Genomic DNA, 72,089 nt, shown 5'->3' with positions numbered 1-72,089 from the left:
GGATTTGATTGCTTCAAAATTCAAATATCTTTGAAAAGACTGCAGTATGAAAATACATCAAAAATGCAATTTTTTTGACAAAATTGATTCTACTTTAAAAAGTATTTTATTTTTAATTACAAAAGTGACTAGATGTTGCAATTTCCTTTAAAATGAGCTATTATACAGCACTCTATGATTTTCCAGTGCCCAGCTAGTTGAGGAGAAAAATCAAGCGGAAAGAAAAAAATATCCCGTTTGTGGAGAATAACGTGGTTAAAGTCAAACATATTTTCTTTATTATTCAAGCCAAAGAGTGATAAGTTTCCTTAATAGGGGTTTTGTACAAGGTGGTTCTAATGGTGTAATTTTTGTTTTGATCTGACTCTTTTCTCAGGAGTTAGGGGTTCTTATATTTCTTAACATTGGACGTGATCGTCTCTTACTGGGTTGCTGGCTAACGCTGCAACCCGGATGAACAACTTTCTACGATGTTCCAGTGCAAAGCTATCTCTGGATAACAAGAAAGAAAAAAATATCCCGTTTAGGCAGAATGTTGTAGTAGCTGCCACTTTTCTTGATTTTCAAGCCAATATATTTCCCTTGCTGTTCAAGCAAAATGGCAGAAAGTTTCCTGTACAGGGGTTTCGGACAAGGTGGTTCTAATGGTGTACTTTTTGTCTTGATCTGACTCCTTTTTTTAGGAACTATGGGTTTTTATGTTTCTTAACATTGGACGTGATCGTCTCTTATTAGGTTGCTAGCTACCGCTGCAACCCGGATGTAACTACACCTGGAACCACCATATATCAGTTAGTATGGGAGAGAGATCGTTCTTTACTGTAACTCTTTTAGAAATAATTTATTTTAGTTACTATAGATTTTTAACCCAATTAATTTCCTTTAGGATGAGCTATTGAACAACCCTCTACGATGTTCCATTGCTAAGCTATCTGTGGAAAAGAAAGAAAAAAAATATCCCGTTTAGGGAGAATAACGTGGTTAAAGTCAATTTTCTTGATTTTGAAGCCAATATATTTCCCTTGCTGTTCAAGCCAAGGGACAGAAAGTTTACTATAAAGGGGTTTCGGACAAGGCGGTTCTAATGGTGTACTTTTTGTTTTGATCTGACTCCTTTGTTAGGAGCTACGAGTTTTTATATTTCTTAACATTGGACGTGATCGTCTCTTACTAGGTTGCTAGCTACCGCTGCAACCCGGATTACTATCTCTGTTTTTTTTTGTAGTACTGATTTTTTAACTTGCGTGTAGCTTGCTTTGATCTAACCATTATGTATTCTTGAATGAGACCATTTACAGTTTTGACGTTTCTTATATAGTAATTATGACGTCACTGCATCAAAAATGCAGTTTTTGGTGGAAAAATTTATTCTCTTTTAGAAATAATTTATTTTAGTTACTATAGATTTTTAACCCAATTAATTTCCTTTAGGATGAGCTATTGAACAACCCTCTACGATATTCCAGTGCCAAGCTATCTGTGGAAAAGAAAGAAAAAAAAAATATCCCATTTGGGGAGAATAACGTGGTTAAAGTCAATTTTCTTGATTTTCAAGCCAATATATTTCCCTTGCTGTTCAAGCCAAGGGACATAAAGTTTACTATACAGGGGTTTCGGACAAGGCGGTTCTAATGGTGTACTTTTTGTTTTGATCTGACTCCTTTGTTAGGAACTATGGGTTTTTATATTTCTTAACATTGGACGTGATCGTCTCTTACTAGGTTGCTAGCTACCACTGCAACCCGGATATCTGTGAAAAAGACAAAAAATACGCATTTGTCAATTTAAAGTTTAAACAAAACTTCTATTACAGACTAATAAATGAGATCCTCTTGGCTAACACAATTTACGATGATCCTTTGTGTATTTTTTTAACTATATGGAGCATTTATGTAATTATTTATCTTAATATTTTATTTACTATACAGTTCGTTCTTTATTATAACGAACAGGAAACAGCCTACGGCTTTTTCTTCTTTGAAATAGTAAGAGACAAACCTCAAACAATCAAGCAGCTAACTAAGTCCAATATACGCAATGGTTTGTTATTCTAGTGATCGTCTTTTAATGTAGTATCAGTTAACATGGGCTAGGAGTCGTTCTTTATTGTAAAAAATTTATTCTCTCTTAGAAATAATTTATCTTAGTTACAAAAGATTTTTAACCCAATTAATTTCCTTTTAAATGAGCCATTGAACAACTTTCTCGATGTTCCAGTGCCAAGCTATCTCTGGAAAACAAGAAAAAAGAAAAAAAAATATCCCATTTAGGCAGAATGTTGTAGTAGCTGGCACTTTTCTTGATTTTCAAGCCAATATATTTCCCTTGCTGTTCAAGCCAAGGGACAGAAAGTTTACTATACAGAGGTTTCGGATAAGGCGGTTCTAATGGTGTACTTTTTGTTTTGATCTGACTCCTTTTTTTAGGAGCTATGGGTGTTTTTATATTTCTTAACATTGGACGTGATCGTCTCTTACTAGGTTGCTAGCTACCGCTGCAATCCGGATGAGACGAGTCGCTCTTACTATACAACATACAGTTCGTTATCACGAACTGTTTGCTTTGATGTATCTATTGGTATCTTAATTTCCTTCTTTAGAGTTTCGGTTACTATTGAGACAAGTAGCTATTATTACTATAGAGTTCATTACCATGAACTGTTTGATTGCTTCAGAATTCAAATATCTTTCAAAACACTGCAGTATGAAAATACATCAAAAATACAATTTTTTGACAAAATTGATTCTACTGCAAAAAGTATTTTATTTTTAATTGCATAAGTGACTAGATGTAGCAATTTCCTTTAAAATGAGCTATTATACAGCTCTCTATGATTTTCCAGTGCCCAGCTAGCTGAGGAGGAAGAAACAGCAGAAAGAAAAAAATATCTCGTTTGTGGAGAATAACGTGGTTAAAGTCAATTTTGTTGATTTTCAAGCCAATATATTTTCATTGTTATTCAAGCCAAATAATGGTAAGTTTGCTATATAGAAGTTTTGGACAAGGCGGTTCTAATAGTATACCTTTTGTTTTGATCTGAATTTTTTTCAGGAGTTATGGGTTACTTTAGTATTTACTATGGGGCGTGATCGTCTCTTACTAGGTTGCTAGCTACCGCTGCAATCCGGATTAATGTAGTTTTATATTGAGTCTTTTCTCAGGAATTATGTGTTACTTTAGTTTTTACTATGGGGTGTGATCGTCTCTAACTAGGTTACTAGCTACCGCTACGACCCGGATCATATAAAAAAAACTAATTGACAAATACCATTTATGATGAACTATATCGGTCCTTTATGTAAGTTGCTAGCTACAGCTGCAACCCGAATAATAAAGTGATTACAAACAGGAAAAAGCCTACGGCTTTTTCTTCTTTGAAATAGTAAGAGACGAACCTCAAACAATCAAGTAGCTAACTAATTCCAATGTATGCAATTGTTTATTATTCCAATGATCGTCTTTTAATGTAACTTTTAATGTAACTCTTACTAGGTTGCTAGCTACCGCTGCAACCCAGATTCCAGTTACTATAGACTATAGTTCGCTCTTTAATGTAAATACCGATGAAACTTACATAATCCCTATTTATTATTAACTAGACTGATCTTTTGTATAACATACGTTAGAGAAGCAACTTTCAAAAGGTGTTTCTTTGAAGTTATATTGTCAATAGATTATTTCAGTTAACATGGGCATGTCGTTATTTACTGTAATAATTTGTTTTAATTACTAAACGTTTTTAACACCATTAATTTCCTTTAAAAATGATCCATTGACAACTCTCTACGATGTTCCAGTGCCATGCTATCTATGGAATATAAGGTTTTAATATAACTTTACCACGAACTGTTTGATTTCTTCAAAAATCAAATATCTTTGAAAAGACAACAGTATGAAAAGACATCAAAAATGCATTTTTTAGTGGAAAAATTTATTCTTTTTTTAAAATAATTTGTTTTAGTTACAAAAGGTTTTTAACCCAATTAACTTTTCTTTAAAATCAGCCATTGAACAACTTTCTCCGATGTTCCAGTGCTAAGCTATCTGTGGAAAAGAAAGAAAAGAGAAAGAAAAAAGATGCCGTTTAGGCAGAATGCTGTAGTAGCTGCTACTTTTCTTGATTTTCAAGCCAATATATTTCTCTTGCTGTTCAAGCCAAATGACAGAAATTTCCCTATATAGAGGTTTTGGACAAGGCAGTTCTAATGGTATACTTTTTGTTTTGACCTGACTTTTTTTTAGAAGTAACGGGTTTTTATATTTCTTAATATTGGACGTGATCGTCTCTTATATTAAAAATTGAGAAAAATTTTACGAATGTTTTAAAGGGATTACGAAAAATATTCAAAATTAAAGATTAAAATTATCTCTGAAAGAATGGATTTTGTTGAAAAAAAAGTCAGCTAATGATGCTTTCGCCAAACTTCATAGTAATATCCAAAAGAAATGTTGCATGTTTAGTGAAAAGCTTCCAAGGTATGGACCGGCAACTGTGGAACAGTTTACAGAAGTAATGGGAAATCTTATATATCACTGTGAATATATGGAGGCATAATTGTCCTTTACTTAGTTTCAGCTTAAATTCGATTATCGAGCCTTTATGTAATTCCACAGTTCATTCAACAGTTCAGTCATCAGTTCATTACCATGAATTGTTTGATTGCTTCAAAATAAAAATATCTTCGAAAAGACTGCAGTATGAAAATACATCAAAAATGTAATTTTTTGACAAAATTGATTCTACTATAAAAAGTATTTTATTTTTAATTAAAAAAATTACTAGATACAGCAATTTCCTTTAAAATGAACTATTATACAGCTCTCTATGATTTCCCAGTGCCCAGCTGGCTGAGGGGGAAGAAAAAGCGGAAAGAAAATAATATCCTATTTGTGGAGAATAACGTGGTTAAAGTCAATTTTCTTGATTTTCAAGCCAATACATTTTCTTTGTTATTCAAGCCAGCCAAAAAACGTTTGCTATATTGTTTGCTATATAGAAGTTTTGGACAAGGCAGTTCTAATAGTATACTTTTTGTTTTGATCTGAATCTTTTTTCAGGAGTTATAGGTTACTTTAGTATTTACTATTGGGAGTGATCGTCTCTTACTAGGTTTCTAGCTACCACTGCAACCCGGATTTCATGCATCTATTGATATTAAAATTCTGTTTTTCAAGAGTTTCGGTTACTATTGAGACGTGTTGCTCTTGCTGCACAGTTCGTTACCACGAACTGTTTGATAGCCACGAACTGTTTGCTAATTTCAGTTACTATGAACTAAAGTCCGTTCTTTAATATAACTAGCTCTCTACAATGAGTTTGACAAGAATTGTATTTAATAAAAAAATCCCTTTGCAAGAATAAGAGAATGAATAAAGAATAAGTATGGTATGGGGATCGATCCCACGACTCCAGACAGAGGTAATTCTCTTACAACGCCATACCTAATTTAGTATAAAGCCAAGAGGTCGTTTTTTATTATAATTTTCTATTCACGTCATAGCTCTAATATAAAACTATGACGACATTCATTATTTATCTAGTAGGGCTTCAGACAAGGTAGTTCTAATGATGTACTTTTGTTTTGATCTTACTCTATTTTTAGGAGTTTTGGGTTTTTATATTTCTTAGCATTGGCCTGATCGTCTCTTACTAGGTTGCTTGCTACTGCTACAACCCAAATTATGAGAGGCAGCCTGGTCGAGTGGTCCAAGGTACTGGTGTTAGCCACCAGTCTCTTCGGAGGTGTGGGTTCAAATCTTACCGCTGGTTTACGACTATGTTTGAAAGACTGCAGTGTGAAAAGACATCAAAAATGCAGTTTTTGGTGGAAAAATTTATTCTATTTTAGAAATAATTTATTTTAGTTACTATAGATTTTTAACCCAATTAATTTCCCTTAAAATGAGCTATTGAACAACCCTCTACGATTTTCCTGTGCCAAGCTATCTGTGGAAAAGAAAGAAAAAAGAAAAAAAATATCCCGTTTAGGCAGAATGTTGTAGTAGCTGCCACTTTTCTTGACTTTCAAACCAATATATTTCCCTTGCTGTTCACGCCAAGGGACAGAAAGTTTCCTATACAGGGGTTTCGGACAAGGCTGTTCTAATGGTGTACTTTTGTTTTGATCTTACTGCTTTGTTAGGAACTATGGGCTTTTATATTTCTTAACATTGGACGTGATCGTCTCTTACTAGGTTGCTAGCTACTGATGCAACCCGGATTTTTATTGTCCCTGTTGCATCAACTACTATGAAATAGACTTTGGTCCTTATTGTAATAATTTAACAACAGAGATTTCCAGGTAATTATTTTCTTTCTTACTTATAAGTTTTCAATCAACTCAAAGCACTACGTAACTCATTTTAAAGGTAGAACTCTTTCTAATTGATTACAAACAGGAAAAAGCCTACGGCTTTTTCTTCTTTGAAATAGTAAGAGACTAGCCTCAAACAATCAAGTACCTAACTAAATCAAATGTATGCAATGGGTTTTATTCCAATGATCGTCTTTTAATGGAAAATCTGAATATATTGACCTTAAATATAACTTTACTAGCCTATACTATAGTTCAGTGGCCTATAAAATATAAGAAACTGATTACAAACAGGAAAAAACCTACGGCTTTTTCTTCTTTGAAATAGTAAGAGACGAACCTCAAACAATCAAGTAGCTAACTAATTCCAATGTATACAATTGTTCGTTATTCCAATAATCGTCTTTTAATGTAATAATTAAGTGGCGTATAAAATTTAGCACGGGGAAGAAGTCGTTCTTTATTATAATAATCATTGTAATTTAAAATGAGCCATTACACAGCTCTTTACTATGACAACGAACCGTTTGATTTAATACTTAAGTTACTATGGGTTAAAGTTCGTTCCTTATTGTAACTTCTCTGTAATCTTTATCATTATCATACCGTTCCTTGCTCTTTTGTCTAGCCTGCTCAATTGTTGCTTCTCTATAAAGTTCATCATTGTGATAACGCTCCTTGATCTTTTGTCTAGCCTGCTCAATTCTTACTTCTCTGTAATCTTCATCATTATCATACCGTTCCTTGCTCTTTTGTCTAGCCTGCTCAATTGTTGCTTCTCTGTAATCTTCATCATTACCATACCATTCCTTGATCTTTTGTTTGGCTGTCTCAATTTTCGCATGTCTATAATATTCATCATTGTGATAACACATCTTGCTGTTTTGTTTTGCTCTCTCAATTTTTACTTCTCGATACGCCTGGTCGGTTGAATACCTTTGCTTTTCTCTTTTCAAGATGCTATCTGTTGTCTGTGTAGTACTGTTTTTTTTAACTTGCGTGTAGCTTGCTTTGATCTAACCATTATATAATTCACGAATGAGAACATTTACAGTTTTGACGCTTCTTATATAGTAATTATGACGTCACGGCGTAATGATTTTATTTCATAACGTCATGGCGCAATGATATTATTTCATGACGTCTTCAGAAACAACAAATATAATTTCGTGTTTTTCTATTCACGTCTCATAGCTCTAATATAAAACTATGACGACATTCATTATTTATCTAGTAGGGTTTCAGACAAGGTAGTTCTAATGATGTACTTTTGCTTTGATCTGACTCTATGTTTAGGAGTTTTGGGCTTTTATATTTCTTAGCATTGGACTGATCGTCTCTTGCTAGGTTGCTACCTACTGCTGCAACCCAAATTATGAGAGGCAGCCTGGCCGAGTGGTCCATGGCACTGGTGTTAGCCACCAGTCTCTTCGGAGGCGTGGGTTCAAATCTTCCAGCTGGTAGACGATTATGTTTGAAAGACTGCAGTGTGAAAAGACATCAAAAATGCAGTTTTTGGTGGAAAAATATATTCTCTTTTAGAAATAATTTATTTTAGTTACTATAGATTTTTAAACCAATTAATTTCCTTTAAAATGAGCCATTGAACAACTCTCTACGATGTTCCAGTGCCAAGCTATCTGTGGAAAAGAAATAAAGAAAAAAAAAATATCCCGTTTAGGCAGAATGTTGTAGTAGCTGCCGCTTTTCTTGATTTTCAAGCCAATATATTTACCTTGCTGTTCAAGCCAAGGGACTGAAAGTTTCCTATACAGGGGTTTCGGACAAGGCGGTTCTAATGGTGTACTTTTGAATTTGATCTGACTCCTTTTTTTAGGAACTATGGGTTTTTATATTTCTTAACATTGGACGTGATCGTCTCTTACTAGGTTGCTAGCTACCGCTGCAACCCTGAACTATTATAAAAACTTTTTGTTTTAATTACAGAAAGTTTTAAACCCACTAATTTCCTTTAAAATGAGCCCTTGAAAAACTCTCTGCGATGTTCCAGTGCCAAGCAATCTTTGGAAGAGAATAAAGAAAAAAAGAGGCCGTTTAGGCAGAACTCTGTAGTAGTTACCACTTTTTCTGGATTTTTAAGTCAATATATTTCCTTTGTTCTTCAAGCCAAGGGACATAATGTATCCTATATAGAAGTTTCAGACACGGCGGTTCTAATCGTGTACTTTTTAGTCTGATCTGATTCTATTTTTAGGAGTTATGGATTATTGTATTTCTTAACATTGGACGTGATCGTCTCTTACTAGGTTGTTAGCTATTGCTGCAACCTGGATTTTACTATAAAAGCGCTTCACACACCCATACACACCTTTCAGTTGGTATGGTGTGCTTTGCAGTTCAATTAGTATAGGCTAAAGTTCGTTCTTTACTATAACTGAAAACTAAAATAATTGCAATTATGAGACAATAATATGGAGATATGTACTTTACGGGTTACAGGATACAATAATAAATTTGAACTGAGATGAAAAAAAAATTTCTTCCAGGAGACAAAAAGCAAAACTAATTTTAGAATTTTCATGTATTTTTGTTTTTTAAATTAAAAAATTAATATTACTGATTATGCATCATAAATATTTTTGAAGTTTAAATAATAATTTTATAGATTAATAAAAAAAAGAAAATATTGTTTAAAGGAGTTTCGGTTACTATTGAGACAAGTATCTATTATTAATATAGAGTTCATTCAATGGACTGTTTTATTTCTTAAAAATTAAAATATCTTTGTAAAGACTTAATTATTAAAATACATCAAAAATTCAATTTTTTTTAAAAAATTGATTCTACTTTAAAAATTATTTTATTTTTAAATAAAAAAGTGACTAGATTTTGAAATTTCCTTTAAAATGAGCTATTATACAGCTCTCTATGATTTTCCAGTGCCCAGCTAGCTGAGCAGAAAGAAAAAGCGGAAAGAAAAAAATATCCCGTTTGTGGAGAATAACGTGGTAAAAGTAATATGAATGAACCACAGGGTTTAGTTTCTTTGGACTTGAGTTCGTTTTTTAACTATAAATACAAACAGGAAAAAGCCTACGGCTTTTTCTTCTTTTAAATAGTAAGAGACGAAACTCAAACAATAGAGTAGCTAACTAAGTCCAATGTATGGAATGGTTTGTTATTTCAGTGATCGTCTTTTATGTAGCATTGGACTGATCGTCTCTTACTAGTTTGCTAGCTACTGTTGTAGCCCAAATTCAAATATATATTTATTTATGAGAGGCAGCCTGGCCGAGTGGTCCAAGGCACTGGTGTTAGCCACCAGTCTCTTCGGAGGCGTGGGTTCAAATTTTACCGCTGGTATTATGTTTGAAAGACTGCTGTGTGAAAAGACATCAAAAATGCGGTTTTTGGTTGAAAAATTTATTCTCTTTTAGAAATAATTTATTTAAATTAGTATAGATTTTTAACCCAATTAATTTCCTTTAAAATGAGCCATTGAACAACTATCTACGATGATCCAGTGCCAAGCTATCTCTGGAAACAAAGAAAAAAATATCCCTTTTAGGCAGAATGTTGTAGTAGCTGCCACTTTTCTTGATTTTCAAGCCAATATATTTCCCTTGCTTTTGAAGCCAAGGGACAGAAAGTTTACTATACAGGGGTTTCGGACAAGGCGGTTCAAATGGTGTACTTTTTGTTTTGATCCGACTGCTTTGTTAGGAACTATGGGTTTTTATATTTCTTAACATTGGACGTGATCGTCTCTTACTAGGTTGCTAGCTACCGCTGCAACCCGGATTGCTAGCTACCGCTGCAACCCAGACCCTGATCATCTTTTAACATAATTTTTATCATAAACTTCATTAATCAAACATTTTTATATATCCTACATAGTCTAGTGATTGGGATAGCTGACTCTGAGACAGTTCAATCGAGTTCGATTCCTGGTAGGAAAATATTATGATTTAAACCCGATAAAATGGGGTAACGAGTCACTTTAGGCGAAAGAAAAACCAAATTAATTTTTAGATTTTCAGGTATTTCTCTGGTTCAAATTACAAAATTAAAATTATTGCTTAGAAATCATAAATATTTCTGCAGTTTGCAGATAAATAAAATTATTATATTTAAAAGTTTCAGGAATTATTCTAGTTTAAGTTAACAACTTAACCGTTAAATTAGTTAAATTAACCCAAAAATTACTGCATTTTACATAATAATGGATAATTATATAAGAAACCAAATTGACAAAAACCACTTATGATGAATTATATCGGTCCTTCATGTAAAAGTTTACGAATGTTTTACCGGGATTACGAAAAATATTCAAAATTAAAGATTAAAATTATCTCTGAAAGAATTAAGAGTTAGGGTTTTTCTTATATTTCTTAATATTGGACGTGATCGTCTCTTACTAGGTTGCTAGCTACCGCTGCAACCCGGATTAAATGGCCTCTAAAATTTAGTATAGGCATGAGGTCATTCTTTATTATAACTTTTAGAAATAATTTATTTTAGTTACTATAGATTTGTAACCCAATTAATTTCCCTTAAAATGAGCTATTGAACAACTCTCTACGATGTTCCAGTGCCAAGCTATTTCTGGAAAACAAAGAAAAAAGAAAAAAAATATATTCCGTTTAGGCAGAATGTTGTATTAGCTGGTACTTTTCTTGATTTTCAAGCCAGTATATTTCCCTTGCTGTTGCTAGCTACCGCTGCAACCAGGACTACCGCTGCAAACCGGATTGACAAATCAGATTATTTAAACCCTGATTACAAACAGGAAAATGCCTACGGATTTTTCTTCTCTGGAGTAGTAAGAGACAACTCTTAAAGAATCAGGCAGCTAACTAAGTCCAATGTATGCAATAGTTTGTTCTTCCAACGATTATCTTTTAATGTGACTACCATTGCAACCCGGAATATATTAAAGATTTGAGTTAGTATAAGCGAGGGTTCGTTATTTATTATAATTAATTTAAAAGAAAATTAATTAGAAATGGCACTAGATCTAGAAATTTCCTTTAAAATGAGCCATTGAACAACTCTCTACAATGTCCCAGTGCCAAGCTATCTGTGAGAAAGAAGAAGAAGAAGAAAGAAAGAAAAAATATCCCGTTTGTGGGATATTTTTCTTGGCCGAGTGGTCCAAGGCGCTGGTGTTAGTCACTAGTCTCTTCGGAGGTGTGGGCTCAAATCCTACCACTGGTATACGATTATGACGTCATTGATAAATCTTTAATATGAAATATGCAATTTTTCGTAAGAAACTGATTCTATTTTAAAAATACATTGTTTTAAGTACAAAAAGTTTTTAACGCCATTAATTTCCTTTAAAATGAGACATTGAACAACCCTCTACGATGTTCCAGTGCCAAGCTATCTCTGGATACAAAAAAAAGAAAAGAGAAAAAAATATCCCGTTTGGGGAGAATAACGTGGTTAGTCAATTTTCTTGATTTTCAAGCCAATATATTTCCCTTGCTGTTCAAGCCAAGGGACAGAAAGTTTCCTATACAGGGGTTTCGGACAAAGCGGTTCTAATGGTGTACTTTTTGTTTTTATCTGACTCCTTTTTTAGGAACTATGGGTTTTTATATTTCTTAACATTGGACGTGATCGTCTCTTACTAGGTTGCTAGCTACCGCTGCAACCCGGATAAAAAGCCTACGGCTTTTTCTTCTTTGAAAAAGTAAGAGACGGGTCTAAAACAATCAAGCAGATAGCTAATTCCAATGTATGCAATTGTTTGTTATTCCAATGATCGTATTTAATGCAACTAGGTTTCCGCCATCTCTACAACCATGATACTGATGGAAATTACATAATCCCTATTTATGTTTCAGTTAACATGGGTTAGGTGTCGTTCTTTATTGTAAAAATAAAATAAAAATTAATTTTTTCAATTTTTACGTCACGTCGCTCATTAAGTCATATATGGTTATTAGTACACAATAGGTTTTAGATATTACGTCATGTCACTTATTACGCCATATATGGTTATTAGTAGATAATCGGTAAAATATTCGTTCTTTATTATAACAATTTACAAAGATCAGCCTGCATTTTTGCCATCTTCTTGTATTTCTGAATGTAATTTTTCCCTCTGTCCTTATGCGTTCTTCGGTACAACCTCGCAGAGAATTTATTTTTTTCATTATAGATTTTGTCACCCCAGTAACGCTCCTTGATCTTTTGTTTGGCTGTCTCAATTTTTGCTTCTCGATACACCTGGACGGTTGAATACCTTTGCTTTTGGTTTTTCTTATATTTGATGCGGTAATCTTCATCATTGTGATAACTCTCCTTGATCTTTTGTTTGGCTGCCTCAATTTTTGCATGTCTATAATCTTCATCATTGTGATAACACATCTTGCTGTTTTGTTTTGCTCTCTCAATTATTACTTCTCGATACGCCTTGTCGGTTGAATACCTTTGTTTTGCTCTCTCAATTATTACTTCTCGATACGCCTGGTCGGTTGAATACCTTTGTTTTGCTCTCTCAATTATTACTTCTCGATACGCCTGGTCGGTTGAATACATTTGTTTTGCTCTCTCAATTTTTACTTCTCGATGCGCCTGGTCGGTTGAATATTTTTGCTTTTCTCTTTTCAAGATACTATCTCTGTTGTTTGTGTAGTACTGTTTTTTCAAATTGCGAAGACCTTGCTTCGATCTAACCATTATTCTAATCAAGACTGAGAAAATTTACATCTTTGTTGTTCTTAAGTAGTAATTATGACGTCACGGCGTAATGATTTTATTGACGTCATGGCGCAATGATATTATTTCATGACGTCATCAGAAACAACAATATAATTTCGTGTTTTTCTATTCACGTCATAGCTCTAATCTAATATAAAGCTATGACGACATTCATTATTTATCTAGTAGGGTTTCAGACAAGGTAGTTTCAATGATGTACTTTCGTTTTGATCTTACTCTATTTTTAGGAGTTTTGTTATATTTCTTAGCATGGGACTGATTGTCTCTTACTAGGTTGCTAGCTACTGCTGCAACCCAAATTCACATATATATTTATTTATGAGAGGCAGCCTGGCCGAGTGGTCCAAGACACTGGTGTTAGCCACCAGTCTCTTCGGAGGCGTGGGTTTGATTCCCGGTGTGGGAAAATTTTTAACTCTATAATCTTCGAACATTTGAACCTTTTATAATTTATAATGATGTATAATATAAATACTGTAATCTTAACTATAGTGAAGTTGCCTATGCAAGTTAGTATAGGGAAGAGTTCGATCTTTATTAAATGTATATATATTTTTATTGCTGCTACATAAACTGCAATTGCTCCTTCCAAAATTAATATACGAATTTTCTAAGAAGTACGCCTCCGTATATTCACTGTGTTGTCGAACATTTTCCATTGCATCTATAAACTGTTCCACAGTTGCCAATCCACACCTTGGAAGCTTTTCGTTAAACTGACAACATTTCTTTTGGATATTGCTATGAAGCTTTGCCAAAGCATTTCTAGCCGACTTTTCAACAGCATCCGCTCTTTCAAAGAGAATTTTAATCTGTAATTTCGAATACTTTTCGTGATCCCGATAAAACATGCGTAAAATGTTTCTCAATTTACAAAGATCAGCCTGCATTTTTGCCATCTTCTTGTATTTCTGAATGTAATTTTTCCCTTTGTCCTTATGAGTTCTTCGGTACAACCTCGCAGAGAATTTAATTTTTTCATTATAGCTTTTGTCACCCCAGTATCTACCCATTATTCTGGTAGCAACTTTTTTCTTATGTTTGTTTCGGTAATCTATATCGTTATCATACCGTTCCTTGCTCTTTTGTTTCGCTGTCTCAATTTTCCCTTCTCGATACCCCTGATCCGTAAGATACCTCTGTTTTGCTCTGTCATATTTCATTTTCTTAAATCCTGGATCACAAGACATCTTAGTAGCAATCCTTACGCGTGCTCGAGCTTTATTGCGTTCGGTGGCATTTTTATCTCTTTTAAATAAACTTTTCTGATATTTCAGGATGTTAGCTTTATTTTTTGTGTAGTAAAGTGTTCTATTAGTAGAAATTTGGATTGTTCTATTTTGATATTGTTTTTGGTTATTCTTTCTTTTTTTCCACTCGCGTGAGACCATATTTTTTCAAGGTTTAAAATTATTAAGCACACAAAATCCCGTGTCGAGTATCTAAAACCTAGCATAAAACAAAACTAATTTTAAAATTTTCAGGTATTTATCTTGTTTGAATTACAAAATTAGTATTATTGGTTAGACACCATAAATATTTTTGCAGTTTATTACATAATAAGTTTAGTGATTCTGGACTGAAAACTAAAATAATTGCAATTATGAGACAATAATATTGAATGTACTTTACGGGTTACAAACCAAAAAAAGTTTGGTTCCAGGATACAATAATAAATTTGAACTGAGATGAAAAAAAAATTTCTTCCAGGAGACAAAAAGCAAAACTAATTTTAGAATTTTCATGTATTTTTGTTGTTTAAATTAAAAAATTACTATTACTGATTAGGCATCATAAATATTTTTGCAGTTTACATAATAATTTTAGCGATTAAGCCAAAAAAGAAAATTTTGGTTCCAGGAGTTTCGGTTACTATTGAGACAAGTAGCTATTATTACTATAGAGTTCATTACATGGACTGTTTTATTGCTTCAAAATTCAAATATCTTTGAAAAGACTGCAGTATGAAAATACATCAAAAATGCAATTTTTTTGACAAAATTGATTCTACTTTAAAAAGTATTTTATTTTTAAATACAAAAGTGACTAGATGTTGCAATTTCCTTTAAAATGAGCTATTATACAGCTCTCTATGATTTTCCAGTGCCCAGCTAGCTGAGCAGAAAAAAAAAGCGGAAAGAAAAAAATATCCCGTTTGTGGAGAATAACGTGGTAAAAGTCAATTTTCTTGATTTTCAAGCCAATATATTTTCTTTGTTATTCAAGCCAAAGGGCGGTAAGTTTCCTTTATAGAGGATTCGGACAAGGCGGTTCTAATGGTGTACTTTTTGTTTTGATCTGACTCTGTTTTTAGGAGTTGGGGGGTTTTATATTTCTTGACATTGGAGGTGATCGTCTCTTACTAGGTTGCTAGCTACCGCTGCAACCCGGACCACATCGATCTTTTATGTAATTTCTTATTTCTGCTACTATGGGCTAAGGTTCGTTCTTACATGTAAAACTAGCAAAACATTTTTTAAGTCTGATGAAGATTTAACTAATGTGTCAAAAGTAAGGTTGCAAGTCGGCGATTTTGTTTTGGCCTTATTATAATTGGTATGGTGAAATTTTAATATGCATATGGCTCTTAAATCATACTGCTTTATGGTCCCATATGGTCTAGTGGCTAGGATAGTTAACTTTCACTTAACAGGCCCGGGTTCGATTCCCGGTGTGGAAAAATGTTTAACTCTATAATCTTCGAACATTTGAACCTTTTATAATTTATAATGATGTATAATATAAATACTGTAATCGTAACTATAGTGAAGTTGCCTATGCCAGTTAGTATAGGGAAGAGTTCGATCTTTATTATAATTGTCACCCCAGTATCTACCCATTATTCTGGTAGCAACTTTTTTCTTATGTTTGTTTCGGTAATCTTCATCATTATCATACCGTTCCTTACTCTTTTGTTTGGCTGTCTCAATTTTCGCATGTCTATAATCTTCATCATTGTGATAACACATCTTGCTGTTTTGTTTTGCTCTCAATTATTACTTCTCGATACGCCTTGTCAGTTGAATACCTTTGCTTTTTTCTTTCCATGATGTTGCCTCTGTTTTTTGTATAGTACTGTTTTTTTAAATTACGTATAATAACTCGCTTAGAAGGCATCTTATTACAAAACAAGAAATAATATTTTCATCTAATTAACACTTCTTATAACTCGTATCAGGTATCCATAACCAAACAAAAAATTAAACTAATTTTTAAATTTTCAGGTATTTTGTTAGTTTTAATGAAAAAATTGAAATTATTGCTCAGATATCATAAATATTTTTGCAGTTTACATAATAACTTTAGCGATTCTAAACTGAAAAATAAAATATATATTAAAAAATGTAATTTTTTGGTCTGAAAATACATAGTCAATCCCACATCGGGTAGTTAGAACCTAAAAATAAAACTAATTTTAACATTTTAAGGTATTTTTCCAGCTTGTATTGAAATATTCAAACTATTGCTCGGATACCATGGATATTTTTGCAGTTTACACAAGCTGCAAAGAACGCACAGGCTGATCTTTGTAAACGGAGAAAAATTTTACGAATGTTTTACCGGGATTACGAAAAATATTCAAAATTAAAGATTAAAATTATCTCTGAAAGAATAGATTTTGTTGAAAAGTCAGCTAGAGATGCTTTCGCAAAACTTCATAGTAATATCCAAAAGAAATGTTGCATGTTTAGTGAAAAGCTTCCAAGGTATGGACCGGCAACTGTGGAACAGTTTACAGATGTAATGGGAAATCTTATACATCACTGTGAATATATGGAGGAATAATTGTCCTTTACTTAGTTTCAGCTTAAATTCGATGATCGAGCCTTTATTTACTACATCCAACGACTATGACGTCATTGATCAATATTGTATATACAAAATTAAGTTTTTCGTGAAAAATAATTAACAAAAAAAATCAAGTGCAAAAGGCGCTAGATCTAGAGATTTCCTTTAAAATGAGCTATTGAACAACTCTCTACGATGTTCCAGTGCCAAGCTATCTCTGGAAACAAAAGAAAGAAAACAATATCCCGTTTTTGCAGAATAACGTGGTTAAAGTCAATTTTCTTGATTTTCAAGCCAATATATTTTCTTTGTTATTCAAGCCAAAGGGTGGTAAGTTTCCTTTATAGAGGTTTCGGACAAGGTGGTTCTAATGGTGTACTTTTTGTTTTGATCTGACTATTTTTCTAGGAGTTAGGGGTTTTTATATTTCTTAACATTGGACGTGATCGTCTCTTACTAGGTTGCTAGCTACCGCTGCAACCCGGATACCGCCAATTGAAATATATATGCCTGTAAATGCAATTGGTCAATTTTAATTTTAATTTTTTATTAAAGTTCTATAATGATATGCTTCCTGATAATGACAGGAGAGCTAAATTACAGTAATGTGAAATTCAAAGAAAAACCATTCGTATCCAAGGGAATATTTTGTTTTCATTTTCCTAGTTCCTATTGTTCTATTGAACTCCCTCATCGCAATGACCGTCAACGACATCCAGATAATTCTAAAAGAGGTGAAAAAAGTTTAGTATTTTTGATTTTTTGCTTTTATGCAGAAGCACCACTCATACAAATATTATACTCTTAGTTTTCTTTTAGGTGGCCTCAAAAAAATGTGTAGTCAGTAAAATTTCTTAGGTTCACCAAATGTCTAAAGCTCTGTCTCATTATAGTAGTATTAACGGCAGTAACTGATCATTTTTAAAACGCTGGGTTGCTTTTGTTGTAAATCTTGCAGGCTGGTGACATTCATTTGTAGAAATTTGGAAAAAAATAAACATAATTGCATTGTCTATTTGTACATTTTATATATACTTATACTCAATATGTATATTTTAAAAGCATGCACCAAAACTTAATAAGGAAAAGAACAACAAAAGAATTAAAACCTTTTTGTTTAGTATGTGGTGTTAGATCTATTTAAAGCACTTGAAAATGTTGACGGGATATTGAAAAGATTTTTTTATCCAACATTTGTTTTCTATAAAAATTATTCTACCCATTATTGACTTGTAGTTAAGAAAAGACGCTAAAAGATTACTTTAAAGAGTAATTTCAGCCAGTTCACCCTTTTTATTTTTGAGTGGTAAATATTCCATTTCCTTTCACTAAACTTTATTTTTCAAATATTTTAGCGCACATTTAGGTAGTTTCTGCTTGTTTTTTTCTTCAATTGCCCTTTAAACTCAACTGAATCAGTCATAATTTTAAACTCAATATAATTACAGTAAATTTTCCTGTTGTAATTTATTATAAATAGTTTTTTTTTTTTTGTTTTTTTCAAGCGTTGGCGCAGGTCTCTCAGATAATTTCACACATTGAAATGCATAAGAACTTAGGATGCTGTAAAAACTTGAAGCAGATCTGATATTATACTAAATGTATGTAAAAGTTCAAATAGGGATAAAATCCTTTTAATAGACAGTGTTTCACAAACAGTGATAGAAATTCACAAAACATACCAGATTTATCGGACACATATACAGTAACCGTCATCAATAGTAAAATTGTTTTTACACTTCTTTTTTCCAACAATTCCTTATGATACACTAACATAGTTCTGTCACATAGTTCCTAAAGGAACTAAGTAAGCACAGTTTTTTTTGTGGAATAGAAGTATACATCATAGATAAAATTTGTCTAAAAAAGAAATAAGCTTTACTTAAATACGGTTTTCTTAAATTAGGTCTTAAAGAGTGAGTATTGCCAAACAAATTGAAGCGATTCACTTCTCTGAATCAACGTTCCTAAGAGAGCCCTTCTCAGATTCTCATCGAAGCTCTTTAGCATCTTGATCAATATTTTACGACCTTAGACGAGTCCTACATCTAGACCGAATTTTATTGACAGATCTCTGCCTGACAAACGAGAAGTATCAATTGTACTCCAATTAAGAGTCAACGTTGGTAAATGATAGCTGTCCTTGCCACACAAACTACCAAATCGACTAAGATACCTTGTCTTAAGCTTTGAAAACAATAAAGAAGGAAACTGATTTAGCTTAGGTAAAATTAATTAAGTTTCAAAATACACAGATTGGTGACAATTCAAAATTTTGTATTTTTTATATCGTTCCTATTCTTATAAAAATTATTTTACACTAGAATGAAAATAATTAATTTATACTGTAATAGTGAAGCATTGGTAATTGATCAATTGAGAATTGTATTAGCTAATTTTTAAATTTTCCGGTATTTTGTTAGTTTGAATGAAAAGATTAAAATTATTGCTCAGATATCATAGATATTTTTGTAGTTTACATAATAACTTTAGCGATTCTAAAATGAAAAATAAGATATCTAAAAAAACTGAATTTTTTGGTCTGAAATTACATATTAAGTCCCACGTCGGGTAGTTAGAACCTAACCAAAAATAAAACTAATTTTAAAATTTTAAGGTATTTTTAGACATCACAGTGGATATATGGAGGCATAATTGTACAACTTTTTTTAGGAGTTATAGGTTTTTATATTTCTTAACATTGGACGTGATCGTCTCTTACTAGGTTGCTAGCTACCGCTGCAACCCGGATTACCCCTGGAACTACCGTATATCAGTTACTATGAGTGAGAGATCGTCGTTCTTTACTGGAAACTATAGTTAAGTGGCCTGTGAAATTTAGTATAGGCAAGAGGTCGTTCTTTATTATAACGTCTCTTACTAGGTTGCTAGCTACCACTGCAACCCGGATTTAGTATAGGCAAGAGGTCGCTCTTAATTATAAAGATTCTGAACTCAAAACTAAAATAAAAAAATTTGAATATTTCTCATTGGAAATATAGGACAACAATATAGAGATACGTAGTTTACGGGTTAAGCCAAAAAATTTTGAACTAAGATGATATAAAATTAATAGCGTAAAAAGTGGTGTAGCGAGTCAATTGAAGTAAATGGAAAACCAAACTAATTTTTAAATTTTCAGGTTTTTTTTCTGGTTTGAATTAAAAAATGGAAATTATTGTTCAGACACCGTAAATATTTTTGCACTTTGCAGCTAAATAAAATTATTCTGTTTAAAATGTTCAGGAATTATTCTAGTTTCAGTTGACAAATAAGATTTTTTTTCAAGGAATCGAGCAGCTAACTAAGTCCAATACATACAATGGTATGTTCTTCGAATGATCGTTTTAATTAGGTTTCTAGCTACCGCTGCAAACCGGAACTATTAAAAAAATGTTTTATCTTTAGTTACAGAAGGAACTAGATGTAGCAATTTTTACTATTGAGACGAGTCGCTCTTACTATACAACATACAGTTCGTTATCACGAACTGTTTGCTTTGATGTATCTAGTGGTATCAAAATATCGTTCTTTAGAGTTTCGGTTACTATTGAGACAAGTAGCCATTATTACTATAGAGTTCATTCATTACCATGAACTGTTTGATTGCTTCAAAATTCAAATATCTTTGAAAAGACTGCAGTATGAAAATACATCAAAAATGCAATTTTTGACAAAATTGATTCTACTTTAAAAAGTATTTTATTTTTAATTGCAAAAGGCACTAGATATAGCAATTTCCTTTAAAATGAGCTATTATACAGCTCTCTATGATTTTCCAGTGCCCAGCTAGTTGAGGAGAAAGAAAAAGCCGAAAGAAAAAAATATCCCGTTTGTGGAGAATAACGCGGTTAAAGTCAATTTTCTTGATTTTCAAGCCAATATATTTTCTTTGTTATTCAAGCCAAAGAACGGTAAGTTTGCTATAAATAAGTTTTGGATAAGGCGGTTGTAATAGTGTACTTTTTGTTTTGATCTGAATCTTTTTACAGGAGTTATGGGTTACTTTAGTATTTACCATGGGGAGTGATCGTCTCTTACTAGGTTGCTAGCTACCGCTGCAACCCGGATCAAGGATACAATAATAACTTTGAACTGAGATAAGATATAATTAACGGCGTAAAAAAATGGCGTAGCGAGTCAATTGAAGCAAATGGAAAACCAAACTAATTTTTAAACTATCAGGTTTTTTCTGGTTTGAATTAAAAAATGGAAATTATTAATCTGACACCATAAATATTTTTGCACTTTGCAGTTAAATAAAATTATTTTATTTAAAATTTTTCAATAGTTATTCTATTTTCAGTTGACAAATAAGATTTTTTTCAATTAATCGAGCAGCTAACTAAGTCCAATATATGCAATGTCATATTCATCGAATGATCGTCTTTTAACGCATATTCCTTATTATAAAAATTAACCAAAAATAAAACTAATTTTAAGACTTTCAGGTATTTTCCTAGTCTTAATTAAAGAATTTTAATTATGTCTCAGACACTATTTTTGCAGTTTACATAATAAACTTAGCTATCCTGAACTTAGAACTAAAATAAAAAAAAAATATCTTGTCGAGAGATGAACGTATATAAATATTGCATTCACTTATTACTTCATACATGGTTATAACCTTTATACGACTATAATGTCATTCATGAAGCTTGTACAAGAAAATGCAGTTTTTTTTGTCAAAATTGATTCTAGTTAAAAAATAATTTATTTTTAATTACAAAAGAAACTAGATGTAGCAATTTCCTTTAAAATAAGCCATTATACAGCTCTCTATGATTTTCCAGTTCCTAGCTAGCTGAGAAGGAAAAAAACATAAAGAAAAAAAGATGTCGTATGTGGGGAATATTGTGGTTACAGCCAATTTTCTTGATTTTCAAGCCAATATATTTTCCTTGTTATTCAAGCCAAGGGACGGTAAGTTTGCTATATAGAGGTTTTGGACAAGGCGGTTCTAATACTGTACATCTTTGTTTTGATTTTGGTTACAATCTATTTTCACGAGCTATGGGTTACTTTAGTTTTTACTATGGGGCGTGATAGTCTCTTACTAGATTGCTAGCTACCGCTGCAACCCGGATTCCAGCAAAAATACAAAATTCCACAATTTTGCAGATAGGAGCCTGAAACCTCTAAGGTAAGGTTCTCTGGTATGTTGAATCTGATGGTGTAATATTCATTAAGATTCTATGACTTTTAAGGGGTGTTTTCCCTTTTATTGAAAATAAGGCAAATTTTTTCAGGATTGTAACTTTTGATGGAGATGAGTAAACTTAATGAAATTTACATATTTAGAATAAACATAACAATCTAATTCTTTTGATGCATCTATTGATATTTAAATTCCGTTTTTTAGAGTTTCAGTTTCTATTGAGACGAGTTGCTGTTACTATACAGTTCGTTACCACGAACTGCATGAAAACTTGATGAAACTTATGTTTTTAAAATCATTATAAAATCCGATTCTTTTGATGTATCTATTGGTATTAAAATTCCGTTTTTTAGAGTTGCGGTTACTATTGAGACAAGTCGCTCTTACTATACAATTCGTTACCACGAACTGTTTGATAATTACAAACAGGGAAAATCCTATGGCTTTTTCTTAATTAGAATAGTAAGAGACGACCTGGCTACAACCTACGATTATGACATCATTGATCAAACTTTGACATGATTCCTTATGTAATAAAAAATCAAATATCTTTGAAAAGACTGCAGTATGAAAAGACATTAAAAATGCAGTCTTTTTTTGAAAGGTGATTCTATTTAATTTTTTTATTAAAAAAGTCACTAGAACTTTTAGTTTCTGTTCAAACAAGCCCTTTTGCAAAATTCTAAGACCTCTGGATCGATGCGATCACCCCTGGTAAAAAAAGGCAAATAAACACGCATACGTGATCTTTCTTCTGGCCAAAAATACAAAATCCACATTTTTACAGATAGGAGCTTGAATCCTCTACAGTATGGTTTTTTGATACGCTATATCTGATGGTGTGATTTTCTTTAAGATTCTATGACTTTTAGGGGGTGTTTTTCCCTTTATTTGAAAATAAGGCAAATTTTCTCTGGCTCGTAACTGTTGATGGATATGAGTATACTTGATGAAACTTATATATATAAAATCAGCATAAAAATCCAATTCTTTTGGTGGATCTATTGATTTTGAGATCCAGTATTTTAGAGTTTTAGTTACTATTGAGACAAGTCGCTCTTACTATACAGTTTGTTACCATAAACTGTTTGAAAATTATTGCTCAGACACCATAAGTCTTTTTTTCAGTTTGCAGTTAAATAAAATTATTTTATTTTACAAATTTTAGGAATTATTGCAGTTTCTGTTGAAGAATCAGATTTTTTGTTTAAACCGTATCTTTAAAATGATCCATTGAACAACTCTCTACAATGTCCCAGTGCCGAACTATCTGTGGAAAAAAGGAAATAAAAAAGATGCCTTTAATGCAGAGTATCATGGTTTCAGCCAATTTTCTTGATTTTCAAACAAATATATTTTCTTTGTTATTCAAGCCAAGGGATGGCAAGTTTCCTTAACTGTATAGCAAGAGCGACTCGTCTTAATAGTAACTGAAACTCTAAAAAATGGAATTTTTATATCAATAGATACATCAAAAGGATTGAATTTTTATGCTGATTTCAAATATGTACGTTTCATGAAGTTTTCTTATATCCATCAATAATTAAGAGCCTGAGAAAATTTGCCTTATTTTCCAAAAAAGGGCAAATAAACCCCTAAATCGTAATGACATCTTACATGAACCTTAATGAAAATCATACCATCAGTTTCAGCGTATCAGAGAACCTTACTGTAGAGGTTTCAAGCTCCTATCTACAAAAATGTGGTATTTTGTTTTTTATGAAAAAAAAATAAATAGAATCACTTTTTACAAAAAACTGCATTTTTGATGTGTTTTCATACTGCAGTTTTTTCAAAGATATTTGATTTTTTACTAAATAAGGAATCATATCAAAGTTAGATCAATGATGTCATAATCATAGGTTGTAGCCAGGTCGTCTCTTACTATTCTAATTAAGAAAAGCCATAGGATTTTCCCTGTTTGTAATTATTAAACAGTTCGTGGTAACGAAATGTATAGTCAAAGCGACTTGTCTCAATAGTAACCGCAACTCTAAAAAATAGACCAATGGGTCGATACAATCACCCCTGGTGGGGGGGGGGGGGAAATAAAAAATAAACACGCATCGATGACGTTTCTTCTGGCAAAAAATACCAAATTCCACATTTTTGCTGATAGGAGCTTGAAACCTCTGCAGTAAGATTCTCTGATACGGTGGATTTGATGGTGTGATTTTTATTACAATTCTATGAATTTTAGGGGTAGTTTTACCTCCTTTTTTAAAAACAAGACACATTTTCTCAGGCTCGTAATTTTTGATGGGTTAGACTAAACTTATATATTTAAAATCAGCATAAAAATTCGATTCTTTTGATGTATGTATTGGTATCAAAATAACGTTTTTAGAGTTTTGGTTACTATTGAGACGAGTCGCTCTTACTATACAGTTCTTTACCACGAACTGTTTGGTCATATTGTTAATTTTACCAGTTTAATTAAAAATGTCTTGGTGCAAGTGGCTAGCAAGATTGACACGTTATCTGAAAGGTTGGTGGATCAAGGTCACCTGGGGTTAATTTGTTTTTGTTTGTAATTCAGCTATCGATAAAACCATGATACCGAGGATACTTACAAAATTCCCATTTGAAGTATCGATTCTTTATGTAATAATTTGAAAAGACATAGGTTACTAAGGGCGAGAGTTCTTTCCTTACAATACTTCAGTTACTATGGACTAAAGTTCGTTCTTTAATGTAACGAACCTCAAACAATCAAGAAGCTTACTAACTTCAATGTATGCAATGGGTTTTTATTCCAATGATTGTGTTTTAATGTAATGTTGCTTTAGTTACTATGAGATAGACTTCGGTCCTTACTGTAAAAACTCAGATCACAAACAGGAAAGCATATCACTTTTTCTTATTTGGAATAGTAAGAGACAAACTTCAAAGAATCAGGTAGCTGACTAAATCCAAAATGTGCCATGGTTTATTCTTTACCAGGATTCGGCCATCTCTACAGCCTATATGACGATTTAACTTACATAATTCCCATCTATATTTATCTGGACCTATCCTTCATATTACTCTAATGGTGTGTTTTGTAGTTCAATTATTATAAGCTATAGTTCGTTCTTTAAAGTAATTTATGATGAACTATATCGATCCTTAATGTAATTACAAACAGGAAAAAGCCTAGCCAGGGAAAATTTGCCTTATTTTAAAACAAAGGGAGAAACACCCCCTAAAAGTCATAGAATCTGTAAAAAAAAATCACACTATCAGATACAGCGGATCAGAAAACCTTACTATAGAGGTTTTAAGCTCTTTTCTGTAAAAATGGGGAATTTTGTATTTTTTGCCAGAACAAAGATCACGGATGTGTGTTTATTTGCCCTTTTTTCTTTTTACCAGGGGTGATCGTAACGACCCAGAAGTCCCAGAATTTTGCAAGAGGGCATATTTGAACATAAATTAAAAGTTTTAGTGCATTTTCAATAAAAAAAGGAATCACTTTTGAAAAACTGCATTTTTATCTCTTTTATCACTTGTTTTCACTTTTATCACTTGTCTTCTCATATTGAAGTCTTTTCAAAGATATTTGATTTTTTAAGTAATTTTGCCAAAAAATATCAAATTCCACAATTTTGCAGATAGGAGTGGGAAACATCTACAGTAAGGCTTTCTGACACGCTGAAACTGATGGTATGATTTTTATTAAGTCATTTTAAAAATTGATCAATGATATCTTGATCGTAGGTTGTTGCCAGGTTGTCTCTTACTAATACAACAATTAAGAAAAAACCCTAGGCTTTTTCCTGTTTGTAATCCGGGTTGCAGCGGTAGCGAGCAACCTAGTAAGAGACGATCACGTCCAATGTTAAGAAATATAAAAACCCATAGTTCCTAACAAAGGAGTCTGATCAAAACAAAAAGTACACCATTGGAACCGCCTTGTCCGAAACCCCTGTATAGGAAACTTTCTGTCCCTTGGCTTGAACAGCAAGGGAAATATATTGGCTTGAAAATCAAGAAAATTGACTTTAACCACGTTATTCTCCCCAAACGGGATATTTTTTTCTTTTTTCTTTTTTTTCTTTTCCACAGATAGCTTGGCACTGGAACATCGTAGAGGGTTGTTCAATAGCTCATTTTAAAGGAAATTAATTGGGTTAATAATCTATAGTAACTAAAATAAATTATTTCTAAAAGAGAATAAATTTTTCCACCAAAAACTGCATTTTTGATGTCTTTTCACACTGCAGTCATTCAAACATAATCGTATACCAGCGGTAAGATTTGAACCCACGCCTCCGATTACATTAAGGATCGAAATAGTTCATCATAAATTACTTTAAAGAACGAAAAGAAAGAGCTGGCAAAAATAAAGAGCATTATGAGAAAAACAAGGACGTTCTCAAATTGATTGGCAAAATTAGATATGATTAGAAAGCATCAGCTCTAAACAAATGTCGAGTTTTGAAACAATATAAAATTAACTAGGAGTTTTGTAAGAATTACATCCATTCATCATCAGAACATGTGAAGAAAAAAATTAGAAATTATGAGGTTTATCGCCTGAATATTATCAAGCCTGCATCAATCCGGAGAAACATTTAATCGAGCTTATTTTAATTATCATATATTTTTTAAATCGAACCCAAGTAGATTCAAACCACCTATCTTTCAGTTAATAGCCGGTTGCGTTTACCAATTACGCCACGAGGACAATTATCAAAGTTAATAAAAGAAGAATATGATATGTTTCAATGGGAAATAAAATTAGGACTAGACCAAAATAAGGAGATCCAAGAGAAATAAAGAAATCCTTTACTTTGTGCAAAAGCAATTATTCAAGCAAAAACTATTGAAAAAAGCCTTTGACTTTACGTTTTCCTAGTTGTACATTAAAGAACAAACTTTAGTCGATAGTAACTGAAGTATTATAAGAAATCATTATATAGATGACGAATTTTACTTAAAAAATCATTATAGGTAAAAATTTCCCTTACCGGGAATCGAGGTTTGAAGCTATATCTGCAAAAATGTGGAATTTGGTATTTTTTGCCAGAAGAAAGAATGATCACGAATGCGTGTTTATTTGATTTTTTTTACCAGAAGTGATTGGATCGACTCTGAGGTTCTAGAATGCCGCAAGAGGGCTCATTCGAGCGGAAATCAAAAGTTCTAGTCCCCTTTTTAATCAGGAACAAAATATTTAGAAAATAGAATCACTTTTTACAAAAAAACTGCATTTTTATGTCTTTTCATACTGAAGTCTTTCCAAAGATATTTGATTATTGAAGCAAGCCCGATTTCTGACCATTTTTAACAGAATGGCTATCTAAAACTTTTATCTGATGCGATGGGAGATAAAGGGCCTAAAGGGGGGGGGGCTAATTTCCTTTTAATTTCCAATCGAATGAACCCTCTCCGAAGTTTTTACACGCATTTCTTCTATAAGAACCATGTTTGCCCCCAGGGCATAACTTATAACGCCTTCCCCCGGGCCCTGTATTGACCCAGGAGATTCTGTTATATGATCTTTGAACTTTTTTTTAATAGAATGGCAATCTCAAAATGTATTTGGGGAAAAAATGCACGGGGGGAACTAGTTGCCCTCTGATCAGTTTTTACTCTTAAACAGGGCACTAGAACTCTCAATTTCCAATCGAGTGAGTCCCCTTTGAAGTTTATACGGTGACCCTTTTCATATGAAGTGCTTCTGGAAAAAAATAATAAAACATTGGAGCCGTATGGCCTTTACTATAGGCAACGCTATACCCTTGCCTCTGACAGTTTCTGGTAACGACAGTAAGTATAGAGCGACTCGGCTCAAATATAATCGGGGTTGCAGCGGTAGCTAGCAACCTAGTAAGAGACGTCACACTAAGGAACGAACTGTTGCCCACAATAACTGAAGTAATAAAAGGATATAACAGTTGGTGGTAACGAACTGTATTGTAAGAGTGAACTCGTCTCAATAGTAATCCGGGTTGCAGCAGTAGCTAGCAACCTAGTAAGAGACGATCACGTCCAATGTTAAGAAATATAATAACGCATAACTTCTAAATATAGAGTTAGATCTAAACAAAAACTACCCAAACGGCATTTTTTTCTCTTTTCTTCTTTTCTACAGATAGCTTGGCACTGGAACCTCGTAGAGAGTCGTTCAATAGCTCATTTTAAAGGAAAATAATAGGTCTAGTGCTATTTGTAATTTAAATCTTTTTTATTTTTAAAAAAATCATTTTTTACACTAAAACTGCATTTTTAATGTAATGCCAATCTTAATGAATGACGAAATAATCGTAGGTAGTAAACATATATGAAGTAATAAGTGAATGCAATTATTATAGGCGCTTTTATTTTGACAAGACAATACAAGACATACATATTGGATCGATAAAGTTCATTATATTTTGGGACTACGTAAGTTTCAACGGATATTACATAAAAGACCGATGTAGCTCATCTTAAATGGTGTTTGTCAATTAGATTTTTTTATATAATTATTCCTTATCCGGGTTGCAGCGGTAGCTAGCAACCTAGTGAGAGACGACCACGTCCAATGTTAAGAAGTACTATAACCCATAACTCTTAAAAATACTTTCAGATCAAAACAAAAAGTGCACCAATAGAACCGCCTGGTCCAAAACCTCTATATAGGAAACTTTCGGTCATTTGGCTTTAACAGCGAGGGAAATATATCGGCTTGAAAATCAAGAAAAGTTTCAGCTACTACAGCATTCTGCCTAAACGGTATCTTCTTTTTTCTTTCTTTCTTTTCCACAGAAAGCTTGACACTGGAACATCGTAGAGAGCTGTTAACGGCTCATTCTAAAGAAAATTGCTAGATCTAACATGATTTGTAATGAATTTTATTTTAAATAGAATTAATTTTTCCACCAAAAACTGCATCTTTATAATCAATCTTGATCAATGATGTCATAATCGTAGTTAGTAACCAAATGTGAAGTAACAAGTGAATGTAATATTTATACGCACTTACATTTTGACAATATATTGTAAGACACACATAATAGATCGATATAGTTTATTATAAATGGGGACTATGTAAGTTTCAACAGATATTACATAAAAGACCGATAAAGTTCATCATAAATAGAATTTATAGATTAGGTTTTTTTTTATATAATTATCCATTATTATATAAAATGCAGTAATTTTTTTAGGGGGGGGGGGTATTAACGAAAAAATTATTTGTTAACTGAAATTAGAATAATCCTTGAAAATTTTTAATATAATAATTTTATTTAACTGCAAACTGCAAAAATATTTATGATGTCTGTTACATTAGAAGACGATCATTGGAATAACAAACCATTGCAAACATTGTACTTAGTTAGCTACTTGATTGTTTGAGGTTCGTCTCTTACTATTTCAAAGAAAAAAGACGTAGGCTTTTTCAAATGCGTAATCAGGTTTTTATGTTATCCGGGTTGTAGCAGTAGCTAGCAACTTAGTAAGAGACGATCACGTCCAATGTTAAGAAATATAATAGCCCATAACTCCTAAAAAAAAGACCCAGATTAAAACAAAAAGTACACCATTAGAACCGTCTTGTCTTCTATATAGGAAACTTACTTTCCCTTGGCTTAAAAAAGGAAAATATATTGGCTTCAAAATAAAGAAAAGTGGCAGCTACTACAGGATTCTGCCTAAACGACATCTTTATTTCTTTATTATTTTCCACAGATAGCTTGGCACCGGAACATTACAGAGAGTTGTTTAAAGGCTCATTTTAAAATAAACTACTAGATCTAGTGCCCTTTGTAATTAATCATTTTTATTTTAAATATAATCTTTTTTCCATTAAAAACTGCATTTTCAATGGTTATATAAAGGACCGATATAGTTCATCATAAATGGTGTTTGTCAATAAGGTTTTTTAAGTAATTAAAATTCCGTTAATTTAGAGTTTCGGATACTATTGAGATGAGTCGCTATTACTATACAGTTCGTTACCACCAACTGTTTGATTATCCATTATTATGTAAAATGTGGTAATTTTTTGGGGGTTTGGGGTAAAATTTATTTTTTAACTGAAGCTAGATTAATTCCTGAAAGTTCTAAATAAAATAATTTATTTAACTGCAAACTGCAAAAATATTCATGATGTCTATTAATTTTAATTTTTTAATTCAAACCAGAAAAATAACTGAAAATTTTAAAATTAGTTTGGTTTTTCTTTCGCTTTAAGTGACTCGTTGCGCCATTTTATCGTGTGTATACAAACAGCTCGTGGTGACGAACTGTATATATTATAATAAAGAACGAAAAAAGTCGTTCAACCTAGTAATTGACGATCCGTTTGAGGTGAAATGATGTCTAATAAACGTAATTTTGTTATCAGTCCTAATATACAATTGGTAGAGATCTTTTCGTACTCTAATGACCAGGTACAACCGACCCTGTATCATTTTTATGAAGAAGAAGGTTTAACGGTAATTCCTCCAATCCTGCTGACTTCACAGTCAGAGTCATAGATGGCGGTATTGTAAACTATATTAGTATATGGTATCATGTTTTCATTTCCATCGATACATTTTTTAGCTTCTAAGCAGTTTTTCATTGATTTTATGAAATTTATCTGAGGTATGAATCAAACGTGAGACCCATGATATCCTATGGTAAAAGGACGACACGATACTCTTAAAAACGTAGTTTTGTTATGGGTTCTAATATACCATTGATAGAGATCTTTTCGTACTCTCATTGTATCGAGTCGAAAATTGATTATTGATAATTTATTATGACTACAGCCAACCAGGTATTATTATTATGAAGAAGAAGGTTTAACATTGATTCCTCAAATCCTGCTGACTTCATAGTCAAAGTCATATATGGTGATATTGTTTACTACATTAGTAGATTGTGTCTTGTTTTCTTTTCTATCAATATATTTTTAGCTTCTAAGCAGTTTTTTTCATTTGAATATATTGTAAGTGTTAAGGAAATGTTTGACGATGCATGCTAGAAATTAAGATTGTCATAGAAGATTTGAAATAATTTCTGCGTAAGTATGACAGGTTGTTAAGAAAGGGTTTAGTCATATGAATGTGTTTGGAAGGTTTTAGGTAGATTTTCGATGTTAGATGATAAAAAAAAGCTTGAATCGGGGGATGCACATTGAGAAACCGTGATTGATTTTGAAAATTAAAAGGTTTTTAGCAGGTTCATATTAGATTTGGACATGATGTGCAAGTAATGAGGCTGACATTGGCAATTTGAAATGATTTCTGCATAAATTAGACTGTTTGATAGCAAATGGTTCTGTCATATAAATATTTTTTTTTAATGGACTTCGTAAATTTGACAGGTTATTGAGAAATGGTTCAGTCTTGTGAATATTTTTTGGAAGGTTTTAGGTAAATTTTGAATATTACATGATAGAAAAACGCTTGAATCAGGGGATGTACATTGAGAAACCGTCATTGATTTTGAAAATTAAATGTTTTTAGCAGGTACATGTTAGTATCGGACATGATATGCAAGTGATAAGGTTGCCATAGACAATTTAAAATGATTTCTGCATAATTTTGACTGGTTATTAGCAAATGTTTCTGTCATATGAATATTGTTTTGAAGCGGACTATAGGATATTATGTTGTTAAAAATCATTGATTTGTCTTTGCAGTTGGGAAGTGTTAAGGAAATGTTTGATGATGCATGGTAGAAAATGAGATTGTCATGGACAATTTAAAATGATTTCTGCATAAATGTGACTAGTTATTAGCAAATGGTTCTCTGATATGAATATTTTTTTTCGAAGGGGACTATAGGACATTATGTTGTTAAATCATGGATTGTCTTTTCAGTTGGCAAGTGTTAAGGAAATGTTTGACGATGCATGCTAGAAAATGAGATTGTCATAGACAATTTGAAGCTATTTCTCCCTAAATTTGACAGGTTATTAAGAAATGGTTCAATTATGTGAATATTTTTAGAAGGTTTTAGGTAAATGTTGGATGTTACATGATGAAAAAATCTCTATTCAGCGGATGTACATTGAGACACCTTCATTGATTTTGAAAAGTAATGGGTTTTAGCAGGTTCATATAAGAATCGGACATGATATGCAGGTAATGAGATAGACATAGACATTTTGAATTGATTTCTGCATAAATTTGACTGGTTATTAGCGAATGGTTCCATCATGTGAATATTTTTTAGAAGGGAACTATAGGACATAATGTTGTTAAATCAAAGATTTGTCACTGTAGTTGGCATTTGTTAAGGAAATTTTTGACAATGCATGCAAGAAAATGAGATTGTCATAGACAATTTGAAATTATTTCTGGGTAAATTTGACAGGTTATTAACAAATGGTTCAGTCATGTGAATATTTTTGGAAGGGGTCCAGAGGACAATAGGTTGGTAAATCAAGAATTTTTCTTGCAATTGGCTTGTTTTAAGGAAAATTCTGTTTTAAGGAAAAGTTTAAGAAAAAGTTTTGACGGAAAACGTTTTAAGGAAAAAGCTAGAAAATGAGGCTGTCGTGAAAAATTTGAAATTATTTCTGCGTAAACTTGACTGGTTATTAACAATGGTTCTTTTATGTGAATATTTTTGGAAGGGGACCATTCGATAATAGATGGTTAAATCAAGGATTATTCTTGTAATTGGCTTGTATTAAGAAAAACGTTTGACGTCACATGTATGCACGCTTACTGAGCCCAAACATTCTGTTAATATAGTGTAACCTAAGTGAAAACTTGTGATGCCATCAATAGCTTTAGTGTAAACAAAAACGGCGTCATCCGTGACTATAAGATAATAGATATCGGTAGTAGGGATTTGAGCAAAGTGTTTGATGTCACAAATAAAAAATAAACCAGCCTCTTCCTATGGCACCCTTCCAAAAATATTCGATTTAAAAAACCAACAAAGAGAAAAATCTCTAAAAAAAAAGAAACAAACGAGACTATGGCCAGTGGAGAGAAAAGAAAACAACAAAAACAAAACAACGCGGATATTTCGCCTGTATACAAACAAGGCGTCTTCAGCACGAAAGACACACAAGAAGAACAAGATAAAAAAAAAGATAAAACTAAAAACAAATAAAACCACCAACAAAAAAAAACTTCAAAAATTGCGCAAACTGATCTGATGAGGTAAAAGATGCAAGATTGGGTTATTTAAGTCAGGACAGCAGTGTAACTGAGGAAAAGTAAAAAACTGTAAATTAAATTCATTATTCTTTTGTTAAATAATCCTTTTGTTAGCTATGAATGAAGTAAGTCGTTTTGTCCCCTGGTGATTATTTAAAATTTTAACTCCCTGCTTGACTGTTGATTCATTCTTTAGAAGGTTATCATAAATTGGATCAATATTAAAACCACCTGTATCCCTATTAACGGAAAGCTTAGCACACATATGTTTTTTATAATTTCTTTTGATTCCTTGGCCCATTGGGTGTAACACTTATCATTAAAAATAGCCAAGGCTTCATAAAATTTTACAAAATGATCTGGTTGAAGCCAAGTATGCTCTGCTAAAGCTGAAACGAAAGTTTCTGGAGGCTTGCTTAATTGTAGGGTTTTTTCTATTGAGTTTCGGTGTTCAATAAACCTTTCAACAAATTGTTGGTGAGTCCTACCAATGTAGAACTTCCCACAAGAACACGGAATTTTATAAATCCCACTTACTAAATTTCCCCGATTTAAAACCTTACCAGAACTAAAAAAAAACTAATCATTGGCCTCAACGAACATGTATCAATACCAAATGTACGTAAAACCCGTGAAAGTTTCTCACCCAAACAAGGTACATATGGTAATAATATAAAGCTTTTTGATACAACTAAATCTAAAGACTGAGAAACCTCAATAACCCTACTATTATGTATAACCCATCTATTTTCAATTATTTTATCAACAAAGTTAATTTGATAACTATTACGTAAACAAATATCTCTCAAGTACAACAGGTCCGAATCCAGAAATTCTTGTGAATAAATTCCATAGGCTCTATGCACTAGTGAAATTACAACCCCCCTTTTCACTGACATAGAGTGGCAAGAATGAAAATTATAATACCTATCATTGTACGTTGGTTTTCTGTAGATCAAGAAAAGTTAATGGAGATCCCTTTGAATTAATAAAATATCCAGAAAAGGTAATTTATTATTATCCTCAAATTCAACTGTAAATTTAATATTATTATCGAAACTATTTAAATTATTACAAAATAGGTCTAAGAAGCCCAATCCATGTTTCTAAACGCACACCACATCATCCATGAACCTACCCCAGAAGTAATGGGAGATTCTAAAACTGTGTATAGAGGAGGTTTCAATGGCATCTATGAATAGATTTGCCAATAAAGGAGAAAGAGAAGCCCCCATAGGTAACCAAAATATTTGTCTATAAAAGTCCCTTCAAAAACCAAAATAAAAAGAAACTTCATTTACCAGAATAATTAGTCTCATAATGACATCAATATCCAAACTGGCTAACGTCACATCCTGTATTAAATCAAAGTGTTTTTCTAATTTACTTTTTAAAATATCCTCGCACCAAAACTTGAATACATGGAAACAACAACAAAACTGCAAAGAATTGAACTCTTATCCAGCGTGAAATTTCGCAATTTATTAGTAAGATCAGTCGAATTTCTTAAATATGATTTTTGTGTTCCCAAAAGTGGACGCAAAGCTACCGCCACCATTTTCCTAATTTTGAAACAGGTGACAGAAAAGTTGACATAATGGGGAGGAGGGGGGATCCAGTCTTATGAATCTTAGGTAGACCATAGATCTTGGGGGCCTAACAACCCCTAGGATAATATTTGTTCTAAAGCTGTGGTGTGAATTGTAATTTTCTTTTCATTGATTCCAAGTCCTTTAGAGTTTATTTTAAATGTTTATTGGTAGGATTAAAATCAAGTTTTTTGCATGTAATAGTGTCTGAAATAATGGATTTCATTCTATTAATATAGTCTAATAAAATTCCGTGTTCTTATGGGAAGTTCTATATTGGTAGGACTCACCAACAATTTGTTGAAAGGTTTATTGAACACCGAAACTCAATAGAAAAAACCCTACAATTAAGCAAGCCTCCAGAAACTTTCGTTTCAGCTTTATCAGAGCATATTTGTCTTCAACCAGATCATTTTGTAAAATTTGATGAGGCATTGGCTATTTCTAATGATAAGGGGTACACCCAATGGGCCAGGGAAGCCATAGAAATTAAAAAACATATGTTTGCTAACCTTTCCATAAATAGGGACACGGGTAATTTAAATATTGACCCAATTTATGATAACCTTCTAAAGAGTGAATCAACAGTCAATAAGGGAGTTTAGATTTTAAATAATCACCAGGGGACTATTCTACCTGCTAGACCAAAACGATTTGCTTCAGTAATAGCTAACAAAAGGATTATTTCGCAACTGAATAATTAAAGTAATTTACAGTTTTTTTTATTTTTCCTCAGTTACTCTGGTGTCCTCACTGAAGTAACTCTATATTAGCATTTTTTCTCTACGTGGATCAATTTGCGCCGATGGACATTTTTGTTTTTTGTTGTTTTTTTTTGGTGGTGGTTTTATTGGTTTTTAGTTTTATCTTGTTTTTTTTTATATTGTTCTTATTGTGTCTTTCGTGCTGAAGACGCCTTGTTTGTATACAGGCGAAATATCCGCGTTGTTTTGTTTTTGTTGTTTTCTTTTCTCTCCACTGGCCACAGTCTCGTTTGTTTGTTTTTTTTAGTGATTTTTGTCTTTGTTGGTTTTTCGTCATGGCTGGCCAGTTCGGCTTAAGATCGTTCAATATTCGATTTCGAGATCCATTTGTTAATAAACTTGCAAATTTATGTTGAAATCATTTCAAATTGCCTGTGTCAACCTCATTATCAGCATACCATGTCATGTTCCAATATGAATAAGTTAAGAATCCCTTTATTTCCAAAAATCAATGAAGGTTTCTCAGGGTACATTCCCTGATTCAAGCTTTTTTCTAAAATGTAACATCAAGTATTTTCCTAAAACAGGCCAGTTGCGAGACAGATCCATGACTTAAATCCAAAATTTGTACCATTTTAACAACCTATTCTCCTATGGCACCCATTCAAAAATATTCATTTTACAGTACCATTTGCTAATTACCTGTCAAGTTTATGTAAAAATCATTTCAAGTTGTCTATGTCAACCTCTATTTCTAGAATGTGACGTCAAAATTTTTACTTAAAACAAGCCAATTGCAAGAAAAAACCTTGATTTGACAACCTATTATCCTATAGACCCTTTTAAAATAATCGCGTGGCTAAACCATTTGTTAATAGCCTGTCAAAGTTACGCAGAAATCATTTTAAATTGTCTATGACAATCTTATTTTCTAGAAAACATCGTCAAATTCTGTACACATGCCAACTGTGAAGACAGATCCTTGATTTTAATAACATAATATCTTATAGTCCTCCTCGAAAAAATATTCACATGATAGAACCTTTCGCTAATAAGCAGTCAACATTATGCAGAAATCATTTCAAATTGTCTATGTCCACCACATTACCTGCATATCATGTCCGATTCTAATGTGGACCTGCTAAAAACTCTTTTCTTTTCAAAATCAATGTCGGTCTCTCAATGTACACCCCCTGATTCAAGCTTTTTCTATAATATAATGTCCAACATTTATCTAAAACTTTCCAAAAAATATTCACATGACTGAACTATTTCTCAATAACTCTTCAAATTTACGCGGAAATCATTTCAAATCGTCTATTTCAATCTCATATTCTAGCATGCATCCTTAACACTTGCCAAATGTAAAGACACATCCATGATATAACAATATTATCTCCTATAGTCTCCTTCGAAAAAATATTCATATGACAGAACCATTTACTAATAACCAGTCAAATTTATGCGGGAATCATTTCAAATTGCCTACGTCAACTTTTTTACCAACATATCATGTCCGATTATAAAATGAATATTCTAAAAACTCTTTATTTTCAGTTTCTCAATGTATATCTCCTGTTTCAAGCTTTTTCTATCATGTATAATCCAACATTTCCCTGCAAACTTGCAAAAACATTCACATATACTGAACCATTTCTTAAAAACCGGTCAGATTTGCGCAGAAATCATTTCAAATTCTCTATGACAAGTTCATTTTCTAGCATGCATCGTCAAAAATTCCCTTAATACTTGCACACTGCAAAGACAAATCCATGATTTAACAACATAATATCCTATAGTCCCCTTCGAAAAAATATTCATATCACAGAATCATTTGCTAATAACCAGTCAAATTTATGCCGAAATCATTTTAAATTGTCTATGACAGTATCATTTTCTTCCATGCATCATCAAACATCTCCTTAACACTTACCAACTGCAAAGACAAATCCATGTTTTAACAACGTAATATCCTATAGTTCTCTTCAAAAAATTTCATATGAAAGAACCATTTGCTAATTAACCCGACAAATTCATGTAGAAATCATATCAAATTGTCTATGTCAACCTCATTACCTGCGTATCATATCTGATTTTAATATGAACCTGCTAAAAAACCTTTAATTTTCAAAATCAATGCCGGTTTCTCAAAGAACATCCCCTGATTCAAGATTTTTCTGTCATGTAGTATCCAACATTTCCCTACAACCTTCCAAGAATATTCACATGACTGAATCAATTCTTAATAACCTGTCATATTTACGCAGTAATCATTTCAAATCGTCTATGATAATCTCATTTCCTTAACATATGGCAACTGCAAGGACAAATCCTTGATTTACCAACATAATGTCCTATAGTCCCCTTCGCAACAATATTCGCATGACAGAACAACTTGCTAATAACCAATTAAATTTATGCAGAAATCATTTCAAACTGTCTATGTCAACCTCATTACCTGCATATTATGTCTGATTCTAATATGAGCCTGTAAAAAACCTTTAATTTTAAAAATCAATGACGGTTTCTCAATATACATCCTCTACATACCATCCATACAGCACGATTACTGAGCCCAAACGAACCTAACACAAAATTAGTTAACATATTATAACCTAACTGAAACATCACTTGTGAAGCCATAAATAGCCTTAGTGAAAAAAGATGGTAGTACATGAAGAGGAAAACAAAAACGGCTCCTTCTATGACTGTAAATTAATAGATGCCGGTAGTATGGATGTGAGCAAAGTATTTGATGTCGCAAACAAAAAACTCAAGCTTCGTCTTACGGCATCCTTCCAAGAATATTCATCTCACAGAACCAATTGTTAATTGGGTACGCGAATTATTTATCTAACAGAAAAATCTTCGTTTTTAATGAATCAATTATCAATGCCTAAAAATAATGGAAACATAAACAAAGTAGTGCATAAATATTTTTTAGTGAAAAAATTCGCATGTAGAATATCATCATAAAAAGATGAATGTTATGAATCTATTCCATAGAATAATTTATTATGTTTTTTCTCTTGACATGACACTTAATCCGTCTTGGGGTCATACCCGTGTTTTAGCATGGTTTCAGGTACAATTGCATCACATATCTCATAATTGGTATTATTTTATTCATTGATTATATCTGATGGTAAACTGTCGATGATACTAGCAGCATTCACCGATGCTTCGCTTTTCCTAGAATTGTCTTTAATTTCTATGGTGATATTATCTGCCAATGCCCTTTTTATTTTGCCAGCGATTTCACTGTCTATTACCACATTATTTTTACATAGATAACAATTCTAACACTGAGACATGATATGTCTTATAAGATTGGTGCAGCAGTGTGCCTGTCTTCTTTTTACCTTCCGTTGAATGCTAATAGCCGAAAGATGGCGATATGATTTATCAAGAGAAAACGTGTTACCCACGCTACGAGCAAGAAATTGACCCTTGTTGTCAACTATTATTTCAGGTATGCAATATGTTTAAATAATATCATCTCCAGGAATTTTACTCTAGTATATCAACCATAAACACAGTTGAATTTTTTCGATACTCCAAAGGAATTTTTTCTCTCATTGTCTTGGCAATGCAAAAATACATTTCCAATAAGATCTCCATTAATACTTGTCTCATAGTTCAGATATTTATCATTGTTAGCATTCAACACACCAATAACTTTATCATGTGCACACACTTTCTTTGAATATTTCATCTTCACTTTTTTCATTATGATGCAAGTGTTTATCCTTCCAATGTACAAAAACACAACATGTAAAAAACTAGGTAGTGTCGATGACCATCCACAGAGTACCAGTGGAGCGGCCGCATAAGAAAAAATTCAAAGACTAAGTTCACCAAAGATTGCTTGGCATTTCTAAGAAACAAAAAATCAAAATAAAAAATGATTAAGATTCGCCTCAAAGGCTAAGGCTCGCAAACTACCCGAAGACATTTTTTATGCACTTTTCATTTCTCGTTTTGCGTTTTACTGTACCCTGAAGGCACAATGTCAAAAAAATTCACAGGTTGAATTCAATAGTTCAAGGATGGGTAGTAGGAAGGGGTGTTTTTTACTACCAAAGATGATACATGATGTACAAACATATATAAAACAGTGTTAATACTAATTCAATGGGTGTTATCGGATGTATTACAATTTTCGGTGGTTGAAACATGTTTAATTAACCATCAAAAGAATACATCTATCCAGTAGCCTTTGCATCTCAAATCATCGTGGTATGCATATTTTCATGATATCACTGATAACACTTACCAAAAATCCAATTGATAAATCGATTTTGCAAATAGCTTGTTACGATATTGTGACGCTTAACATCAGTTGGCCAACGTCTCGGAAACAATACATAAAAGGCATTGGAATGTATTTATAAAATCATAATTTCATTAATGACTTGTTGGCTAAGTCAAGTAACGTGTCTTTTTTTACCATTGGAGATCATGGGTCTCACGTTCGATTCAAATATCAGACATAAATTTCATAGTATCAATGGAAAACTGCTTAGAAGCTCATAAATGTATCGATGGAAAAGAAAAAATGAAACTATCTATTAAAATAGTCAACAAAATCCCCATCTATGTCTTTGACTATGAACTCGGCAGGATTAGAGGACTCGCCGTTAAATCTTCTTCTTGATAAAAATGATACCTGGTCGGTTGTAGTCATAATCAATTATCAATAATTGATTCAATACCATTAGAGTAAGAAGAGATCTCTGCCAATTGTATATTAGAACCCATCACAAAACTACGTTTATTAGACATCTTGTCACCTCAAATTCACTTCAAATATTGAACGTCATAATTGACATACGAAAAAGAAGTTGTTCTATCAAAGATCACTTTAGCAATAGGTACGCTTATTAGGCGCTAATTTTGGCGCTGCTAGGGAAAAATTTCTTATCGCATAACTTAAGATAAGATCCCGCTTGGAACGATGTCCTATAGGCCCCGTTATAGCAATAGTGTTTATTTCGTTGTGGAAAATTGTTTCCATGAATATATTAAGGCTCTTATTAAAAGCAGAGAGAGAGATAGCACCACTTCTGTGGCGGAACAGGCCCCCTTTTGAGATATTAATATAGTATTACTGACGTATTACGTACTTACAATATCATTTCCCACGGTGATGGAGTGGGTTTGACCTTAGTTTGGCAATACTGGAGCCAGAGATTGGATCTAGCTGTAGTAACACACTTCAGGTAGGGACCATAGTTGTCAAGAAGTGTCATTTATCCGATTACTTATATTGTATTATTTCTAGCTAAACGCAACTAATAAAATTCAGTCTAGGGGATTGGAATCGTAAAAGTGAAAAATGTTTGAAATATCTTGTTCTTATGCAATTGGGCATGTTGCAAACAATACATATCAATGGGCACATATCGGTGCATATCAATGAGCAGAAATTGCCTTTTACATGCTTGGATACTTTTTCTGGTGTTACTGGGAGCTTGTTAAAGACCGTGAAGTTTATACAAAGAATAACACTTTATAAGAGTAGTATTGTATTAATGACTTTGGACGGGCCCATAGCCACTATTATTTTCTTCCTTAGTGGTTTAAAATCATTAAGAAGGTTTAACGGCGATTCCCCCAGTGTTGCCACCCACAAAATCAAAGTCTTAAATGGCGTTATTGTTAATTGCAGTTATAGATGGCGACATATTTTTCTCTCAATACATACTGTATGCACTTCTGCAAGCCTGTCCTCCTGGATTCTTGTATGCACTTCTGCGGGCCTGCCCCCTCCCCTCGGATCCCTGTATGCATTTCGGCGGGCCTGTCCCCCCTGGATCCCTGTATGCACTACAAGCGGGTAGTACCCTCCTATTGTGTCAATCCAAGGCACAAGACAGTACTCCCACCATACATAAATACACATAACCAACCCTACATCAATACTCACCACCATAAATACAATAACATCCATACAGCTATACACATAAACCTCCATACAATAAAAATCAAGCAAACATCAATACAATAAAAAATAAACAACACCAACCATAAAATAACATCAGGAAATCTATACTTACTTTGTTCTTGTACTTGTAGCAGGACTGAAGCATCTTCGCTCTCCCTGGTGTCCAGTAGCTTCGTCATTGTAGTAAGCAAAGAGTTTCTGTCGTTTGCGAGTGGCTCAATCAGATCGAGCCAGGACTTTTCCCATCTTCATCCATACTTGTTGAAGCCAGCGATTGGGTATAGGTCAGCCTTGATGCAGTCGAGCCACGTTTTCTTTTGTCCCCCATGTCACTTTTTCCATCCCGAAAGAGGTTTACATCTGAGGGCTTTATTGACAAAGGTGTGGTGTGGGCGGTGAAGTGTATGGCCGAACCATCGGAGTCTTCTTTGTTTAATTATGCTGGCCAAATCAGGACGCTGATAGCAGATTTTGCGGAGTTCGACATTGCTGACACGATCACGGAGTTTAGTGCCAATGATTCTTCTTAAACATGAATGGTTAAATACGCTGAGGGTTTGAATGTTGGATGCTTTCATAGTCCATTTCTCACAGCCATATAGTAAGACAGACCGAACAAGGGCCTAGTAAATCCTTATTCTTGTCTTCAGACGAACATTTTTTTGGTTCCATAGAGAGTGATTTTGTTGGGTAAAGACTCCAGTTGCTGAAGCCATTCTTGACTGTATTTCTGATGTGCATCCTCCTATTTGGTCTACCAGAGAGCCTAGGTACTTAAATTCATGTATCTCGTCTATGGGCGACTGTTCTAGTAAAATTGGGGGGTCTTGAGATGATATACCGGACGCCATGACTTTTATCTTCAGGGAACTTATTTTCAGGCCGACTAGAAAGGATTTTTTCAGCTACCTTCGAAGGCATACATTGGGCTTCTGGACGAGATTCAGCTAACAGGCAAATATCGTCGGCGTTTTCCAGATCAGTGATCACAAAATTGGGACTTACTTAAATGCCTGAAAAAGTCGTCATTGCTCTGATCATAAACCAGTCGATCACGAAATTAAATAAGACGGGAGACAATATACATCCCTGTCGGACACCAAAATCAATTTGGAACATCGAGCAGAGTTCTCCACCGATCTGAATTTGGGTTCAGGTATGCTGGTATTATGCTTGCATAAGTGTAACTATTTTGCTTGGTACTCCATCCTCTGTCATGGCCTTCCAGATTTATCCCTTAGAACAGAATCAAAAGCTTTAATAAAATATATGAATAGAGACACCGTTGGTTTCTGGTGTTTTGCCCTGTGTTCAAGGGTTTGTCTTAAAAGGAATAGTTTGTCAATTGTTCCCATGCCTGGGCGGAATTCCGCTTGAATGGGCCTTGTCTTTGCGTTGCGCTGGATACAAAAAGGATTTTATAGCACTATGGCAAATATTTTTGCAGCAATGCATATGAGAGAAATCCTGCGATAATTGCTGCATTTTGTCTTTAGCCCTTTTTTGAAGACTGGAAGGATAATAGAGTCTTCCCAATCCTTTGGAACCATCTCTTCTTCCCATATACTACAAGTTAGTTTATGAATCCTGCTGACAAGTGTTGTCCCTTCACACTTGTAAAGTTCAGCCGGATTGGCATCAGGACCAAGGGCTTTATTGCTTTTAAGGCAATTAATTGCTTGTCGGACTTCATTTAACGTGGGAGGAGCCACATTCACGTCATTGTAAATACTGCTGGGAGAGTTGTTTGGTTCCTGAAGGTCATCAGGGCTACGACTTGGATTATGGCAGCGCTGATTATCATCTATTGCTGTGGAGAGTTGGTGCTGGTTGAGTAGTTTGTCAAAGTGCTCCTCCAGCGATTTTTTATTTCGGTATTATTCGAGAGTAACTTGCCGTTTTCATCTTCGACGGATGTACTAGTAGGCTTATGTGATTTACTCCTGATTGATTTTAGGAGCTGATACATCTTCCTGGTGTCCGATCTAGATGCAGCGGCTTCCATGTCTTCAACGATTTTCTACCAGTACTGGTTCTTATCATTCTTAGCTGACTGGTGGCACTCTCTTCTCAAGCGTTTGAACAACTCCAATTTTCTGTCCGATATCTGTTGCTTGTGCCCAGCCAACTGAATTGTGCGTGTTGACATCCGCTTTTTGGATACTCTTTTGCGGTACCCTATCGTAGCTTCCGCAGCCTCGTGGATTGTATTGCGTATGGTCAACCACTCTTCATTCAAATTTTGAGTTTGCTCATCGTTCACTTGCACTTGGAGAGCTTCAAAGCGGTTAGACAACTCTAAGCATAATTCCAGTCGTATATTAGGATCATCGAAGCGACTGGTATTAAATCTTCGTGGAGGTTTCTCTTGGGGCATGTTGCAAGTCGTAAGTTTAGATCTAACTTGACTAGAAGACTATCCGACCCATGTTTCGAGCCAGTATCTGCTCCAATGTACGATCTACTATTCGTAGCCATTGATTTCCAACGGCGGGACATAAGGATGTAATCAATCTGGCTTTTTGCTCTACCATTCCTTGAATACCCTGTGGCTCTGTGGCTGGGCTTGTGTTTGAATAAGGTATTGGTAATGAACAAATTATTTGTCATGGCAAAGTGAAGAAGTCTTGATCCCGTGCTACATCCAAGACCGAAGTGTCCAATGGCAGACTCAGCATTGTGGCGTTAAGTTCTTAAATTCCCCCAATTCTGGCGTTAAAGTCGCCTCCAATAAAGATGAGGACTCGTTTTGGGATTTTCTTAAGCGTACAAGTTCGAACTTGGTAAAAAAGATCTGCTTCGCTCTCCGGCGCGTCTCTGGTTGGAGCATAAACTACAATAACTGATATGTTGAATAGGTTGCCTTTGAATCGCGCTCTTGCTACTCTATGTGAGATAGGTTGCCACTCTAGAAGTGACTTCGCTGATAGGGGGATTAAAATGATGTCCACTCCACCATACGCAGACCCATCAAGGGACCCCGAGTTGAAAAGGGAGAAAGAAGCGTCGTCCTCAGGAGTTCTAATCTTTGAGCCTTCCACAATGCCGTTGATTTGAGTTTCTGAAACGCACATTTTGTCTATGTTGTAACGCAACAATTCCCCAGCGATAAACGACAGGGCAGTTAGGCATTCCATCGAGCAAACGCTCCTGGACCCTACACGGATGGGTTGTATATGTTTCCGAATTAGTAGCTCAGATTGCCAATTTTTCGGAAAGGGACTGATGAAACCTTCAATGCATCGCTTGCCGGGAATTCCGTAGTTTTGGCTTGCCAATTTTTCGGAGAAGGCGCCAATGAAACCTTCAACGCATCGCTTGCCAGAGAAGCCGTAGTATGGGTTGGACTCTTTATATTGACTTGCATTTTGACGTTTCGTGGAAATATATTTAACCATGCAGGTCTCCACTCCCTGATGGCACCCTCTGCGGTTTGGGCTAGCAAGAATTGGGATAGGCAATTCCGGCCGTTTCCACCTGACTACCACGATGAGGAAACCGCAGTAGGATTTCTCCTATGTTTAACTAGAGACAGAAGACTAGACTAACCTGATGGGGGACCACACCTTCCAAACCATCAGGACCATCCAGACTCTTTAAGCTCAACCTAGCTCACAAGAGCTTTTATTCAGGAAACCAATACACAACATCATCAATACAATAATATCCATACATCCATACACATAATCCAATGATATGATTTTTTAACTTCTCAGCAACTTTCCATTGATTTTATGAAATTTGTATTTCATGTAGGAATCAAACGTGAGACCAATGACCTCTTAAGGTAAATGAGCGACATGTTAATCGACTGAGCCAACAATCCATTGAAAATATTATGATTTCGGAAAAATATTCAATGTATTGTTTCCAGGATATTGGCCAACTGATGTTAAGCGTCAAAATATCATAACAAGTAATCTGCACATTCGATTTATCAGTTGTATTTCTGGTAGGTGTTAACAGTGATCTGTTTCTGGGCATCATGAATGGTATCATCCTGAGAATACGCATACCACGACGATTTGAGATGCATACTGGACAGTCAAATTCTTCTGGTGCCTGGACCCCAAGTCCCCACCCTATCCCTCCATCCTGTCCATCCCCCACCTCCCTCCGAACCCCCAATCTTTCCAGGACCCCCCACCGCCAAAAAAAATTTTTACGTGGTTTGACAAGGTAAACCACGACACAACGCTATAAAAATATTTTAAGTCTCACATTTCAACGAAAAAATTCAAAATGAACATTGAAACATCAACAGAATGTAACAGTGACCAGGTAAACCATGACACAGCACTAAAAAAATTCTCCCAAGTCTTACATTTCACTGAAAAAATTCTAAAATGAACTTTGAAACATCAACAGAATGTAACAGTGACAAGGTAAACTACGACACAACCCAACACAAATATCCCATGTCTTACGTTTCAGCGAAAAAATTCCAAAATGAACTTTGAAACATTAACATAATGTAACAGTGACAAGGTAAACCACGACACAACACTACAAAATATACCAAGTCTTACATTACAAAGAAAGATTCCAAAATAAACTTTGAAACATCAACAAAATGTAACAGTGACAAGGCAAACCACGATACAACACTACAAAAAATATTCCAAGTCTTACATTTCAACAAAAAAATCCAAAATGAACTTTGAATCATCAATACAATGTAGCAGTGATAAGGTAAACCCCAATGCAAAACTATACAAATATTTCAAGTCTCACATTTCAACGAAAAAATTCCAAAATGAACTCTGAAGCATAAACATAATTTAACAGTGACAAGGTAAGCCACGACACAACACTACAAAATATACCAAGTCTTAAATTACAAAGAAATAATTCAAAATGAACTTTGAAACATCAACAGAATGTAACAGTGTCAAGGTAAACGACGACACAACACTACAAAAATAGTCTATGTCTTAAATTTCAACGAAAAAATTCCAAAAATGAACTTTGAAATATTAACAGAATGTAACAGTGACATGGTAAACCACGACGAAACACTACAAAAATATTCCAAGTCTTTCATATCAACGAAAAAATCCAAAATAAACTTTGAAACATTAGCAGAATGTATAAACTTTGAAACATTAACAGAATGTAACAGTGACAAGGTAAACCACGACAAAACACTACAAAAATATTCCAAGTCTTACATTTAAACGGAAAAATTCCAAAATGAACTTTGAAACATCAACAGAATGTTACAGTGACAAGTTAGAACGCAACACAACACTACAAACATATTCCAAGTCTTACTATTTCTTCTAGGGCTTTGATTATATAGGTGGCAACACTCGGGGAATCGCCGTTAAACCTTCCTCATGATCTTAAACCACTAAGGAAGACAAGAGTATTGGCTGTGGGCCCACTCAAAGTCATTAATACAATACTAGTTATACATCCAATTATTTGAGAGTAATCTTTGATATTTTATGCAATCTGCTTGAAGTTGTTATTTAATCGGAAAGGCAGGTAACAATTGGAAGATTTGATTTAACCCTATACAGGCCACTATAGGAACAAATATCAGGAAAAATCTCCAACGCTTCCCATGTAATCTCTAGGTCAGACTATTGACGAAAAAAAATTTTTTTGCATGATTTATTCAAAATTGTCAATTTTAGACCATGTTGTAAAAATACGATATTAGCCTCTCGAGTATATAAAAATGGGGCATTTTCACTTGGTGTGGAAGGCTTTAAAACAATTGTTTTTGGCAGTAAGGCACAGTAGAAGGTCAAAATTTTCGCATTCAAAAGTGGTATATCCCCATTTGCACTCTTTGCAGCGGCTCTGCTTTTCAGTCTTTTTTGGCCAGTGATCAAGTCCATCGGCTTGAGCAGATATTGCCGGTTGGATTCAATTGTGACTTCGAATGGGGCTGGGACTTGCTTCGACATCTGCGGATGGTCTAGCACGTTTACGTTGGGGCATCACACGCGCCGAGGCATACAACCCTGCAGTAACTTCAGACCTGAAGGAACTCAAGATCATCAGTTCGTCTGTCCTTGAAGTCAGCGCTTTGACGTCTGACCTGAAGAGAAGCCAGCTATTGCAGACTGCTGTGTCAATAAGCCTCCAGAAGATTCTCATATACAATTTTCGTGTCCGAAGATGAGTTCGGCACATCTCCGCCAGCATGTCTGCTAAATCTACGCCACCCTTGTGACGGTTGTACTAATAAACAATGGCTGGACTTGAAACTTCAACCCTGGATTTATCCTTAACGTTCCAGCGTCTGCACGTATCCTGTGGCGTTATTCCTGCATACGTCGAAGCCAAGCAAGCCGTGTTGTTATCTAACCATTTCACTACAATAACGTCAGAATGAATGTCAGTCCTATAATCTGAGGTTCCTCTCTCTCGTTTATTCATTTCACCATCTGTGAGGAGCGGGCAGCCCTTCAGTCGCGCTTTGTTCAACGTACCAATACAAGGGAATCCTTTATTTTTGAGCAAACTCATTAGTTTCAAGCTCGAAAACCAGTTGTCAAAGTAAATCTTGTAGTTCATTTTCTCTGGCAAGGTACTCATCAGACTGAAAACTATGTTGCCTCCGACTCCAAGATCTGGCTCTATGTCATCTTCAACAAGAGTGCCCTTCCCTTGGTAAACTTCAAAATCATATACAAAACCTGACACACCAGCTCTTGTGAACACTTTTATTCCCCACTTCGTCGGCTTTTTCGGTAGATATTGTCTCAAGTTGCTTCGCCCCTTGAAAGGAATCATTTGCTCGCCAATTGAATGGTGTTCTTCGGGGCTGACTTCAAGAAACTTGGAACGGATATGACTCAGGACGAGTTGAATCTTGTATAGCTTGTCAAATCCTTGTTCTCCAGGTTTCTTAGCTTTATTGTTGTCGTTGAAATGAAGAAAACGTTTGATCTTGTCAAACCTTTGTCGGCCCATCTTGTCGGCAATTTGACGGTATCTGGTTGCTGCTTCCCAATGCATTCGATAATAGGGAACTTTTATCACTCCCAATAATAGAATAATGCTCATGAAAACTTTTAGCTCTTTGGCAGTGAGGCAGAGGTTGCATCCCTCAATTTGAAGTGCAAAGAAGTGCAATTTGTTCAACTATCAGCTCAAGAAGTTCATCGTCAAAGAATTTTTGGAAGTATTTCAGTGGAGTCTCCAAGATGCCTGGAACTTGGCGAGGCTCTCCTTTCCAAGACAGATCAACTTTTTCTATCTCTACTTTTCTCCAGCCGAATTTTTCTTGGATTTTCGATTTCTTCTTTGATTTTCCAGTACTTGCTGTTACCGGTTGCTGTTGCTGACTGGAGGGTGGAGTTTCCTCCGATTCATCGTCACTGGGTTCAGTGTTAGCCTCCACGTCATCCTGTTCTAAGATGAAGTGGAGATTGTCCAGTAGAGGCAACAAGTCTGCATCAGGATCATCGATAAGATCTTCTGGAGACAGGAAGTCCGGATCATCGTCATCATCATCGTCGGACAAGTCCGACAACATGTCTTCTCGAATGTCAAAAATATACTTGGCCGCCTCTTCTGCGTCAATTCGGCGATTTTGAGCTCGTTTTCTTAGTCTGTCGTAAGATTCCGCCATCTAAAAAGAAAACAAAAATTAGTTATTCGTTTCACAATTTTGAGCCGCGATCGTCCGATGTTGTATTTTTTACAACAGGAGAAAGTTTATCTTGCTACTGATCCAAATTCTTGCACATTTCGTGAATTTCAACTACAGTAATTCTAAACGGTATACATTTTATACGCATATGACATGCAAGGAATCTCCCACCTTTTCGTTTTGTTTCCAGTTTCTAGCTTAGAAATTGCCTACCTTTTCATTCGTTTTTCTTATCCCTTGGTTTGGTGACTCACTGTTTAGGCCACATGTCACACAGCAGCTCCCCGAAGGTATCAATCGACTGCCATCTTTTAGCCCCATCGAAAGATGTTGATAAAAGCAGTATTTTCTGACAGCAAGATGGCAGTCCAAGCTCGAAAAGTAAAGTGTTGTTTTTTACAACAATTGCCTCTATACGGTTAAGGCCTATAACAAGGTATATGGGGTTTTGCTTATCATGCTCTAAAGTACTAATGGTTTGAAAATATGTTTAATGTCCCTTTCAGAACAATATTTGCTGAGATTAGCGTATTTATTCGCTTATTTTGGCACTGAAGCCCGTAAATGCTGCAGTAGCCCTTGTTTAGGGTGCTATACAGCGCCTGAACCCCGTGAGATATTGTAGTTCACAAGTAAGTCTCGTAGAATTCTTGCCAAAAGTAGCTTTAAAGGACAAAGTGCCCTGCCCGCCAAAAAAGAAGAAAATCACAACTGGCATAAGGTCAACAAAGAAAAGTACAGAGACCAAAAAAAAAGAAAAGCATAAAGGCCAAAAAAGACGAAAAACCCAAATGGCATTCATTGTGGCATAGGTTTTCTTAGTTTCTGTTGATAGCGGAAAATTAATGAGTTCCATAAGGTGGCAGCTCTACATATAGGAAAGAATCAGAATCAGTTTAATGAAAACAGCTGTCATAGACAATTGCAAAAATGCACTAAAAGGTACTGTTTTTTACATGAAAAACACTTTACTATACGAAAAACACTTAACTACATTTTATTAAAAGCACTTGTAAAGAAAGGAACAGAGGAGCTACTGAATCTTTTTGTGCGGCGCGTGATGGGCATAAGCTTGCTCTTGTTTCTAGTATTTGCGTGGAGAGGCATTTCAGATAGTAATATTGTCCAATGTACAGGACTAGACAATAAAAACTGGCCGAAATGAATCATCAACTGAAAACGGCAATCACAAAGGTTTAATATTTCAAGTGACTTCAGAGCGGAGCTGTAATCTACATATTTGTCAGAAAGAATGACCTTTACAGCTCGTTTCTGGATCCCATCCAAATCATCAGTTAAATAATATATTTGATGACCTTGCAGGCCCCAGACGAGACACGCGCATTCAAGGATGGGTCGAACAAAAATGAGGTACGCCGTTTTCAGTTGATATATTGGAAAACCTAGGCGGCGGATTGCCACTAGTGTCTTCATAGCGTACTGCCCCTTCTTAACTAGTTCTTTTACGTGAATAGAGAACGAACAGTCCACACTGAAAGTGACGCTCAAGATAGTCGCACACGAAGCAGAAGAGAAAAAAGTCACGGCGCAGGTAAAATCGCATTTAAGTGGGTTAAACCTCAAAACCTTTGGTTTTTTCTTGTTAATTTCAAGAATGTTAGCAGTACACTGTAATTTAAGTTGATAAAAAAAATTTGGGTCAAACTGGGCTACAGCTTGCGAATCCTTTACGTGATAATTCAGAAGCGCAGACAAATCATCGACGAATTTAAAGCGATTGTCGAAGCCAGAAAGGACGTAGTTGATAACAGCCAGGAAAAGAAGAGCTGCTAATTTGGTACCTTGTGGGGCACCACATGTAAGTTCCACCCATTCCAATTCAATATCACCGGGAAAAGGGCGTACACTTTTTGAGACCTGTGACGTAAAAAATCAACTACCAATAGGCGGATGTGCTTACGGGCACCCATTGACTAGAGACTCTGGGCGACAAGAGGGTACTTAATCAAATCAAATGCTTTTTGGTAGTCTACCAGAAGCAAATCAACAAAAGGGCTTCCTAACTCCAACCATTCAACTACTAGGTGATAAAGCCGTACTAAAAAAACATACGTGCTGCATCCCTTCAAGCAACCGTACTGGAAGGTGTCAAGTAAAAGTGAAATTTGCTTAAGAAGTTCACAAAATATGAATATTTTGTTGTCATTAGTAAAAACGATCACGTCCAATAGTAAAAAAATTAAATAGCCCATAACAACTAAAAATAGAGCCAGATCAAAAAAAGAAGAACGCTATTAGAATCGCCTTGTCCAATACCTATATATAGGAAACTAACTGCCCCTTGGCTTAAATAACAAGGAAAATTTATTGGCTTGAAAAAAAGAAAAGTGACTCCAAGCACAGTATTCTGCATCGACGGCATATTTTTTTCTCGTTTTCTTTTCCTTCGCGGTAGCTAGTGGGGCACTGAAAAATCAAAGAGGACTATTTAATGGCTCATTAAAAGGAAATCGCTACATCTAGTACCCTTTTTAATTGAAAAAAAAGTTTTCAAAATAGGATCAATTTCTTAAGAAAAACTACCTATTTGTGCAACACTGTATTAGCCAATGTTATTAACATCATCTTGCATATGAATATCAAAATAGTATTTTTTACATAATCAAAAGCATTTAGATATATTTATATAAAATGTAGTAATTCCTTTAGGGTTTTAACAAAAAATCTAATAGGTGATTTGAAACTGGAGTAATTCCTGGAAATTTTGAAATAAAGTAATTCCATGTCATGGATCGCTAACGTTATTTATGTAAACTGAAAAAATTATTTATGGTGTCTGAGCAATAATTTTAATTTTTTAATTCAAACTAGAAAAATACCTTAAAGATTCTAAAGTTAGTTCTGTTTTTTGATAGGTTTTAACTACTCGACGCGTGATTTTATCAGTACAACTTTAAACATTGAAAAGATATGGTCTCAAGTGAATGACAGAAAATGAAGAATAACAGAGAAAAGTATTAGAATCAAGTAATCCAAATATATACTTTAAGAAAACAGAACTACAGAAAAAAGAGAGATAACATCTTGAAAGATATGAGAATACATCAGAAAATCTATTTAAAAGAGATAAAAAGGCTGCTGAGAGGAGTAGAGCTCGAACACACGCGAGGATGGTTACTAAGTGGTCTTGTGATCCAGGTTTTAAGAAAATGAAATATGACAGAGAAAAACAGAGGTATTTAACAGACCAGGGATATCGAGAAGGAAAAATTGAGAGAGCCAAAGAAAAGATCAAGAAGCGTTATCATAACAATGACATGAAACAAATATACAAAAAATTGTCGCTACAGGAATAATGAGTAAATACTGGGGTGACGGATGCTATAATAAAAAAATTAGAACCTATGCGAGGCTGTACCAAAGAACCCAAAAAGATAAATTTATCTGGATATAATTGATCAATAATTGTGTATATATTAATGCATGTATAAATTTATTTATTCTCGAAAAAGGCTCCATATTTCTTCGGAAAAAATGGCATCCTGGTATATTCTAGCCTAAAAAAGATCTAGATAAGCCAGAAGTTTGAGAAAATTCGTTAAGAGTCTTAATTTTGGAAAAAAAAATATTTATATGAGTGACGTCATTTTTATATGCATCAGTATTGCAATGACGTTATCACACATTATAGAAAAATTTAAGATTTTCATGCATGGTAAAGTTTACATTAAATTTCTTAAAGAGCAAAGAACTGGTAATTGTAAAAATAGTTGTATATGTTTTGAAATATCTTTGAAAGACAGCAATATGAAAAGACGTATCAGTATGAAAAACTTATCTAGAGGTAGACCCAAAACCCGAAAATTTACAAGTGTTATAAATGATAATTCGTTGGAAGACAAAGAAGTTTTTGTCCCACCACCTAAACAATTAACAAATCTACAACCTGTACCATTATGTAATACTAGACCGATAAGGGCAGCCAAAGCAAAGGGCATTGGCATTAAATTCACAATGTTTGAAACTCAACAACCTGGACCATGAAATTAGACAAGACCCAAAGTAATTTACAAAAGAAGCTTTTATCCCACTGCCTGAACAATTAGCAAATCTACAACCTGGACCATCATGTAAGACTAGACCAATAAGGGGAGCTAAAGCAAAGGGCATTGGCAAATTATTTGAATTAATGAAAATCCAAAATAAAGAAGAAATAAAAATGGGGTTAGAAGACAAACGGCAGCGAGAAAAAAACATGTCAAAATTGAAAATGATAGCGATGAGAATCAGAGTGATGATTCTTTGGAACCACCAAAGCTATCAAACGTGATGAGATCAAGAGAACAGCCAGAACAAATTAGATTCATAGTGCATGAAAATCAATAACCTAGACCTAGACCATCAAATGAAACAAGACCAAAAAAACGAAAATTTACAAGTGCTATAAAAGATAATTCGTTGGAATAAAATGAAGTTTTTGTGCCACCACAAATCTATAACCTGGACCGTCATGTAAAACTAGACCAATAAGGGCAGCTGAAGCAAAGGGTATTGGTAAATTATCGGAAGTAATGAAAATCCAAATGAAGAAGAAAGAAAAATCGGGTTAGAAGATAAGTGACAGCGGAGTGAAAACTTGTCAAATTTGAAAATGATAGTTATTGCATTGGGTTTAGGATTTTGACATGGATAAGGTGATCAATGCTTACCAATTGTTAAAACAATAAACTTCGGTGATATGTATTTCACAATGACAAAAGACAGGCCAGAGCAACAGTCGACGTTCATAATTTTATAAAAGCTCTAAGCGATGAAATAGCTATAAATAACGACATTAGAGTTTACAGGGACGTTAGCCAAGAAAATGATACTGCATCAGCCTCTGTTAAAAAAAAAGGTTCGGCGTTATATTTTTTATAATGACAAAAGACAAGCCAAGGCAAAAGTTAAAAGTCCAATAACAAAAATACGTAATTTGACAAAGGCGCTAATTCTAATTTCAGGTCATTTAAAATGTTTAAGGGGTTGATGAATAGCTTCATAGGGGTTCAAATGTTAAGGGCTTCATTGATAAAAATGAAGCGCATATCTATGTGATTAGACAACTAGTGAAAGTGAGAATCGCGTTAGCTAAAGAAAAAATCATGGAACAAACGATAGCAAGAATAACATTGAATTGCAAACGAACTCTTGAACAGTGACCTGTGGTTGGAAACTGGAAAAGACATATTTGTGATCTATAACACCTTAAGAAATTAGATGAGATGATTTACGAATCTAAACGGCTAAAGCAAAAGGCGTGGAAAAAACTTTTTGAGGTAAAGATGAAACAATGGACAATAAAACCTACGGTTGGAAAACAAGGAGCATCAATGACTGGCGACAAATCGATCTAAATAGGTCAGGACTTTAAGAAAGAATTCGTATTTTTCACAGGGTGGCTTTATCGAACCTGTGTTGACGTCAAGACACCAAGAAAAGGTCTTGTATATATATATATATATATATATATATATATATATATTTATATATATATATATATATATATATATATATATATATATATATATATATATATATATATATATATATATATATATATATATATATATATATATATATATATATATATATATATATATATATATATATATATATATATATATATATATGTATATATGATACTTAGATTTTGTTGATTTTATCCCATGTATCTGAGAAAGGGATGTTGATATGGAATTTAATAGCTCTGATACATAGATTTTGTGAAGTTTATCCCAAGTATTCGACAATTTTATCCCATGTATCCGAGAAAGAGATGTTGATATGGAATCTAATCACTCTGATACTTAGATTCTGTCAGTTTTATCCGACATATCCGACAAAGGATGTTGATAATGAATTTAGATTTTGTCAATTTTATTCAACATATCCAACAAAGGATGCTGAAAAAGCATTTATTCACTCTGATATTTAGATTTTGTTAATTATAATTGTTGTAACTGATAAAAGATAAATTATTCACTCTGATACTTAGATTTTGTCAATTTTATCCCATGTACCCGAGAAAGGGATGTTGATATAGAATTTAATCAATCTGATACTTAGATTTTGTTAATTTTATCCCATATACCCGAGAAAGGGATGTTGATATAGAATTTAATCAATCTGATACTTAGATTTTGTCAATTTTATCCGATATAGCCGACAAATGATGTTGATAATGCATTTAAAGGACGTTGATAAAGAATTTATTCACTCTGATACTTAGATTTTGTCAATTTTATCCCATGTATCCGAGAAAAGGATTTTGATATGGAATTTAATCACTCTGATACTTAGATTTTATCAATTTTATCCGACATATCCTACAACAGATGTTGATAATGAATTTATTCACTCTGACACTTAGATTTTGTCAATTTTTTCCGATGTAACTGGCAAAGGATGTTTATAAAAAACAAATATTCACTCTATCACTTAGATTTTGTAAATTTTAATCTATGTATCCGAGAAAACGATGTTGATGAAGAATTTAATCACACTGATACTTAGATTTTGTCAATTTTATCTGACATATCCGATAAAGGATGTTTTTAAAGCATTTATTCATTCTGATATTTAGATTTTGTCAATTTTTATTCGATGTATCTGACAAAGGATGTTGATAAAAAAAAAGGTTGTTTACTGTGGCACTTATATTTTATCAACTTTTATTCGATGTATCTGGCAAAGGATGTTGATAAAAAAATTATTCACTCTGATACTTAGATTTTGTCAGTTTTATTTGATGTATCTGACAAAGGATGTTGATAAAAAAAATTATTCACTCTGACACTTATATTTTATCAATTTTATTCGGTGTATCTGGAAAAGGATGTTAATAAAAAAAAACTATTCACTCTGATACTTAGATTTTGTCAATTTTATCCGACATACCCAACAAAGGATGTTGATAATGAATTTATTCATTCTGAAATTTAGATTTTGTCAATTTTATTTGATGTATCTGACAAAGGATGTTGATAAAAAAATTTAGTCACTCTGACACTTAGATTCTGTCAATTTTATCTTATGTATCCCAGAAAAAGATGTTGATATAGAATTTAGTCACTCTGATACTTAGATTTTGTCAATTTTATCCGACATATCCGATAAAGAGTGTTGTTAAAGCCTTTATTCATCTGAAATTTAGATTTTGTCAATTTTATTTGGTGTATTTGACAAAGGATGTTGATAAAAAATTTATTCACTCTGACAGTTATACTTTATCAATTTTATTCGATGTATCTGGCGAAGGATGTTGTTAAAAAAAATTATTCACTCCGATACTTAGATTTTGTCAGTTTTATCCGACATATCCGACAAAGGATGTTGCTAATGAATTTATTCACTCTGATACTTAGATTTTAAAAATAGTATCCGATGTATCTGGCAAAGGTTGTTGATAAAAAAATTTACTCACTCTAAAACTTGGAATTTGTCAATTTTATCCTATGTATCCGAGAAAAGGATGTTGATATAGAATTTAGTCACTCTGATAATTAGATTTTGTCAATTTTATCCGACATGTCCGATAAAGGATGTTGTTAAAGCATTTATTCATTCTGAAATTTAGATTTTTGTCAATTTTTTCCGATGTAACTGGCAAAGGATGTTTATAAAAAACAAATATTCACTCTATCACTTAGATTTTGTAAATTTTAATCTATGTATCCGAGAAAACGATGTTGATGAAGAATTTAATCACACTGATACTTAGATTTTGTCAATTTTATCTGACATATCCGATAAAGGATGTTATTAAAGCATTTATTCATTCTGATATTTAGATTTTGTCAATTTTTATTCGATGTATCTGACAAAGGATGTTGATAAAAAAAAAAGGTTGTTCAATCTGACACTTATATTTTATCAATTTTTATTCGATGTATCTGGCAAAGGATGTTGATAAGAAAATTATTCACTCTGATACTTAGATTTTGTCAGTTTTATTTGATGTATCTGATAAAGGATGTTGATAAAAAAAATTATTCACTCTGACACTTGTATTTTATCAATTTTATTCGATGTATCTGGCAAAGATTGTTAATAAAAAAACTATTCACTCTGATACTTAGATTTTGTCAATTTTATCCGACATACCCAACAAGGGATGTTGATAATGAATTTATTCATTCTGAAATTTAGATTTTGTCAATTTTATTTGATGTATCTGACAAAGGATGTTGATACAAAAATTTAGTCACTCTGACACTTAGATTCTGTCAATTTTATCCTATGTATCCCAGAAAAGGATGTTGATATAGAATTTAGTCACTCTGATACTTAGATTTTGTCAATTTTATCCGACATATCCGATAAAGAGTGTTGTTAAAGCCTTTATTCATCTGAAATTTAGATTTTGTCAATTTTATTTGATGTATTTGACAAAGGATGTTGATAAAAAATTTATTCACTCTGACAGTTATACTTTATCAATTTTATTCGATGTATCTGGCGAAGGATGTTGTTAAAAAAAATTATTCACTCCGATACTTAGATTTTGTCAGTTTTATCCGACATATCCGACAAAGGATGTTGCTAATGAATTTATTCACTCTGATACTTAGATTTTAAAAATTGTATCCGATGTATCTGGCAAAGGTTGTTGATAAAAAAATTTACTCACTCTAAAACTTGGAATTTGTCAATTTTATCCTATGTATCCGAGAAAAGGATGTTGATATAGAATTTAGTCACTATGATAATTAGATTTTTTCAATTTTATCCGACATGTCCGATAAAGGATGTTGTTAAAGCATTTATTCATTCTGAAATTTAGATTTTTGTCAATTTTATTTGAAGTATCTGACAAAGGATGTTGATTAAAAAATTTATTCACTCTGACACTTATATTTTATAATTTTATTCCATGTATCTGGCAAAGGATGTTGATAAAAAAATTATTTACTCTAATACTTAGATTTTATCAATTTTATCCGACATATCCGACAAAGGATGTTGATAATGAATTTCTTCATTCTGAAATTTTGATTTTGTCAATTTTATCCTATGTATCCGAGACAAGGATGTTGATATAGAATTTAGTCACTCTGATACTTAGATTTTGTAAATTTTATCCGACATATCCGATAAAGGATTTTGTTAAAGCATTTATTCATCTGAAATTTAGATTTTGTCAATTTTATTTGATATATCTGACAAAGGATGTTGATAAAAAAATTTATTCACTCTGACACTTATATTTTATCAATTTTATTCGATGTATCTGGCAAAGGATGTTGTATCAATTTTGTTCGATGTATCTGGCAAAGGATGTTGATAAAAAAATATTTACTCCGATACTTAGATTTTGTCAATTTTATCCGATATATCCGACAAAGGATGTTGATAATGAATTTATTCATTCTGAAATTTAGATTTTGTAAATTTTATTTGATGTATCTGACAAAGGATGTTGTTAAAAAAAAAATTTATTCATTCTGACACTTAGATTCTGTCAAAGTTATCCTATGTATCCGAGAAAAGGATGTGGATATAGAATTTATTTAATCTGATGACTAGATTTTTCTAATTTTATCTAAAGTATTCGAAAAATTATGTAGTCAAATCATATGCACATCTAAATTTTAGACTTCGTGAATTTTATCTGATGTATCTAACAAAAGATCTTAATAAAAAAAATTTATTCAGTTTGACACTTATATTTTATTAATTTCATTCTATGTAACTGGCAAAGGATGTTGTTAAAAAAATAAAATTATTCTCTCTGATACTTAGATTTTGTCAATTTTATCCTACATATCCAACAAAGGATATTGATAATTAATTCTTTCACTCTGATACTTATCGTCCGTAAATTTTTTTTGATGTATCCGGCAATGGATGCTGATAAAAAAAAAATTATTCGCTCTGACGGATACTATTGCTCAGTTTCATCCAATGTATCCGAGAAAAGAATTATTATATAATAGTCAGTTACCCAGTTACTTAGATTTTGTCAATTTTATCTGACATATCCGGTAAAGGATGTTGTTAAAGCATTTATTCATTCTGAAATTTAGATTTTGTCAATTTTATTTGATGTATCTGACAAAGGGTGTTGATAAAAAAACTTAGATTCTGTCAATTTTATCCGATATATCTGACAAAAGATGTTGATAAAAAAAATTATTCACTCTAACACTTAGATTTTGTCAACTTTTTCCTATGTATCCGAGAAATGGATGTTGATATAAAATTTAATCACTCTTATACTTAGATTTTGTGAAATTGCTGTATTGTCTGTCTAGGAAGCGACTTCAATCGATAATGAATGTTAATAAAGAATTTGTTCAATTTTTTTCATAATTTCCTTAATTAAATTTCTGCATTGTGTATCCAAGAGGTGAATTCAAGAAAGAGTTAGTTACTTACTTACTTACCTACTTACAATTTTTTCATAATGACATATCCAACAACGGATGTTGATAAAGAATTTATTCATTCTGACAGTATTTTCGTGTTTTTTGCAAGTCATTCATACTATACCTTAAACGCATTCAGATATTTCCTTGATTAAAAAATTTTGTCCGACATATCCGACAAATGATGCTGATAAAGGCATTTATTCAGTCTGATACTTAGATTTTGTAAATTTTATCCGATGTATCTGACAGAGGATGTTGATGAAAAAATTATTCACTTTAACACTTAGATATTGTCTACTACATTCGATGTTTCTGACAAAATATGTTGAGAAAAAAATTATTCACTCAAATAATTCGATTTAGTAAATTTCATCCGACATGTCAATTTTAACTGACCTATCTGACAAAGGATGTTGATAATGCATTTATTCACTCTGGTGCTTAGATTTTGTCACTTTTATCTGATATATTTGAAAAAAATGCTGATAAAGCATTTATTCACTCTGATACTTAGATTTTGTCAATTATATCCGATCTATCTGACAATAAATGTTGATTTAAAAAAACTTATTCACTCTGACGCTTAGATTTTTTCAATTTTATCAAATTTATTCGTGAAAGGGTTGTTGATATAGGATTTAATCAAACTGATACTTAGATTTTGTCAATTTTATCCCCAGTATTCGAGAAAGGGTTGTTGATATAGAATTTAATCAAAGTGATACTTAGATTTTGTCAATATTAACCGATATACCCGATAAATGATGTTGATAATGAATTTAGAGGATGTTGATAAAGCATTTATTCACTCTGATACTTAGATTTTGTTAATTTTATCCCATGTATCCGAGAAAGGGATGTTGAAATAGAATTTAATCACTCTGATACTTAGATTTTATCTGAGATATCCGACAAAGGATGCTGATAAAGTATTTAGTCACTCTAATATTTAGATTTCGTAAACTTTATCCGTCCTATCCAACAAACAAAGTAGATATGGCATTTATTCAATCTGATAGTAAGATTTTGTCAATTTTTTCCAGCATATCCGACAAAGGATCCATATTTTGAAAATGTTACTTAAAATAGTTCACCATTTTTACTATTGATATTGCAGTTATTGTCTTCTCTTAGTTCGTAATCGGTAGAATAATCATTATTCCATTTTGAGTCATACACAATTTTTACTGGTGTGACATCGACAGGCTCAATATACTTTTCGTCTTTGGTATTATTTGGTTCATTGACTGTTTGATCAATGGCAGTAACGTTTGCTGGTACTTTGTTTTTCATCGATTCATCTTTATATTCCATAGTGATATTTTCTACCAATGCCCTTTATATTTTTCTGGCAATTTCACTGTCTATGTTCACATTATTTTTACACATGTAACAGTTTCGGCAGGTAGACAAGATATGGCTTATGATATTAGTAGAAGAGTAGGCCTTTCTTTTTTTATCTTCCGTTGAATGCTAATACCCAAAAGCTGACGATAGGATGTATCAGCAGGTAATGTGTTACCTGCAACAGTAGCAAGGAGTTGTCCTCTATCATCAACGATTATTTTTAAGTTGGCATTCTCTTTGAGTGAAATCATCTCTGGAGATCTCAATCTTGCATATCCACCAACATAAGAGTTGACTTTTTTCGATACTCCAAAGAAACTTAATTCCTTACTGTCATGAAAATGCATGCATACATTTCCAATAGTTCTACCACTTGTACTTGTTTCATAGTTTAAATACTTGTCCTTGTCGGCATTCAATGCTACAATAACATTTTCATGTGAACACACTTTATTAAAATGCTCCATCCTCACCTTTTTTTAAAGATATGACTTATGTGTTTATCGTTCCATCGCGTAGAAAAATAATGATTTAATACATGCAATAAACTAGATAGTGTCGATAACCAGCCATAAAGTATCAGTGGGAAAGCCGCATCGTGTCTCTGAGCAAGCATAGAGCATAATTGCTGGAGCCGTAAGCATATTTTATGTCATTTTAAGATACGTAAAAAAAAGTTGAATAATTTCGAAGTCCCAAAAAACTTTTTTAGTCCAATAAAAAAAGTGCTACTACAATCATTATTTTCCTAATAGTAAAGGTCATGACTATCATGTCTATACCATTCTCATTTTGAGTTTGGAAAATATTAAATGTGATTTTTTTTGTTTTGTGTTTCATCTCATTCGAAGACATGTAAAAAAAAAGTTGAAAAAATATCATGTTAAAAAAATAATAAAAATAAGTTAAAAAAAATTCAAAAAAAATGGGGGGAGGAGGGGCCAAAAATTTCGAGGGGATTAATAAAAAAAAGTTTTAAAAATTCCAAAAAAAATTTAAAAAAAAATGGGGGGAGGGGGCCAAAAAGTTGGAGGGGAGGGGCGCCCTTTGAGTTTGGGGATAGGGGACCTTTGGGGGGGGGGGGTTGATGTCTGCTGGTTAGGGTCGTTGGTGCTTATGATCCTTGATGGTTCATACTCACATAAACCATACTACTTTATTTGCAAGGATTTCTAAGGTTTTTTCTGAATTTCATTATTAAAATTATTTTATTGCCATCTACATCTCTCTTAGTATCAACTTTTTAGTATGCCACAACGTTAGACTCTATTTTAAACTGACAACACTGTTCAAACGCCACTTGTGTATTATACAGAACACATCGAAAAAGTAAAGCTAGGTCAAGTCATAAGACCATTTTGTCATCGTTAACCATTTCCATAGATTGATATTGTTCCAAATTTATAATAAATAAGCTATTAATTAACATGCTCTTCAGGGTTACCTTAACTGCTAATCGCTTTAACCCCTTTTCTCCATCTTCATACGATCCAATCACTAATTAGAATCATTCACGCTCCTATTATTCAAACATTAGTTAATATCGTTCATAGAGTCCAATTCACAAATGCTAAACCCTTTTTTTTTGCAAATAATTTTTTTGGTAAATGATTCAACAGCATATGTCATCAATTCTAAACATGTTGCATTCTTAATCAAACTCGATGAGATGCCTTTAAGCTAGAGGTTATCAAACTCTTTGACAGGTTCTACTCACTCTCTTTGAAACTTTGCTTGGAACCACGTTTTTTGCAATGTGCACGTCAAACTGTACTGTATATTCTTGTGACATTCCTTGTGCAATTGATATCAATAGCAAAAACCAGTCTGATTTTGTTATACAATCTCGACTATAATTTCAAAACGTGTTTGACCACTTTATAGCTTTGGTCGCTTTTTGCAATGTGCATGTCAAACTGTAGTGTATATTCTTGTGAGATGATACTCACTCTCTTTGAAAAGGTGTTGAGCTTCCATAGAAATGTTTTCCTATAGCTTCCATAGAATCCATACAACATTGTGAGGGGATACTCACTCTTTGAAAAGGTGTAGAGCATTAAGCAAATAGTATGGGAATTCCTATACGTCTTGTAGAAATTGAAGGCCATGTGAGAGGATACTCACTCTCTTTGAATAGGTGTAGAGCATTAAGCAAATAGTACGGTCCTAGGGCATTAAGCAAATAGCATGGTAATTCCTAGGGCATTAAGCAAATTCCACATATACAATCTACTAATATGTTGTTAAATAAATAGCTTTTATCTTATTTGTTGCAAGGACACATGATTTTAAATTCCCCCCCCCTCCCCAAAAGAAAATCATGTATTGAAAATTATCGTTGCTTTGTTGCGATTAATAAATCATTGGAACAGTTTGTTTTATAAATACTTTTGTTTTCTGCTAAGTTACTCACATAAAAATGCTGGACAAGAAAAACTTGTTGACTAGAAAACCAATCAAACAATGAGATATGGAGTTAAGATTTGTGCTTTTCCTTTATATTGTCTATGTCTTATTTTGGTGTTTTTACCCCGTTTACTCAGTTCTAGAACAGTCTTCTGACGCAAATCAGAGCTCGATAGGCAGATAAGTGAATCATTTCTTTTAGTAGAACTTTGCGAAGATGAAACTGACCTGAACTATCTCAGGGAATTTAGTAAGATAGGTGCAATAAAGAATCAGAGATTGCACATTTCTTCTTTATGGCTTTAGAAAAAAACGAGTGTCATTCAAGTTCAGTGTTGCCGATTAAACCTTAGTCAGGTCTAAGTGATGGTTCAGAAACTTTCATTTCGTTTTAGGCCCTTTTAAGTCAAGATTTCTTAATAATAATGGGAGAAAAATAAGGATAGTTTAAGTGACATGGAATAGGGAGACAAGAGAAACATTTATGTTGTTAGGTGGAAGAGGAGTAGCAGCTAAATGTATTTGTATCAACTTTTTTCTTTGGCTCCTATGAAGTTTTATATAAACACAGCTGTGAAGTTGACGAATTATAAATATGAACCCCAGGGGCTGAAGCATTTCTGACTCACTCCTGAAATCTTAACTAACCCCGACTTCGACTTGCGTAATTTTTGAAGGTATGACTCGGACTCAGAATCTTGCAAGTTTTGATGGCAAACTCCGATTCCTGCTTCTTAGTAATACTTCGTTGCAGTGGCTGTTTACCCAATTTAGTAATTTGCGACCAGTAAGTTAGAATCAGAATTATTTTAACAGGACAAATGCCGATATGACAACTCCAAAGTACCAGTTATAAAGATTAAAACTCACTCTACTCGGAGCTGGTCGAATACTTGGCAGTGTCTGACTCTAAAGTGTACAAAGTTGTTTTTTCGTGAGAACACTGCACTAACTTAATGTGCCAGTGTGCCATAACATAATACAAATCAAGAAAATTTAAACCATCTTAGCTTCTTCGCAAACGCTTGACACGGTGCGTCGTAGGTATTCTTTGTAAGGACAAGAGATAATAATAGAACATAGGGTACTTTTCAATTAGCTGGTACCCATGCAATATATTGCATAGGGAAGATGCTAAAGGAAACTAGTCAAAAGGGTATCTGTCAATAGAGAATTGTATCGCAAACCGTGGTTGGCCATCGTGTTTACAATATTTAAACTATTGTTTTTTGGGGTTTACGGGGGGTAAAGGTGCCCAGGTTAGGTTATGTATTTAGCATATGCTATGTTTCACCCCCACCCCCTATTGTTCAAATATATAGCCAAAATTTGTTTCTAAACTATTATAATTTCATCATATTTTGTTTTATTTCATTAGCATAAACCAAATTTTACTTCTCGCGTAGGTACCAGCTAACTGAAAAGTACCGAGCATAGTTTAGCTAATGACAGTTGAGTTCTATGTATGGATGGCTCTTGCTCACAACTATGATGATGAGTGAACCGTAGAGAAAAATTTTCATAATGATAATTTTTTTCATTATTATTATGCGTTCAAAAATACCAGAAAAATTGATCAATTTATGTATTATACGTCAAGAAAGAACTAAAATAATAGTCTCTTTTTACTCAATGTTAGCATATAAGGGATAAAATTTGCAGTTGTGAGTCATTTTATAATGAAGTTAGTAACAAATAATTAATAATAATTAATCATTTATTATTATTTGCAAAAGTAAATAACAGATAATGACAAAATATCAATTTTTGTATTATAAATAAAGAAACAATTGCAATTTTTTTTCTCTTTTACTCATTATGAGCATATAAGGGGTAGAATTTGCAGTTATGAGCCCTTTTAGGATGAAGTTTGTAACAAATAATTAGTGGCAATTAATGAACTCGTATTATTTGCATCAATAAATAACAGATAATAAAAAAAAATCATTTTTTATTGTATTATAAGTTAAGAAACAATTAAGATTTTAATCTGTTTTACTCATTATAAGCATATAAGGGGTAGAATTTGCAGTTATGAGCCATTTTGGATAAGATAATAACAAACGATTTTCTTTAGCCTAGTTAATATTAATTAACCGTTTATTATTACTTGCGCCACTAAAGACCAGGTAATAAAATTTATCACTTCGGTTTTAAGTGCAGAAAGAACTAAAATATCAGCAAATTTTGTTCATTATGAACATTTAAAGGGTTGAATTTGCACTTATGAGCTATTTTAGGATAAAGTTAGGAATAAATAATCAACTACAATCAATAGTAATTAAGGCCCAAATTGTTTTTTTCACAGTTGAAAAAGTTTGGAAGAATAGGAAGATAAGTCTGCGAACCAAGATTAGAATATTGAAAGTTACACTGATGACAGTGGTCAAACATGGTCCTGAAGCATGGGTGCTCCAAAAAACGGAGGAAGATTTCCTATATGTTTTTCAGAAAAATTGTCTATGGATTGTTTTGGATACCTGGCTGGCTCACCGTATTTCAAACAGTAGGTTGTATAAAAAGTGTGGTTCGATCCCGCTTTCTAGGGCTTTAATGAGAGAAAGGTTGAGATAGCTAGGGCACGTTCTACGGATGATGGATGACATATTGCCGAAGATTGTCCTTTTCGGCCAAACGTCTAGGGCTAAATGGAAAGTAGGTCGTCCTCGGTGGGGGTGGGAAGAATTCGTAAGTAAAGATTTAAGGGAAATGGGAACTTCCTGATAGGATGTAAAGGGAGAGCCTTTGAATAGGTTGGGACGGAGGAAAAGCGTGCGTAGCTGAGTTAGCCTCAGGCGGCTTGGTGAGGTGTTAGTAGTAGTAGTCCTTCACTGTTATTTGCGTAAAAAACACTAGGATAGTAAAAAAAGAAAATTGGACAGTTTTGTAATTATAAGTGGAAAAAAAGTAAATACTATCCTCTTTTACTCATTATGAGCATATATCATCATATATGGGATTAAATTTTTAGTTATGATGCAATTTGAGATGAATTTAATAGAAACTATTAATTGCAATTAATTATTTATTACTATTTACGTTTTACGTTTAATTATTATTTATGTTTAACACCAGATGAAAAAAAGGTCAATGTTTGTATTGTAAGTGATAATTGAACTAAAATGTTAGCCTCTTTTATTCACTTTGAGCATTATGCATTTAGAGCATTAATGACTAATTATGATTAGTGGGAATTAATCAGTCATGATTATTTACATTTCCATCTCCAGATAATAATAAAAAAACAATTCTTTGCATCATAAGTGCAGAAAATAGGTTAGTATAATGTTAGCCTCTTTTACTAATTATAAACAGACAGGGGACAGAATTGGCAGTCACAGGCCATTTTAGGATACGATTAATCAATTAATATTATTTACCTTTCAGACACCAGATAAAAAAAATGTTCAGGTCTTTCTTTTATGAGTCCAAAAGAAACTGAGGCACTATCCTCTTTTGCTTAATTTTGAGCAAATAAGGGTGTCAAACTTGCAGTTATTAAATTAAAAAAACAAGTTTTTCAACTGGAACCAACAGAAACTATTACATATATGAGGGGGTTGCCCCCTCCTCATTACCTTGCTCTTTATGCAAAAGTTCAACTTTTTGTTCCAATTATTTAGGAGTGACTCCTTAAACACAAACGTCCTTTAACTACAATAATAAGCTTTAACTAAAAGTTCTAAGAAGAACTTTAGCGTGAAGAGCGAGGTATTGAGGAGGGGGTAAACCTCATATTCAAAATAATTTTTGCTCATTTTAAGTTTTGTTGCTGCTCCTTACTTTCAGTTGAAAAAACTTGCTTTTCATATTTAATCTCTGATCTTTTTTAAATACTGCTGGAAAATCCAGCTCCTCCTTCATAAAAAATTCCCTTCCCCCGTGAGAAATTCCTCCTTGGAAAGATCCTTCGATGTATCAACATTTTTGGTCACTTAAAAAGGCCACTAGAACTTTTGATTTCCGACAAAATAATCCCTCTCCCGATCTTCTAGGATCGCTGGTTTGATACGATGAACCGAGGGAAAAAAAATTAAATAAATAAAAAATAAACAAATAAACACGCATCCGTGGTCTTTCTTCTGACAAAAAATTTAAAACTCCACACTTTTGGATATACGAACTTGAAACCTGTACAGTAGGGTTCTCTAATATGCTGAACCTGGTGGTGTGATTTCTATTAAAATAATATTATGCATTGGGGTGTTTTCCCCCTTTTTAAAAAACTACGCAAATTTTCTCAGGCTCGTAACTTTTTATAGGTAGCATTAAATTCGAAAATTATATATATTTTGAATACGCATCAAGATTTGATTCTTTTGATGTATTCACTCTTATCAAGACTGTTTCTAAGAGTTTTGGTTATCGAGCCGCATCTTTCCTTACTTGCAGGTCATTACCACAAACTGTTTAGTACGCCATTTTAGGATGAAGGTAACAGAATCTAAACATTTTGTTTATATGTGTTTTTAAGGGTTTCACGATTCGGACCAAAATTGGGGCGGGGTCTAACCTGTTAAATACCCCCCTGGATACGGTTTTGATGATGATTATAAAATCATTCATTTTGCGCTCAAAGTTTTTCTGTAATAAGATGGAATCTCCCGCGTTTTCAGCACTAATGTTTAAGGCTTAGTCCAAACACATTAGTTCGAATGAACGGAGGTAATGCGGCTGAATTATGCTCTCTTCCATATCGATCTGAAATACTTGCAGCAGTTGGATACTTTGAGTCTAAAAATAAAACTTTTGAGGCTTCAGACATCCCTGCCACAGAAATGTAACTTAAACTGTTAGATCATATTTGGTGGAGAGCCGATCATCATTCATTTATTTTTACAGTATCCACCTGTCAAATTTATTGGATTTAAGGCTATTTTTTTTAATCTGCTTATTGAATTTGGCTATCTAGCTAATCTACTTTAAAAGAATTTTATTAGGCAAATCTAAGCTCATAGCTGAAATAGGAAGCAAATTGCTTTTTTTGTAATCCCCCTTTTACTACTCTGCCTTTAGTAGCCATAAAAAGGGAAAGGTCAAGCAACCACAAAGAATCGAAGTTAAAGGTGACAATAAAGTCGTCATCTGATAGTATATGCACGCCATCAAGTCAAATCCGTGTTATTGCAAACTGAAGCAGATAGACAAATAGACATATAAAGAGAATATAAAATAAGATCAATTCACAGAGAAATGGACAGACAGATCATAATTTATCAGACTTTTTTTTTAAACGATCGTTTCTTCAGATGAAATATAAATATTTTGTCAGACTCCCTTCAAAACAAGAGACAAAAACTCACAGAGTGCAATATAATGAAAGTCAGCATTAGCGGCTTTCATAGAGAAAATTATAACGAGCTATGGTTCGCTCTTTACTAGGTTGCAGCTTTTGACGCAACCATGATTTTATGCTTTTATGCAGGAACTCAAGAATGTTATATCTGTTGTGTGCTTTTATTACTTTTTAATGTTGCAGATAAAGGATATATAAATTTACAGAAATCTACAGAGAGATGGAAAGATAGATCGCATTTTCTCAGTTTTGTTTTCAACCAATCGTTTCTTTAGATGATTAAATAAAAAAACAAAACAAGTTTTTTGAACTGAAAGTAGAAGCGACATTAAAACTTAAAACGAACAGAAATTATTTCGGATATGAAAGGGGCTGTCCCCTCCTCAACGCCTCGCTCTTTATGCCAAAGGTTTTTATTGCTTTAAAAAATAAAGTTATGTGACAGAGTCAAACTTTAGCGTAAACAGCGAGGCGTTGAGGAGGGGACAGCCCCTTCCATATCCGGATTAATTTCTGTTCGTTTTAAGTTTTAATGTCACTCCTTACTTTCAGTTTAAAAAACTTGTTTTTTTTTTATTTAATTTCAGAACGTTTTGAATTAATGCAGCTTTGATTTTGGCTCACCGTACATGAATAATTAAAACGCAATTTGCATATGAATTTTCCTTTTTTTGGCTAAATGGCTTTCTGGATATTTTTTTCTGACGTAACTTACGAATTAACTTACGTAACGAACTTCTATATTCGTATGTTTTTATTTTATTCGCCTCCTAGTCAATACCTCAGTAGAATGGCCCCTATTGATCCCACGAGTACCACGTGGTTTATGGTTTTCTCAGTGAGAATGAAAAAACAGATGAAATTCTCACTTGAAAAACCATGAATTTTTCAAATTCTCACTTGAAAAAACATGAATTTGAAATGTCTCACTAGAACAAAAAAGAATTTTCTCACTAGTCTTTCTTTGTTTATGTTTTATCTATTGATACTTTTTAAATTAATTGATTTTATAGTGATTATTTTAAAATTTAATGTTTTTCCAAGTGAGAATTTTAAAAACTGGAACTTTCTCACTTGTAAAACAATAAACCACGTGGTCCTGTCACGAGTTTCTCACTTTTAAAACCATACACCACGTGGTGCTGTCACGAGTCAGAACACCTGTTATGTCGACCTCAAGTCACCTATCGTGACTCAATAAGTCCCCTTAGAAACACCAAATTAATATACCTTTCTTGACAGATCTATCAATCAATGACATCATCTATCAGACTTTAATTTTAACTGTCTTGACAGATCAATCAATCAATGACATAATCTGTCAGACTTTAAAAATTTTCGCATAGAAACATTTCGCCAGGAATAGATCCAAAATCATTAATGTCTTTGCCTCGGGAACAGTTCTACTGGTCGAACTCCAAAGGATATTAATAACCCCAGGCCATGGAAACAATTAGGCAAGAAACATCTTAACGATGAATTGTTTTAGCGCGCGAAAAGGTTTCCATATAATTTGAAATGCATTGACGCAGAGATGCCAATAACAAAGGAACACGCTGAATTTACGTTTAAGGATTATTTGGGCGAAACCGTTTTAGACAGGTTATGGAACTATTTCGGTGAAACAGATAGAGACATTTTAAAAGAAGATTTTTGAAGAGATTTTGGAGGAGGTTTTGAGTGTGGTCGTTATAATACACAAGTTTCAATTGAACAGTGTTGTGAGGTCCTCTACCCCAACCCCAAAGGGTTCCAATCCTCCTACCCCAACCCCGAAGGAAGCCCCCGGTCCTCAAAGCCCCCCAAACCCCAAAAGGTTCCGATCCCCCGACCACAGCCCCTAAGTACGCCCCGGGTCATAAAAGTGTCGCGGGGCTTCAAAAGTTCCCCCCCCCCCCCGGCCCCCCAACGACCCTCACCCAGTCCCCAACGGTCCACCGGGCTCACACAGGGAACCAGACCCTAAACATGTCATACCCGAGCCCCACAGGCCCACCCCCGGCCCCCCAGCGCCCCCCCAAACCCCCAACCCCTCCACCGGACCCCACGCGCCCCCCCCCACCCCCCAGCCCTCCCCCCCGGTCCCCCCAGGTCCCCCCCATACCCCCACCCCCTCCCCCCGGCCCCCCCCGCCCTCCCCCGGCTCCCCCGCCTCCCCCCGGCACCCCCGGGCTATACCCCGCCACCGACGGCCGCCAACGGGGCGCCCAGGGACCCCAGGGTTCCCCCAGGGCCCCCCTTGCTCTCACCCTTCCCCCCCGGACGTCTCCGGGCCTCCCAGGGCCCCCAGGCTCCCCCAGCCCCGCCCCCGGGCCCCAAAGGTCCCCCAGGCACCCCAAGGGACCCCCGACCCCCAAAGACCCTCACCCAGTCCCCAAAGGGCCCAATCCGTGCTCAAGGACCCCCCCGGACCCCCAAAGGTCCTCCACCGGTCCCCCCCCGCCCTCTCCGGCACCCACAGGTCCAACAGGCACCCAAATGGCCCCATCCCCTCACAAGACCATACCCGAGCCCCCCAAAGGCCCTCACCTGTCCCCAAAGGTCCACCAGACCCCCAAAAGCCCTCCACCGGTCCCCAAAGGCCCTCCCCCGGCCCACAAAGGTCCACCGGGCTCCCAACGGGACCACCGGACCCCCAAAGGGTCCCCCCGCCCCCAACGGACCCACCGAGCCCCCCAACGGCCCAATCGGTGCTCAAGGGCTCCCCGGACCCCAAAGGCCCTCCCCCCGGTCCTCAAAGGTCCACCGGGCTCCCAAAGGACCAGTCGGTCCTCACTGACCCTCTCAGTCGTGCAAAGACCCACACCCGACCCCCAACGGCACATCTCGGTCCCCAAAGGTCCACTCCGGCGTACCTCAGAACCCTCCCCCCCTACCGGGCCCCTTGAGACCCCAATCCCCTCCCCCCCACCCTCCCAAGACCCACCTCTCCATTTTTAACAATTTTTATGGAGTTATTATATACTTTTAGAAAAAGGTACTGTAATACTGTACAGCCACAAACCATTTTACAAATTGAAGTAATGATATTTTTAACCCACATTCTCACTGAAAAAGAAATTATTTTTTAATCAATTCTAATTTTACAAATAATATAAAAATTTTACACTTTAGGGCAGATCTATCTCGAAGAGATGAAAAATTTATAATACAGTTCAATATTTTTCGCTGAAGATAAAAAAAGTTCAATATGTCTTCTTAATTTGACAACATAACGTGTTTCACGACTAAGTTATCAAGAGAAAACAAACTCGTCAACGACATATATTTATTTCACAATGACATAGATAAATTTAAAAGTTCACGTCTTAATTTATATGTGTAAGATGTACATAGCCAGACCACACTTTTGTCTATAGGAACTTACAAGATACATTTCTATATCAATTGACAGTGTAATAAATGTCGTCTATTAAATTTCACGTTCTCGGATTAATTTGGACAAACAACAATAGAAAAGAATTATTTTTACAGTTACCAACAAAAACTTAATCATCTTTTAAAGATATCGCAAAGAAAAACAGATTTATAATGTAAAATAATAACTTGTTCGAATGAATAGATAAAATTCAATCCCCTATTTTGGAGAAATGTCCATTACGAGAATAAGTAATCGATCAATTGAAAATGTAACACTCGATTACACTACAGTAAATTGTTCAAGGCTGACTTTTACTACATAACTCTCAACACTAATACTTTATAAAGTGACCATATAAAAATAAAACTAAATTTATCAATAACACAAAGACAACAATATAAATTAATTAATAGTATATAAATTTA

This window comes from Artemia sp. Qi Xiang Cuo, chromosome 8 (assembly GCF_049724085.1).
Source record: "Artemia sp. Qi Xiang Cuo chromosome 8, ASM4972408v1, whole genome shotgun sequence".
Taxonomy (NCBI): Eukaryota; Metazoa; Arthropoda; class Branchiopoda; order Anostraca; family Artemiidae; genus Artemia; species Artemia sp. Qi Xiang Cuo.
The sequence above is the reverse complement of the archived record's forward strand: the minus strand, read 5'-3'. Positions refer to the sequence as shown.